The sequence below is a fragment of the Euphorbia lathyris genome, chromosome 4, assembly GCF_963576675.1.
Source record: "Euphorbia lathyris chromosome 4, ddEupLath1.1, whole genome shotgun sequence".
In the NCBI taxonomy this organism is placed as follows: domain Eukaryota; kingdom Viridiplantae; phylum Streptophyta; class Magnoliopsida; order Malpighiales; family Euphorbiaceae; genus Euphorbia; species Euphorbia lathyris.
In genome coordinates this window covers 65,253,850-65,325,938 of record NC_088913.1, presented here as the reverse complement: position 1 = coordinate 65,325,938, position 72,089 = coordinate 65,253,850, and the positions used below count along the sequence as shown (strand labels likewise).

The following is a 72,089-nucleotide window of genomic DNA, read 5'->3' as shown; positions in this document are numbered from 1 at the left end:
TTCTCAACATCTGATTGCAGTAGCGTACCATCAATAAACTTGAATTTGTTCTTCGCTACCAAAGAATAATAATCTTTACTCCCTAGTAATGGTAAAGATACCAAAGATTGACTTGTATTTTCACTTGGGCGTATATAATAGAAACTCGTCAAATATGAAACTTGATCAAGCACTGTTGCAATCGGTGTCACCTGAGTAGTCATCTTGCTAAAAAAAAAAATTCAAGAAACTTCTTGAAAAAGAGATCTGAATCTTACAAAAGATCCTAGAAAACGAGAAAATGATACAGATCTCGAGTAAAATTTCTCAAATGAAATTCCTAATAGAACAAAATTGGAAAGCCATTAACGAAAAACGATTAATCACTCTGATACCATATCAAACACAGAGCAAAGAAGAAAACTGAAAGTTTATTGATAGAGAAGAAGATGAAAAGTAATCGTATACCTAAACAAGTATGCAATATATACAAGAAGATTAGGGAAGAGAAAAGAAGTAAAATTCTAATTTAGTTCCTATAAATCTAACTTATTCTTAAACCACCCATATAATTGTAAAATAATAAAACCTACCTATATCTAATAGCTGCTCACGAGCTTTCGAGCTAAGTTTTTCCGTACTCAAGCTTGGCTCGTTTACGAATCGAGCTTTAAAATCGTACTCAAACTCTGCTCGTTTATAAATGGAGCAGAACATAATCGAACTTTTATCAAGCCAAATATCAAGCCCCTCATGACCGGGGCAGCTTATTTACAACACTAAGTGAAAAAACTTATAGAAAAAGAGGCAGCCTTTGCTAAAGAGTAGCTTGGCTCGTTTACGAATCGAGCTTTAAAATCGTACTCAAACTCTGCTCGTTTATAAATGGAGCAGAACATAATCGAACTTTTATCAAGCCAAATATCAAGCCCCTCATGACCGGGGCAGCTTATTTACAACACTAAGTGAAAAAACTTATAGAAAAAGAGGCAGCCTTTGCTAAAGAGTAGCTGAAACCACAGCAGATGATTTTATTACAGAAGCACGTTCGCAGTAGCAAATATACCAGCATCTGCCTGTCTCAGTTTTAACATACAATACTCACATTTTATAGCTACAATTTGAATCTCATAACTTGCAATCACTTCATGGATTGACTTTAGGCGCCCAACCCGCAATCACATGTTCCTTTGCTGCCTTGGTTTTCTCAAACGATTCGCGAGAGAACACCGACTGCAAAACAAAATACACGAATTCAAATTCCAGCCACATATATATAAAAAAATGAGCCAACATCACGAGACTTTTTCCTCGTTCCATATTTGATGCATGACATACATAAAGAACAGAGACACACCATCATAGGATACATTTCAAGCAGAAGCGTTCCCATCTTCCCTTGGCATCAAGTGCAGTCATCAATATGAATCATTGTTTTTAAAGTGTGAATTTAGAAAATATAGATAATGCTAGTCGGCGTGCCGGATTGAAATAAGTTATATTAAGCAGTAATTTAAACATCTGAACCTATAACTTCTAGTTAAGTATGGCAAACAAATGCTTAAGACTCCAGCAGGAATAGTCCATAAATAACATTCATAGTGAAAGAGGCACCTTCTCAAAATTTTGATTTTTCTATTCCATCAGTTCAAGTAAAAAGTCAGAAAAAAAAAATGAAATACAAGAGCAAACCTTCATGTAGTTATGGACATGGGTCAAGCTTTCAGGGATTGTCCAATTTTTAAAATGGCCAAGAGCAATCTCAAGATGATACAACTTTGGTGCCAAGCTCAAATCAGCAGCAGTGATCTTTTCCCCAGCAATGAAAGGACCCTGACACAATGCTCCAGAAAATAAATTTCTATTTCCATACCAGAAAATTAAGGAAGAATCGGACTGCTTTATTTTGTTTCAACTGCATACGTACATGTGCCTTAAGATGCTCATCTAATGCCTTGAGTTCCTCAAGCAGAGCCTGTTCTGATCCGTCATTTGGATCCTTGCTCTTCACAAATTTGAAGAAGGCAGGGAATACCTTTGATCCTCTGCAGTTGGTTTCTTAAGATTACTAAACAAGAAAAATCTCCAAATTCAAAGCAATTGCAACATGAAAAAGCATGTACAAACATGAGCCTGAGCAAACAGATTAATTTGTTTGTTGCATACACATACCCTATGCGAAGATATCGCAAAAAAAAAAAAGGTGCAAAAAAGAGCTATACTTAATATGTTTGAATTTCATTTTGATGAGTTAAGAAGTTATACAAAAGCTTATTTCAACAACTAGTATAATAATATCAAAATCGAGACATAAGGAGTTACCTTGTTGAAATATTTCACTAGTCAATCTACATATTTCTCAGAGAGCAATTGCGAAAGCAAGTAAATATAACAACAGTAAGCTATGTTGCAGAAAAGAATTCAGGGAAACATTATTTCTAAATAATATAGAAATGGAAACATCAGATTGTTACAATAGTGAGCAAAGAATAGGAATAATTAGATTTTGTGGAATAGGAGCATCATTTAAGAAGTTCTAGCTAAAGAGGAAGTTTCAATTAGCTAAAAGCATAGTTGGAATTGGATTGATTGTGTTTGCCGGCTGAAACAGTTTCTCAAACCAGAAACGTGTTTCCTATTTTAAATATTTACAGAAACACGCCAGGAAACATGTCGGATTGGTTTCCGGGTGTTTCCGTTTCCGAAACGGACACGAAATACAGAAACACTGCTGAATAGGAGTTTTCGTGCAAAGTACTGGTGTAAGCGACACATGACTAACAAGAAATAAGAAACTTAACCACACATTATGTTTGAGAAAAAATCAGTGAGCTCCACATATCATTTCATAGAGTGAAAACACACAAATCTTACCACTAAAAACAAATTGAACTGAAGATAAAATCTAAATGAAAGAAATGAGGATGCATACGCAGAAGCAAATTCAGGAGGAGTAACGAGCGACGGCTCAGGGTATTTTTCTTCTAAAATCCCAACAATCACATCAGAGTCTGGCACCCATTTGTCATCAAATTTCACCACTGGCACCTTCCCTTCAGGGCTAATATCCAAAAACCTAAGAAAACAACAGCAATCAACAATTAATCCTTCAAACAGTATCTATATTGTTTATTAAGTCTCATGAATGAGATTTCTATAGTCTTCTTTATTTTGACGATTATAATTTATCAATCCTGGAAAAAAAGAGCCAAGACTCAAAGACAGTGTCAATTATAAATTTCCATTACCTTTTCAGGCACTTAAACCAGTAATCATGAAAGCAAAAAACATTACATATTCCCTTCCAAGGTGAAGGACTAAAAAGTATTTCGATTCCCTCAAACTCAATCATCACAAAATTAAAATATCCATAAGCTAACCCAAAACAATTTACACACAAGAAATCATCAATTTGCAGAGGAAGCCAAATCCATAAGCAAATAACTCATTTGCAAAAACATTTCAAGCAATGGAAGAAGAAATACTGTTCTAAATTAAAGATAAAACACAAATTTACAAGTAGTGATCCAAATGAGTAGTGGATTATTATACCATTGAGGCTTGTCAGTGAGATTGATGAGGTGCGATTTATAGGGAATTTTCTTCTCTTCTAGAGTTAATAGAACTCTGTGGGCGAAAGGACCTACAAACCAGAAAGCCAAGGTAGAAGAGAGGAATCCAAAATCAAAAATGAAGGCAAGAACAACCAAAAAAACAATCGCAAAAACACTTCATCTAACGTGAAATACAGAGAATATATAATTATAGAGAGAGAAAGGAAACGTACAGTCTCCAAGAACATCAGGAGCACCAGTAGCAGCCTTGACACAGATCTCCAAAGCCATATTCTCGAGAAATTTGTAACAAAATGTTTAGTGGTGAATTTGGGGACAAGTATGAAATGAAGCGAGAGGGGGAGAAAGGGGCCTATCTTTATTATATTCCCAATAGCGTTAATGTGTTTCGAACACCTAACCTTCTCGATTTCTCTTTCAACATCCAATTGTCAGTTCACTTTTACACTTGTTGCATGGGTAAATTACACTCATGGCCAATAAACTTTACTCATTTTAATATTATGACCACTGAACTTCAATTCTTAACGGTATGATCACTGAATTTTATTCTTTTTAACACCGGTGGCTATCGAACTTTAACTAATTCTTCAAAATGACCGATATATTTACCATGAAACCATATTTTTTATTTTCTAAAATCATATTTTTTGGAGCTTTCTCTATCTACAAATTCACACTTTCTCCTAACCAAAAAACACATAAATGAGATCAAAACGAAAATTTTCAAGAATTAAAGTTCCTTAGAATATCATTAACTCTTCGAATTTTTTATTTTGAGGTCGTCAGTAGTCTTTTTAAGACGTTGAGTAGCCACCAATATTAAAAAGTGTAATGTTTAATTGGTCATACAGTTAAGAATTGAAGTTCAATGACCATACTGTTAGATGGATAAATTTCAGTGGCCATGAATGTAATTTATCCCTTTTTCATTATAAACTTTCGTCCTTAGATCTCGAATTCCAACGGTTTAATTGGGATAGAATATAGATGTCTAACAAATCTCAAATCCAGAAATCATCGAACTACAAAAAAAAAATTTAATTGGAGTCATAAAAATAATTAAGGGCAAATTACCAAAATGGACACAATTAAAAACTACATTCCAGTTTATAATTTTCTTAATTTCTACATGTATTTTTTAGCGTTCTATTCATACATTCGTCTTCAATTCGAGTGTTGCTTGACATTTTTTCTCTTCTTTATTGACTGGTTATTAATTTTATTGTTTGTCATTCTAACTCTTGATTGTTTTATCTTTCTGAATTTCGAATCGGGCATGTTTTTCTTTTTTTATTTCATTGTTTATTATGGGTTTGTTTTTGGGTTAATTTCAAATAAATATTATATGGTTTCACGTTTTTACAGATTGGTATCAATGGTTTTATTTTGTTACACGCTGAACCATGTGATTTCATAATAAATATGACACTAAAACACTTTAATTCTTGAAATTTTTCATTTTGAGGTCGTTATCGGTTAAATTTGACAAAATCAATAAAAAAAATGATAATTTTGCAAACCGCAGAATTCGGTTTATAACAAAAGAAACAACATGTACCGATCTGTAAAAACGTGAAACCATATGACATTTATTTGAAATTAACCCTTTATTTTTCAGTGTTTTTCATTTTTATGGTTTTTGTATATTTTTGTGGATGACTAAACTTGATAAGAAAGTTAATTTTCATCTTTCTTCTAATAACGACGAAGCATCTATGTCTTCTTGTTAAAAGGGTTCTAAAGTGAAAACTTTGATTCGAAAGCCAATAAAATTCTCAAATAATGTATTTGGGTGGATTGGATTTTACTATTTGTTTTGAAATTTTTTTAATGTTTATTTATGATATACATCTTTTAGTTTTGTTGTATTATATTGTTTTTTTATTATCTTATCAAATTTCAGTCAGTTTTGCATAACATGTGAAATTGGATGAAGTTTTGTGAAGTTGGCTGAAATTCTGTGAAATTCGATGAAATTGTTTGAACTTTAATGAAATTGCCTGAAATTTTGTGAAATTGGATAAGAGTGCATTTGGTTGACATTGTGTGAAATTGATTTGAATTGGGTTTATGTCATGTGTATCATTTCAGCTTGCTTTAATGTAATATTTATTTCATTAATCAATGTTTTTGAATCATGTATACATGAATTTCATCTAAATTCAACTAATTTCAATCACTTTCATTTTAGGCGAAAGTGGATGAAATTAGTTGTATATGAAATATTTTTTCATTGCACATTATTCTTACTTTTTTAGAATAGCTCGTGTTAGTTATTCATGAACTTCAATGAATTTCAGTCAGTTATGTAAAGAGGTGAAAATTGTATGGATTTGTGTTTTTTTTTTCTATTTAAACATATTTTAAAAATCAATTATTTATTTTGTTTTGTTTATATTGTTAGATCTGGAATCCATATTTACTTCCTGGTGAATATTGGAATGTGAATGTATATGCAAATGTTTTGTAGAGATTAAATATAGTCAATTCAAACATTTTTTGTGTTTCCTTTTTTTTATTAGATTAAGTTGAAGGATAGTAGTCCTTATTTGAAGGAGGAAAATATATGGAAAGACATGAAAGAAAATGTTGCTTTTCTTGAAGAATTGAAATTTATTCTTAGAGGTATTCAAGTAGAAAAAGTGAAAATAGTGATGTTGAGAATTGATAATTTAAGTGATCGCACTAATTCATCTTTTTAGATGGTTTTCAAGATGTTTGATCATCTTCATCTAAAAGATTGGATAAAGAGGTGTGCATGCTCTTATTATTATATAGATAATTTATATACTGAGTTTTAGCTAGGTTACATTCAATTTCATTTGGTTTCAACTAATTCAAGCAATTCTTAAAGCATGTGAAATTGAGTGAAAATAGATGAAAGTGTTTGAAAGTTAATTAAAGTGACTAAAGGTGATTAAAAGTGGCTGAAAAGTAATTTAAAACTCATTTGAAATATTAAGACCAATATTTTGTTTATTCTTATTATTCTTTTTTTAAACAACTATTCTTACTATTCTTATTATATCTTTTTTTTTTATCTTTATACATGCATTTTTTAAACAACTATTGGTGCAACGGTAAAACGTTGTTGCCGTGTGACCTGAGGTCACGGGTTCGAGTCTTAGGAGCGGCCTCTTGCCAATAATTGGCAAGGGAAGGCTTGCCCCCAATACACCCTTGTGGTGGGACCCCTCCCCGGACCCTTGCTCAGCGGGGACGCGTAATGCGACCGGGCCGCCCTTTTTTTTTATACATGCATTTTTTAAATGCATCAATTTATAGAATTTAATGAAGGGTGGAGGTGTACATATGAAAGTTAATGATTTGTACAAGAATGTAGGGGATGTGAAAGTTTTTTATGATGACATGGATCTGTTTATGAGTCATGAAAAGGAAGATAAAATGAATATTGGTAAGAATGATGTAACGAAGTTTGAGGAGAATGATGAAATTAATGATGTTTCTAAATTGGAGGTTGTTAATGGTGTTGATGTGGATGAGATGAGAACAAAGGTGGCGAGGATGATGAAAATGGTGATGAGGATAAGGAAGGTGGTGATAACGAGAATAGAGATGATGAGGAGGATAAAGATGATGATGATGATGGTGATAAGGAGAGTGAAGTTGATGTGCATGGGGGGATATTAATGATAAGGAGGGTGGTGAGGATGTTGATGATAAGGAGGGTAATAAGAATGATGGTGAATATGTTGTTGATGAATTTATCAAGTTATAAGTGAAATTTTTTATGGATATATATTATGATTATCATTTTTATGCTTTTAGTTCTCAAATTGGTCTTTGACAACTTTTATATGTATTGCTCATGTAATGTTTCATTCACTTCCTTTTATATCTGTTTCATTCATTTCCTTTTATATATGTTGCCCATATAATGTTTCATTTGACACCTTTTATATATGTTTCATTCACCTTTTATATATGTTTCATTCACTTGAATATGTTTACCTTACTTTTTCTGTTCTTCTATTAAGTAAAAATAAATAAATAAGTATGAACTGATTAAGATTGTTTGTTTGTTTGTAAGGTAACATATCTACCATTAAGGTAACTTTGATGTTTTGTTATGACTTGAATAGGTATGAACTAATTAGAATGCTTTGATTAGACTTGCATTAGGTATCTACTTCAAATCATGAAGTATATAGATTTGTATTTCAAAATAGGATTAAGTTGTGCATTACACAAAATCTACAAAAAATATATCCACATGTTAGACAAAAAAGTTAGGCAGGCCACACTTAAAAACTAAGGGGAACTTAAGCTTCGAGTTGTGGAACTTCTTAGTGCTCTCCCTCTTGCACATCATGCCCCCACCGCATGCTCTTCCCTCCATCTCCAGGAAGTTGCATCGTATTCTTCCTTATTGTTGTTGTATTGCTCAACAATTGGTTTCTGCCTTGGATATGGACCCTCAATGTAGGGCTCTATCATCAGGTCATATATATGCCACAACAGTTAACAAATGCATATATAGATTAGATAGAAACATGGAATTTAGATAGACCAAATAAATATATAAGAACTAACTGTGGCAGTGGGATAGGAAGGGCGTGAAACAAGCCAGGGAAGAGAGACCACTCCTTGGGGACTAACATTAGGATGATAAATCCTAGTCCTGAAGAAAAACTGAGAATAGGAATAGGTTAATTAGTGTATATATGTGTGTGGTTTGAATATTTGAACTTGCAAGACTAATCTTTATTATGTAATTCACATCTATTATTATATGCCCATTTGTTCTTCACTATAATTTCAGAAATTGAAATCAACTCGTGTATGTTGCTTTTATTTGTTCTTGACTAGTTTCTGTAATTTGATTTCAAAGCTTTGATATATAAAAATTGATGTTCATTTAGTATGTCTGCTTTTATGCCAATCTGAATATTACCCAGAAATTTTATTGAAATACCAGGCAAAGAAGAAAGAAAGTCACATTTAATTAAAAAAATGTCATATAAAGAACAATAGGAAGACAAATACATAAAATTTGTCATCTGAATAAAAATCCATTAACATAATTGATTAACACATATGTTATATGCAACATGCTAGAACGACAGAAATCAATTTGCAAATTGTCATCACTGTAACCAAGACGTCAATTTCCCACAAAAAAAAATTGACATTTTTTAGTAGGCTATTCAAGGGTCATAAAGGTGATGGGAATAATAAATATAATGTCATCGAAGTACACGTAAGATGACAACGTACCAATAGGCTGTTGTCATGTGAGGTTGATTCAAATGACAGAACACAAGTATCGTCTGAAAGGGCACCAGACAACAGTGAGCCATGTGACAGTTTTATATTCTTCGGGAAGACGGTTTTGGACTATCATCTGAAGGGGTTATCGGCGTAGTGCGTCTTCCTTATACATGAGTTGTTTTATGCGTCCCCTCCACGGAGCTTATCACAAGTAAGGAACCCTATGAATTATTTCAGGCGTCCCATCAATACATTCATAGCAATCAGAACTTTTCATCTCCACCCGAGGAGGTCTTCAAAGGTAACTACGACCTAAAATATCATTATTTTCACAATCGCCTCTGTCAGAATATTTTCAGTTGGCCTCTACTAATAATTTCTCAACATGGCATCCGCCAATAATTTTCACGAGTGATCATAACTTCTTTTTCATCAACGCGTCGATCATCCTCATGGATCAAATCTCGGGATCACCGCAAATCTCAAACACTACCCTTTGGCCCACAGCTTCGTAATTTTCACAATATCATCTCGTGACCAACTCTAGGTCAAATAAATCTTCCGCTATATTATCCCACAACCTTCTTCGATCAAATATAAATTTTGTAATTTTTCCCATATACAGGGCCAATCCTGGCCACTGAATTTCTCAATCGGATGTTTCACACTCGATATCCACAGTTACTTTCAATGTCTACCTTTTCCATGATAGACTGGGCCAACATGCCTAAGAATTCCCACAATTTTCTACACAATGGTCTGTTTTCATATGATGGACACTATCCACGTAATCCAAGAGTAACGCGATAATGAGTTTTCCCGACTCCTGAAAAGGCACACACAATTTTCTTCTGAATCCTGATATGGTGGAATTTGGATTACACTTTGATAGTCCTACATCGCCACAAGAATTCAACAGTCCATTCATGTGATCCTTGACCCAACCCTTCGTATTCCACCTGAATTTTCTCGACTCGTGAAAAAGGACAAGCAATTGTTGGTCCCGTGTGATTAGTTCCAAGGGGGGTTAGGAACTAATGTAACTTTTTCGCTTTAATTACGCTGACTTAATTCAATTATTTGAGTTTCACAACTCAGCTTTGGTCAGCGCGGCCGAGTGAGACGTAAGACGGCTTTAGTCAGATACTGACTAGAACTGTTTTACTTGTGAGTTGGGAAATGACACTTTTGTGGTCAGCTTCCAACTCAGCACTCTGATTTACTCAGTGTCAGTTTAAACAATTTATATACTGAGTAAATATAGCAAGCAACACATATAGATATATATTGAAAGAGAGTTAGAAATTACTCAGCACGACTTATCCTGGTTCGGCCTCTCCGCCTACGTCTAGTCCCCAGAATCCCTCCGGGTTTTTAAATCCAATACTGAGCTCTTTAAAGGTAGAGCGCAAACCGTTTACAAGGCAGTTGAATATGAAAAAGTACCGTCCTCTATTCGTCTACTCAACTCCTACTAAGCGCTATACCGAACACCTAGATTTCTCTACCACTGAGTACTTAACACCGAGTACTCAGCACACTCTCTCAATACTACGATTGGCACAAAATTGTCCTTTTTCAGACAAAGAACACTTTAGATGATTACAAAGAAAATCACTCTAGCATTTACACAGATATAGAAGTTTGGTGTAAGATCTTTTTCTTATTTTGGTGTGCTTTTGTATGTATGCTTTTTGTTCTCTTGTATTTCGGCGATCTGCTAAGGATCCAAGAAGTGTCCTTTTATAGTTGAAACCTGTAGGCTCAATCATTTGAATCCGGAATTATCCGTTGGATTCAAACGGCTCCTTCCGGCAACATGTTCTGGTCAGCTTCAGATTTGCAGGCCAATCCTGTCGTCTGAATTCCGCAGGTGCTAGGTTTGTCTTTTTCTCGCAAGTTTGTCTTCTTGTGCAGTTTTCGTCTTTTAGCCAGTGGACATTTGACCCATGCATCTCGAAATTAACTTTTGCGTAATTCTAAGGTTTCTATTATTGGTGCAGACAGTTGTCGGATCTTGTCGTTTAGTAAACGGATCATTGGTGTTGTCCTGAAGTCATTCAGCATGACTTTGATAGCCGTTGTCTTTGATTATTGCCAATTCCGATGCTGAGTTGCCTTTCACTCAGCTTCCACGGTCAGCTTCTTTTTGCAAGATATAGTTCTGAAGAAGACTTCTCTTCTTTTATGCGGAGTTGCTTTTTACTCAGCTTCTATGGTCAGCTTCGTTCTGTAAGCTTCGGTCCTGAAGAAGATTTTCCTTCTTTCGTACTGAGTCATTCTTTACTCAGCCCGTGCTATGTTATCATGCTGACTATGTTCTGTCTAACTTGATTCCTGTTCTTATAAATATTTTTATACTTAACATTGAACAAACGCATTAGCACAATTAAATTAAAGCACTTAAATTTAATTGTCTTAATCATGGATTAACTTAATTAATTTTGTCAAATCAAAATCATGTTGGAAATGTGTTTCAACAGCAATGTCTAACCAAATTAAAATGATTGAAGCACAAACTATGCCTCAATAATTTGGATGTGACAATCACTAATTCGATAGATCACCTCTGTGCTACTTCACATGAGCATCGAATTTCAAAATTCAACTACGAACTCTCTTTCTTTGTTCACTATCGTGGCAGCTCCATTGGCCTCGCTTGAGATCCGTTATTTTCTTGCTTCACACAAGCTTTTCCTCTTCTTTTGAGATGTTTTTATATGAATCAGATCCTCCAATCTTCATTTTTTAGATTAGATATCAACTATTTAATTTGGAACTAACCTATCTAACTTACATCTATGATTTTAATATGATTGTGTTTTCATTTTTTATAGCTTTTGGAAATTTCCCATCAATCGGTGGGCAGAAGAAGATGATGGTAGATCCGATGAGAGTAAAAATGGTAGAAGAAGAAAAAATTATTTTATTTTATTAACCTTGATTAATCTAGTTTAATTCTAATTTTAATGGCTAATGTTAGTATATTATGTTTTTCTGGGTTATGGATTTTTTTTTGGTAGGAACAGGAAAGAAAAACAAACAGAAGAAAAAAAACTTAACTCGGGATTAGCCTAGGGAAGCTAACCCCCACCACATCTTCCAAAAGAAGAGAAGAAAGATAATCAGGAGGAGAAGAGAAGGTTGTGACGCCCAACATCCTCTCATGACCAGCACCCGCCAAAAGATCCGCAACCCGGTTCTGCTCTCTAAAGACATGGCTGAAATTGATGTAATAAAAGGAAGAACAAAATCTTCCAATGCCTTTGATTAAATTTTGGCTATTAACACAAATAGCTTTATTATCGGAGATCATATTGATAGCTTCGAGATTATCAGATTCAACAAGCAACTGCTTCAAACCCAGGCTCTTGGCAAGTCTATGGCCAGAAAAAATCCCCCAAAGCTCAGCCGAAAAAGATGATCCCACACCCAGATTCTGAGTAAACCCAGAAACACACGCACCCCCATCATCCCTCAGAACACCTCCTGCCGCAATTTTACCATCCTTAAGGCAAGAACCGTATGTATTTAATTTCACCATCCCTTCTCTAGGCCTACACCAACCCAAGAGGTGGACAGTCTTCTTCTGGATAGACCTAGCAAGGGAATCTCCTTTGAAGCTATCAGTAATGTTATATAACTTTTTAGAGAAAAACTCAACCAAATTAGGAATAATAACCGATTTTCTTTCAAAAATCTCCTCATTTCTCCAATTCCAAATCTGGTGACAGACAATAGCAAAGAAGATATCACCATGCTCCAGGTTAGCCAACAACTTCCCACTAACTCCATCAACAAACCAGTCAAGATCAGAGTGGGTCAAGAAAGAAGACAACAGGTGATGCGGGAGAACTTTCTTCCACACCTCATTACTCATAGTATAATCCCTAAGAGCATGGAAAATTGATTCAACATGTCCTCTGCATCTTCTACAAGCCCCCGAATCCACCAAATGCCGTCTATTCCTCTCAGAATTAGTAAGCAACCCACCCTTAACCCCAAGCCACAGAAAGCTCCTAATGCGGTAGGGAACTTTTAAAGCCCAAATGAGTTTCCAAACCTCAAAATGAGGGCCTGCCAAATTTTGATTGAAGGCCTCAAAGGCCGACTTATAGGTATAAGCCCCATTGTTTGTCAACGCCCAATAATGACTATCCCTATCTTCCTCCTTGTTACTTATCTTAACCCCTCTAATTCTCAAGAGCGAATCCAGGCTAAAGAAAGAGTCAAATTTAGACCAAATCCAATCCCCCCTCAGAATCCACCACATCAGCAATCCTCCAATTACGAATATTAACAGGCGGCGGGGAATTACAAACTTATAATAAAGATTTATCACCAATCCAGATGTCATTCCAGAAGCTGATATCCTTCCCATTGCCCACAGCCCAACCTATCCCAAAGCAGAACTCTGAAAACACATCACTAAGGCCTTTCCAAAGAAAAGAGAAATTAACCACTCTCTCCTTAGGACCCCCAAAAATCCTATATTTTCTATATTTTTCGCAAAGAAGACGAACCCAAAGAGACGAAGGAAGTTGCCACATTCTCCACAGGAGCTTCATTAGTAATACTTTGTTATTGTCCTTGGCTTGTCTTATCCCCAGGCCTCCCAAATTTTTAGATTGACAAACCTCCTTCCAAGGAACAAGATGGATCTTTTTCCCCTCCGTAGAGTCCCCCCCATAGGAAACGCCGATTGATTTTGTTGAAAAAAAGCAGGACTAAATAAACAATTTAGAACTGGACTAGATATGAAATTTTTGAAGACTAATTAGTTTATAAAATAATAAAGTGATACATAACTTCACTCTATTTTTTGCTCTCTTACACTCCCACTTATCTTTATTGTCTTATACATATATATGAAAAACTAAAGACAAGCTCTATAAATAGAGCTAACTTCCGACAACACTACACACTAAATCACAAGACTTTTGTCTTCTATCATTTATAGCCATACAAATTTTTCAACTTACAATTAATACTCAACTACCATCACATGCATTTGGTTGATTTTTTTTATCATTTGACTCAATTAATTATCTATTTTATTTGTTATAATTTATTTTATTTTATTTAACAATTAAGTTTATTTTATTTAAATATTTTAACATGCCCCCTTAAACTTAATTTTCCGTGACTCCCAACGAGGTTCTCAATTGACTGAACACATCGTACTTCAACGGCTTCGTAAAAATATCTGCAATCTGATCTTCTGTCTTCACGTACTTCAGTGTCACCTCCTTTTGTTGAACACATTCTCTAATAAAATGATACCTCGTATCAATGTGTTTGCTCCGATCATGAAACACTGGATTTTTTGCTAATGCCAAAGTAGACTTGTTATCAACAAAAATCTCCGTCGAATCTCGTTCTTCCATCTGAAATTCTTTTAACAATCTTCGGAGTCATATTGCATGACAGACACATGATGTTGCAGCAACATATTCAGCTTCGCATGTAGATAACGTCACGATCGGTTGCTTCTTTGAACTCCATGTGAATGTTGTGTCACCCAGAAAAAATACAAATCCAGTTGTACTTTTTCGGTCATCTTTATTACCGGTCCAGTCACTATCACTGTACCCAACTAATTTGAAATCATCAGATTTGGAATAAAGTAAACCCAAATTAGTTGTACCTTTCACATAACGGAGAATTCTTTTGGCTGCGTTCCAATGTGACACCGTTGGGGCTTCCATGTATCGACTTACTAAGCCGACTGCATAAGGAATATCTGGTCTCGTACATGTCAAGTATCCGAGACTTCCGACCAAGCTTCGGAATAATATCGGGTTGACTCTGTCTCCACCTTCATCTTTTGTCAACTTGATTCCACATTCGACTAGCGTGCTGACGGAATTACAATTTTCCATCTTGAACTTCTTTAAGATCTCCTTCGCAAAACCACTTTGAGAAATAAAAATTCCGTCGTCATTCTGCTTCACTTCAATGTGATAGGGGTCAAAACCCCCTATCTTTGGGTACGGTTTTAGGATGGGTTTTAGCGTTATTTAGTTAATAAGCGAGCAATTCTTGCATTTAAATGCTTTTGTGTGAGTTAGTTAGAAATTGGAAATGTTTTATTTACTTTTCGTTATTTAGGCTCGTTTTATGATCAATTTAGGCAAATATGGCCAAAATGGCATGCATATTATAATTCCGTTATCTTTTTAAGCTAATTGATCCGTCAAAAGTCGCACCAAATGAAGCGTTTGCTCAAATAAGCTATTGGCGGGTCAATTTGGCCTTTGGACTAATGTTATCTGGAGTTTTTGTGCATGCGCAGGGATAAGTTTGGGCGAAAAACACATTGTTGGCATTCGGCAACCGCGCGGGGGCGTATCAGGCAAGATTGCTCGATGAACTGGCCTATTATAGGCCAGCTCGCCGTGCAAGTTGTGCCTGCTCGCGATGAGCAGTGCCTGCTCGCCGAGCAGCTCGCCCTGCTCGGCGAGCAGACCTGCGGGAATTGGTCAAAAAGACCAATTCCGCCCCCACGACTTCACGATCGGCCTCACGACTTCCTACCTGCATAAGGACACGAAATAGGTCAAGAAAAGGGCCCGAACCACGCCTATAAATAGGATTTTTCCAATGTAAATTAGTATCTTTTACCTTTGTAATTTTCTTAGCTTTTCATCTTGAGAAATCCTCTCCACCTCCTCCATATCCTTCAAACCTCCATTGAAGACACCTCCGAAGCTCCGCTCACCGAGGATTGCTCAAGCTCCATCCTTAAGTCCTAGGAAGACGCCTGCATTGGTAGACAGGATCCCTGAAAGGGATTTTTCTTCTTTTATATTCTGTCTAGCCTCTGATCCATGTTATGAATCCTAGGCTCATTGTATCTTCGCGACAATACTTTCATCTTTGATATATATTATAGTTCTTGTTCATTCAATTGTTTTAATGCTTTAATCTTTGTCTTATGCTTTGTCTGATTGGTTTAACTCATTCGATAATCCCAAAATTAAGTTGGCACATATTGCGAGTTGAATCTGACCTAGTCAGTGCCTATAGGATTGACGACCCTATAGAAGATTAAGCCCAAATTGCTGAGCCTTAGAGCTAGTTTCGGCCTTACAAGGGAATCACGAACTAGGGACCTTAGGAGGATAGGTAGGGTTAATCGCCTCGGACACAAGTGACTTAGATTTTAATTCAATTGCTTAAACAATCTATTTTCATTATCATCGTATCCCTTCACGTTCCTTCGGATAATTGCATTGGTAAAAGATCACCTAGGAGTAGTTTAACTTAATTAGGGGTAGAGTAACTTAATTAGGCGTAGAATAACTTAGTTAGAATTAGATAACTTAGCTAGGAGTAGTATAATTCAACCTAGGAGTAGATTAACTTAAGAAAACCCAACTCAAAACCCCCCTAAGCCTAGATAACATCTGAAACCAAGTAACTCGATACTTGCAGAAATAAATCATGTGGATGATACCTGGACTTTTCCAGAAATTTATTACTTGATAACGACGGGGTACACTTATCCCTAAGATCGGCCTCACCCATTCGCGCGAGGCCGCATCACAATGCCAAGATAATATGATATTAGACCAATGTCAGTCATCTCAAACTCACGAGCCATTATCTTCTTGAACTCTTCAAACATCTTAGGATTGTTCCCTGTAAAAATGAGATCATCCACATACAAACAAACAAGTAACATATCTCCATTTTTCACCTTTGCATACAGGGCATATTCATGTGGGCATTTGACAAAACCATTTTCTTGAAAATATTTGTCAATGCGACTGTTCCAGGCTCGTGGTGCTTGCTTGAGACCGTAAAGTGCCTTTTTTTAATTTTAGCACTTTATTTTCTTGATCTTTCACAACATATCCAGGTGGTTGCTCGATATAAATTTCCTCTTCTAGATATCCGTTGAGAAATGCGGATTTCACATCCATTTGATGGATTCTCCATCCATGTTGAGCAGCTACAGAAATCACCAGTCTGATACTCCCCATTCTGGCAACAGGAGCAAAAACTTCATTGTAGTCAATTCCGGGTCGTTGACTGAACCCTTTCGCCACCAGTCTTGCTTTATGTCGGACAATTTCACCGTTTGCATCTTTCTTTGCTTTGAACACCCATTTAACTCCAATGGGTTTTTGACCGGCCAGAAGTGATGTCAGCTCCCATGTTTTATTTTTTTCGATCGAATGAATCTCCTCTTCCATGGCTTTTCTCCATTTTTCATCTTTCATTGCTTCTTCTGGATCTGTTGGTTCATTATTAACAAAATGACAATAAAGAGTTAATTCATCATCGAGATTTCTTGTTACATCATAGAGATCTTTAATAGGTATGAATTTTTTTGGCTTTCCGGGCGGATGTTCATCTAAACTGTCTCCATCACTCGAGGACGAACTCGAACTGGATGAGCTTGCTGATGTCGAACTGGTTGCTGGTGTTGTGGCTGTGACTGTGGCTGGTTCTTCCTGATCATTGTCTTCATCCATGAAAGGATAAAAACTGTAGCTGTTTTCTTTTTCACTGGTCCAGTCCCAAACTGCTTCTTCATCAATAGTGACATCTCTACTGATGATGATTTTCTGAGTCTGAGGATCGAACATTTTATACCCTTTGGAATGTTCTGAATAGCCCACAAATAAGTATTTCTTGCTTTTATCATCTAGCTTCTTGCGTTCTTCATCCGGTACATAGACATGAGCAACACTGCCAAAAACACGCAAATGAGAAATACTGGGTTTTATTCCGCTCCATGCTTCTTGTGGAGTTTGATCCCAAACACTAACAGTTGGCGATCTGTTCAACAGGTAGACAGCACAGTCTACTGCTTCGGCCCATAACTCCTTCGGTAAATTTTTTCTTTTTAACATGCTCCTCACCATGTTTAGCACCGTTCTGTTCTTTCTTTCTACTACGCCATTTTGCTGAGGTGATCTGGGGACTGAAAGGAAATGACAGATTCCATGCTCATCGCAAAATTTCTTGAAGGGGATGGATACGTATTCACCGCCTCTGTCTGATCTGAGTGCCTTAATAAAATGACCACTTTCTTTCTCCACTTGGGCTTTGAATTTTTTAAATATCTCAAAAACTTCTGCTTTTTCCTTCAAAAAATACACCCAAGTTTTTCTACTATAATCATCAATGAAAAGTAGAAAATACTTATTTTTACCCAGAGACTGTGGAGTGATCGGTCCACACATGTCTGTGTGAACTAGCTCAAGTGGCGCCTTTGCCCTTGACATGGACTCCTTTGAAAAACTGGTTCTGAATTGTTTCCCAACAAGACATCCTTGACACAGTTGATGAGGCTGGTCAATATGAGGCAATCTGTTTACCATCTGCTTCTGTCCCAACAGCTTCAGTCCTCCAAAATTGAGATGTCCGTACCGTAAATGCCAAAGCCAGGGGGGACTTTGTACACAAGCTTTCAAACATTTTGCCACGTCTGTCTGAATGTTAATTGTGAACATTCTGTTTTTCGCCATGGGTACTCGTGCAATCAGCTCCTTTTTCTCATTCAACAGGAGTAGTTTCCGGTCCACCATGTGAACTTCATAATTTTTCTCCAGTAACTGTCCCAAACTTAAAATATTGCTTTTCATGTTAGGAACATAATAAACATTATCAATGAACTGGTGAGCGCCATTTTTGAGCCGAATAAGAATGGTTCCTTTGCCTGTAATAGGAACTTTAGAGGAATCTCCAAATACAACACTACCGCGAACGGATTCATAAAGTTCCACGAACATCTTCTTGTCACCACACATATGGTTACTTGCCGCATTGTCAAGATACCATATATTATTTTCACGATTTTCTTCACCTTCGTAGGTAAGTAACACTGTGCCAGTTACTTCCTCATCTTGAATATTATTAGCAGTCTCCTCTACCTCCTTAGGCGGACTCCAACATTCCACCGCATAGTGACCATACTTGGAGCAGTTATAACACTGAATATTGGACTTGTCGCGTCCTTCATTTGGCCTCCAGTTTTCTCTTCCTTGACTGCGTCCTCGACCTCTTCCTCTACCTCTAGTGAATTGAGTGCTTCTGTCATTGTTGTTGTTGTCGTTTTCATTTCTGCCTTGACTTCTGCCACGTCCTCGTCCTCTGCCATTTCCTCCTCGACCTCTTTCACGTCCTCTGCCGGACTGACTACTTTCGCCATTTTTAAACACAGTCTTCATTGCTAAGACTTGTTCTGCGGAATCTTCTCTTCGTTTCTCAAACCGCTCCTCGCATGCTTGTAATGACCCTACAACTTCATCAACGGACATTTCGCTGATGTCTCTGGATTCCTCCATAGCCACCACTACATAATCAAATTTTGGTAGTAGTGATCGCATAATTTTTTCAATAATTCTGGACTCTTCAATTTTTTCTCCATACTGCCGCATCTGATTTACGACAGATTTTACTCGGGATGAGTAATCACTGATGGCCTCTGTCTCTTTCATCCTTATCGTCTCAAATTCTCCTCTTAGCATCTGCAAACGAACCTTTTTAACTTTCTCCTCCCCTTGAAGAGAAACTCGTAGGATTTCCCACGCTTGTTTGGCGGTGGTAGCTTCGGCTACTTTCTCGAACATTAATTCATGCAAACCTTGATGGATGAGAGTAAGCGCCTTTTGATCACTTTTGTGATTTTTCTGCAGAGTATCTTTTTCTGCCTGTGTCAACGCTGCCTCGTTGGCTGGGACTACGTAGCCTTTTTCAACAATGTCCCAGACATCTTGACATCCGAGTAACGCCTTCATTCGAATACACCAACTTGAATAATTGGTTTTGGTGAGCTGAGGATATTGATAAGGAAGTTTGAGACCGTCTGACATTTTTTATAGGGTCTGTTTGGCGGAAGACTGACTCTCGTAATATGGCTCTGATATCACTTTGTTGAAAAAAAAGCAGGGACTAAATAAACAATTTAGAACTGGACTAGATATGAAATTTTTGAAGACTAATTAGTTTATAAAATAATAAAGTGATACATAACTTGACTCTATTTTTTGTTCTCTTACACTCCCACTTATCTTTATTGTCTTATACATATATATGAAAAACTAAAGACAAGCTCTATAAATAGAGCTAACTTCCGACAACACTACACACTAAATCACCAGACTTTTGTCTTCTATCATTTATAGCCACACAAATTTTTCAACTTACAATTAACACTCAACTACCATCACATGCATTTGGTTGATTTTTTTTTATCATTTGACTCAATTAATTATCTATTTTATTTGTTATAATTTATTTTATTTTATTTAACAATTAAGTTTATTTTATTTAAATATTTTAACAGATTTTATCAAGATCGTTAAGAACCGGCTAAGGCAATCTACAAGCTTGCATAATATGATTAGGAACCGCACAATTGACAGACTGAATCAAAGTAAGACAGCCCGCTAGAGAAAGAGTTTTAGCTTTCCAACTAGCACATTTACAATTAGTTTTGTCAAGAGTCTCTTTAAAGGAGGCTTTGGAGACTCTGTCACTATGGAGGGGAACCCCCAGATACTTGCCCAAAGACTTTGTCAAAGGGATGCCAGATATTTCACTTAGCCTTTTACAGACTCCCTGACTCATGTTTTTAGAACACAACATCCAGGATTTTTGGATATTAAGCTTTTGGCCAGAAGCAGCGTAGAAACAGTTAAGGATATCCATAACCACACCAATTTGTTCCTCATTCCCTTCCACAAAGATCATAACATCATCTGCAAAGAACAAATGAGTAATCGAAGGACAGAACTTGTTGATGGAAACTGGGTGGAAATTCCCATTGCCCACAGCCTCTTGGATAAGGTGAGACAACCTTTCCATAACAATAACAAATAAGAAAGGGCTCATAGGATCCCCTTGACGGATGCCCCGGGAAGGAGTGAACTCCTCCGACATGTCTCCATTAATTAAAACCTGAAAAACTGGAGAAGAAATGCAGACCTCGATTAATCTCTTCCAATTATCCGGTATACCGGCTCTCTCCAGACTATCCAGAAGAAAGCTCTAGTTGAGGCAGTCATAAGCTTTCTCCAGATCTAGCTTAAGAGCCACAATAGCCCTCCTACCCTTTTTAATTTTCATAGAGTGAACCATCTCCTGGGCAATAACAACATTATCCATCATCTGTCTCCCAGGAACAAAACTGCCTTGATTCTAACTAATAATATCTGGAAGAATACGCCGGAGTCTATTAGCCACAATTTCGGTTATAGCTTTGTACAACACATTACAAAGACTAATAGGCCTCATTTGTAAAAAGGAGGATGGTTTCTCCACTTTAGGAATCAAGACTAGGAGAGTCTTATTCACAAGCCTAATATCCTCGGAACCACTGAAAACTCCTTTAACAAAACTATAAATACCTTCCTTTACAGTATCCCAATGTTTATGGTAAAAACCGGCAGTAATACCATCAATCCCAGGAGCTTTGGTAGCACCAATACTCGAGAAAGCCTGATCAATCTCTTTCTGGTCAATAGGATGGAAAGCTTCCAGAATCAAATCCTCACTCATCCTGGGAAACGTAGTCCTAGAAAAAGCTTTATCCAGATCCACACTCTCCTCTTTGAATAAGTCTTTATAAAAATCAAGGGCCAAACGACGAATATCCTCATCTTCATAAACCCAATCTCCATTCGAATCTTTAATAGCATCAATCTGATTCCTCTGCCTTGTAATAATAGTAGAAAGGTGGAAAAACCTGGTATTGCGATCTCCATCTTTAATCCAAGCCTTCCTAGATTTCTGAAACCAAAGTAACTCCTCCAGCCTCAGAAGAGCTTCGAATTCTTTCTGTAGGGATCTAAGAAGACCATTCAGACTATGATCAAATCTAATCTCCAAATTACGTTGAATACCTTCGATTCTACTTAAAAGTTTATTCTTTCTTCTGATAATATGGCCAAAGATGTTTTTATTCCACCCCACCACATTTCTCCTAAACCCCTCAGTAGCACGTAAAACATTGGAGTGAGGCTACCAATTATCTTGAATAAAGTTTTTAAACTCAGGATGAGATTCCCAGGCCACCTGGTACCTAAAAGGTCTGTCCCCTTTAGGGCGATGACTTCTAATTACTCTGACTAAAATAGGACAGTGATCTGAGTGACGGAAAGGGAGATTAAGCATATTTGCTTCAGGAAATCTACCAATAGCCTCAATATTAGCATAAACTTTGTCCAAACAAACAAACGTGCTATTACGTTTCCAAGTAAATCTATGACCAGCTGCACCCAAATCTGAAAGCCCACACAGATCCATACTCTGCTTATGATTGAGACACCGGTTCACATAGTGGTTCCCACCTCCTCTTTGATCACTCATAAGACTAATATCATTAAAATCTCCAGCCACAAACCAAGCATCCACTATACTTGTACTCATATTATATAGAACCTCCCACAACCTTTTACGATTGGTTATGATAGGATCAGCATAAACAAAGGTGATGAAAAAAAAGGGTTTATTACCAGGATAAACTAACTTACTATGAATAAATTGTTTATCCATACTGACAATGTCAATCTGAACACGATCTGGCTTCTAGAAAAGCCAAATCCCACCAGCCCGGTCAGTAGTCTCCGATTTGACACAATTCCAATTACTAAACTTTCTAACCACCTCATCAGCTTTACTTCCACTGATCTTGGTTTCCATCAAAGCAAAACAAGAAGGGTTAAATTGTTTAACTAAGTCTTTAACATGGAAATGGGTAGCCTTGCTAGCCGCTCCTCTAACATTCCACACAAACAAATCCATCAAAAAAGACAGACTACTGACCACAGGCCCCACACCCTAAACCAGATACTTATTCGGGGCTCCTAAGAGCCTTAAAGAGGTCCCAGCAGGCCCCCTTTTATCCCAAATATCCAAGGAATTTTGGTTAATTTTCTGATTACCCTTAGGTTTTTTCATATTCATTTTATTGACCCTCATAGCCTTCCCATTTAAGTTATCAACATAGGTTTTCGGGATACTAACCTCATTATGCATCTTCTTATCAAGTGGTGCATGATTCTGGGAGCTCCCCAGGGCATTAACTTTGGACTCAAACAGAGGGTTAACAGATTCCACTTTATTGGTCGCCGGCTCAGCAGATTCTAACCCTGGCATGCTTAGCTCCAAATGCTCGTTAGAATGATCAGATTCATGATCATCGTCAATAGACAGGACCCCAAATCTAGAACCTGACACGAGGACCGATTCATCTCCAGAAAAAACTTTCTTATTTGGGGGCTTCTCCTTGATTTCAGGATGCTCTGAAGAAGATTCTTCTCCTTACTAATATCAGGAGGACGATTTTGAACAACAGATACACGAGTCCTTCGTCTACCCGATCTTTTGGCCACCATCCAGGGGCCAAAGTTCCTCCCTTCACCTTGAATCCCTTCTTCCCTCTCTTTATTGGCGACCGTAACCTCTTCGACCAGCTTCTCCCTTTTAGGACAACCTTCATAAGTATGACCAAACATACCGCATTCATAGCAAATATTATGAATACCTTCATACTCAATATAGTAAACCATATTCTGAACACAGAATTTAGACAAAAGGGGTTTAGCTAGATCGATATCAATACAGACTCTGGCAAACTTACCTCTAACTGTCCCAATGGTAGTTTTATCCACATGGTGAACTTTACCAACGAGTCCACCAATTTATTAAGAAAACTTTCACTATAATATTCAACAGGTAAGCCCGGGAATCTTACCCAAGTAAGAATCTTATTTACTGAACAGTCATGAGAATTAAAATTAGGTACCCATGGCCTTAATGCCAGAACATGGTTAGAAATAATATATGGGCCACCATTAATCACAGCATTAAAATCCTCCACTCTAGTAAATTTAATAACATAATAGTCATTCTCTAAGTCAGTAATGGTGACTTTCCCTTTTTTAGCCCATTGTGCCTGGATTCTTTGAGCGAAATAATTAAAACTAAGCATTTTACCAAGCACATTAACTATTAAACATAACTTTCATTTAGACCTGAGGGCACGTTTTTCAGCCAAGGATAGCCGAATCACGGAGCATAACGGATCATCCTGTTCGCCATCCTCTTCATCAGAATCAGAATAGACCTCCTCCAAATCATCCTCCATAATTTCCTCATTTACCATAGGTTCCTCCTCAACCACTCCCATGACTGTATCTCTCCATGAATTTTTCCCCAAGCCATGCTCGTTAGTTTTTTTGTTTATTGCATCATCAACCGTCCTAGAACTCAAATTCAAAATAGATTTGGTCTGGATGTGCACCGCATCCCCCATCCCCTATTTACCCCCGTCGGCCAAGGCCGGAGCAGGGATATCACGGATCGTGGCCGCTGCCGCAGAGGCAGCCTGGGCAGCGAGCACACCCTCCAGGCCAAGATCGGCATTGCCTGCCCCAAAATATCTCCCTTCGCCAGCGCCCCCTTTCCCAGCCACAAGGATCTCCTCGCCAACATCTCCCCCTGCCCCATATCTCCCCCCTCCGAGCGTCCCCTTCCCCAGCCACAAGGAGGGTCTCGCCTACACCCGCCCTACCGTCAACAGGCCCCTGTCGGCCCAAGACCCCTCAACAAACGCCCGCTCCCCTGCCTCTTCCGATCCGCCGCGCTCCCCCCATCTGGATCCCGCAGATCGCCTCCTTCCGCCATTTTTCTCTCCGTCTGAGCCTATCACCCTGACACTCCCCTTACCTGCCGCCCGATCTTCCTTGTCCGCCCAGAATCGGCCTCTCAGACTCCCTATCGCCACCCTCTCCACCGAACGATCCCTCACCCTAACCCGCTCTCTCTCTCTCTCGCTCCTTCGCCTTCGCCATCGCCTTTCTTATATGCAGACTAGTTTGGGGTTATGGATTTAACATGTAATATATACGCTAAACTGGAAATATTAACGAACATGATATTTTTATTAAAAGGAGTTTCTAAATAAAAGAATTTTGGAATGTTAAAAACAGATGAATATCAGTTGTTAGTGAATAATAAATGCTAGTGATTGATTCAAAAAAAAATGTTAGTGATTAGTAACGAATAAATATAAATAATTAAGATCAAAAAAAAAAATGTTAATGATAAGTAGGGAATAAATATAAACAATTTATTTTAAAATAATTTGAATTTACTATATTGCCTTTTACTATATGATTGGTTTTTATCTTCTTGGTCTTATCTCTTACCCCCATTTTCATGATGCAGTTCAGTGGTTATCCCCTTATTAATGATGGATTTGTCTTTTGTGCTTTTGAATTCCAGATTGAATTTGAATTTTGCTTGGCTGTATTTCTCAAATGATTGGGTCTGGGTCTAACGTGGTTCCGACCCGATTTTGATATGGATCTTATCCGGTTTTAACATGGACTTGATTTGCATATGGATTTTGAATTTGAATTTGATCTTTTGACCCGAACTTGATATGGATCTTGACCTGAACTTGATGTGGACTTTGATCCGATTTTGACAAGGATTTCATTTGGATATTGATTTTGAACTGGATCTTTTAACCCGAACTTGATATGGATCCTGATCCGTTTCTGATATGAATCTTGACTTGAACTTGATATAGATCTTGATGTGGATTTTGATCCGATTCTTATTTGGATTTGGCCCAATTCTATCTTTCATTTACCTGTGAGAGGAGATGTAAAGTGATATTAGTTTTGTAAATGTAATTATTTATTAACTAATATTGTGTCCGCGCATTGCAGGGTGGATAAAAAATTTGTACAAAAATTTAACATTTTAAAAAAAATTTATATCATTTACATATTAATATTTTATTTTAAAATAATTTAAATTTACAAATGGTAAATAAAATTAACAAATATACATTTATAATTGCTTGATAATAGTGTTTGGAAATTATTGAAGTCATAATCTATTGTCTATGTTGACATGTGTCCAAGGAAAACCTTTCCGTTCATGTATAATATTTTTTCTATATAATCTTATAATTTTAAAATATTGACTACACTTTGTTGGATGTCTTTTTAACCAAATTCTAGCTCTTCTCGAAATTCTTTTTCTCCTGCTTTCTAAAATCTTTGATAAATCTATGAATTTGAAATAAACATACCTTTTTTTATAAAATTTGTTGGGTACAGATTAAGCTTAAAATAACATATAAAAAGTTTTTTTTTAAAGAATAACATATGAAAAGTTAATTTATTAAAAGTGGCAAATACTTGACCAAAGTTAGAAATATTTAAGAAAATACTAAAAAAGCAATTAAAAATCTAAAATTGATAAAAAAAAAATAAATTAATATTGAAGTAAATAAAAAGACAATAGAAGATAAAAAATAATCCTTAAAACCATACTAAAATATAGGGGGTTTTCATCCCTGTCAGACAACATGCCTAAGAATTCGCAGAATTTTCCGCGCAAAGGTTGTTTGCATACGATGGACAATATCCACGTAATCCAATAGTAACTCGATAATGAGTTTTCCCCGACTCCTGAGAAGGCAAATGCAATTTTCTACTGAATCCTGATAGGGCAGAATTTAGATTACACTTTGATAGTCCTACATCGCCATAAGAATCCAGCAGTCCATTCATGTGATCCTTCACCCAAGCCTCCATATTTCGCTTGAATTTTCTCGACTCATGGAAGAGGACAAGCAATGTCTAACAAAATTAAATCATTGAAGCACAAACTACGCCTCAATAATTTGGATTTGACAATCACTAATTCGATAGATCGCCTCTGTGCTACTTCACATAAGCCTCGAATTTCGAAATTCCACTACGAACTCTCCCCCTTAAAAGGATTAAATCTCGTAGAATTCCTTCGCCTATAATCGTAGGGAGTATGCATTCACTTTCTAGCATTTGCATGCGTTAGCAATCTCAATTCCATTTTGCTATTTCTGTACTCCCACACACTGGGTAAAAGTCTCGCTACAATAGCCGTGGTAAACTACTGGCTTTAATCAAACCGAAAAGCATCATAAAATATTTTTGAGAAAAGCATCGTAAATTTCCATTCATCAATTCGTTGGGAGAAATTTAGGATCTTTAGCTTCCCTCGCCCACATCACGAAGGAATCCTTACTTAAAGCAATGTTAGCTCACACTATAAAGATCTCGTTTTGTTAAAGTTGGCACGCTCACACCACGTAGAACTCGTTTAGTTAACGCCTGTTCGCCCACCTCTCAAAGAGCTTGCTTAGTTAACGCACTACCGCCCACTTCACAACGCCTTTGATTAGTTTAGGCTCTCATACCAAATGTCACGGGACCAGGTCTGAGCCGGACCAAAACCCCATGCGGTGCCAAGACTTCTCTGAGTCTCAGCCAGCCAATTCCTACCAAAGGCGTCTATCTCTTTTACCGGGGTCTATCCCATTTTCCCTCCCGTAATTTCTTTCGTCTTTTACTAAAAAATACTGTGTGCACACCAATCATGGAAATGGCGTACAAACTAAAGACTCATATTTCCAAGTTTTTAAATCACGACACCACGATACCAAATCGAATAAACGATGTTTTTTTACTTTACCATTATTGATTAATATAGAAGTTGTGTAATAAAATTTGGAGATCTCCTATTATGCTATTGTTACTAATGATTTGGAGTTCCTTTATTTCGATTTTTTTATTCCATTTTAGTAGATTTCATTTTCATTTTCTATATAGGGATATTAATAAATTTAAATACGAGATAATAATTATTTATAAAGATACTTTTCAATAATTATTGTATTATAATTGAAATAAACAGAGCAATATTTCAAAAAGGACAAAACATATAGATAGACATTGTTATATAGTTAAAAATATCTTATTAGTTTTGCAGTGTATTTTGAGGGGTAAATTATACTTATGGTCTCTCAATTTTTTGACTTGTTGTATACCGAGTTTCAAACCGAACATAATAGTCCATAAATTTTACCCTATACGTATAAGTTTTCACCACTGCAATAAGAGGTAACCCCCTATTGTAGAGCTGGCAAGAATGATATTCTAATAATTTGAATTTTTAAACTTTTTGATTTTGAGGTAATTTACATATTGTTTTGTTATTAAGAGAGATAAAGTTGTTAGTTAGATAGAAATAGTTCCAAAAATCGTGATTTTGATAAACCGGAAATGTGGTTCCATTATAAATGCGGTTTTAAACAATTTTAATTTTCCCACATGAATCCTTCTTATTTATGAATTATCAATACAACTAATTGATTACGATATGCAGGTAACCCCCTATTGTAGAGCTGACAATAATGATATTCTAATAATTTTAATTTTTAAACTTTTTGATTTTGAGGTAATTTACGTATTTTTTGGTTATTAAGAGAGATAAAGTTGTTAGTTAGATAGAAATAGTTCCAAAAATAGTGATTTTGCTAAACCGGAAATGTGGTTCCATGAGAAATGTGGTTTTAAACAATTTTAATTTTTCGACTTTTCTATTTTAAAATCGTAAATGGAAATTTTGATTCACTTTCATAAAACAGTTTTATATTACTGAAAGGTAAAAGTTAAGGACTTTTATGTTCAATTTTGAAATTTAAGGACTTTAAGTGTAATTTATCCTTATTTTGGGAAAAGGAATGTCGAGGTTTTTTTTTTTTTTGATGGGAATAAAACTTGCATTACTAGGAATAGGAATTAGGACTGGTACAAGCTAAGACACAAGATGGAATATTTTCCATCAGAATACATGGATAGTCCGATTGACTTCCCCATTGAGCCATCTTATGGGCTGGTTTACATAACACACAAGATTCATACAAAAATAAAGCATTAAGAAAAGTGGACACAACACTTCTAATCTTTTGCACTATAACATCGAAGTAGCTCCTGTCCAGGTTGCCACCAATAGCTTTCAGTGTTTCAGTATTATCCGATACAATCACCATGTTCTGATGTCCTTGCTGCCTGGAGAATAAAACGCCGTTCAAGATAGCGAGCAGATTGGCATGTTGCGAAGACCAGCACAGGCCCAACGGACACGAACCACACCACACCACCTCGCCGTCTGCTGTCCTAGCCACAAAACCCGCATAGCAGTAACGATTATTGAAGTTATAGGAAACAGCACAATGAAGCTTTATGAACTCCGGAGGGGGGGGGGGGGGGGGGGGGGGGGGGGGGGGGGTTTCCATAAATCGGGCCGGCAGAGGGGTTTTGGGGTTTTGCGGAGCCGGGGAGGGGACCAAGCAACCGCATTGTTGATGCCCAGGAAAAAAGCAACGTTCGACAGTCCCGACCCCTCATTACTGAGCTTATTATGATCAAACCATGCCATCCAAAGGAAGGAACAGAATAGACGAAATTCATCCCGAGTCAGCAGCCGCCTAATTTGATTAATCCAGTCCACACAATTGGTTCCCTCCACATTATAGACTTTTAGCATTAAGCCCAGCTCCTTCCATCTTTTTTTGGACCTCCTGCAGAATTTAAATAAATGAAGAAGAGTGCTGTCAGGGCTACCACAAAGTACACAATATGCATTCTTCACGACCTTCTTCCTTCTTAAGTTTTCCATTGAAGGAAGGGACTCATGACAGACATTCCATATGAAATGAATAATCTTGGGAGGAAGTTGAAGACGCCAGAGATGAGACTAGATGGAACTAGGACCAGCAGAATGAGATGGAAGGTTAGCCAACACACCATTAATCGCCTGTGCGGTCTTGTATCCTTGCTTAACCGTATAAACACCCCCCTAGCCTCTAACCAAAACAGAGCATCGTCCCTGTCCACAGAGCCCAGCGGAATATTCAGGATCCTAGCAGCATCATCGGGGTAGAAGCATGTCCTGACCACACTAATATTCCAAGGACGGGACTCATGATCAAACAGGGATGAGACAAACTCCGTGGGGGTAGCGTGGCGAAGGGCAAGCGGACGACAGCATGGGATTCCTGGTACCCATCTAGAATTGAGGATATTGATATGCTCACCTGTGCCAATTCGCCAAATTCCTCCACCCAAGATTATTTGCCTGACCGACAAGAGGCTTCTCCAGACATAACTGTCGGTCGCACGACCTGAAACATCGAAGAGCGAGTAAGAGTTCATGTACTTACAGCGAAAAATAGTGGAGCAAAGGGAATCCGGACGGGAGAGTATACGCCAAACTTATTTGGCCAGCATTGCCTGATTGAAGGAAAATATGTGTCGAAAGCCCAGACCCCCCCTCTTTTTTGTTGGCACACAGTTTGCTCCACCTCATCCAGTGAATGCATTTCCTGCCCTTTGAAGACCCCCACCAGAATGAGGCCATTAGTGACTGGAGTTCCTCACAGAAGGTTTTAGGAATGAGGAAGCAGCTCATGATGTAAAGTGGGATCGCTTGAGCCACGGCCTTAATTAGGACTTCTTTTCCGGCACGGGATAGACATCGCTCATGCCACCCATTCACCTTCTTTAGAATTCTTTCTCGAAGGAAGGTAAAAATGGCCTTTTTTGATTTCCCAATTACTGTTGGTAACCCTAGGTATTTCGGGAAAGAAATGACTTCCTTAACACCAGTAAGGCTGCAGAGACTAGCTTTAGTATCGTCATCCACGCTAGGGCTGAAGCTAATCTCGGACTTATCATAGTTAACACTTTGTCCGGATGCTCTTTTATAGATCCTTAGAATATCCTTTAAGGTCTGGCATTCCGCAGCTGTAGCTTTTATAAAAACCAAAGAATCATCTGCAAAAAACAGATGTGATATAGCAGGAGCGCTAGGACTGACCTTGATACCGTGTATTGCACCGTCATATACAGCTTTCTTAATCAATGCTGATAACCCTTCCGCACAGATAAGAAACAAATAGGGTGAAAGCGGATCTCCCTGACGGAGGCCGCGACTTGGTTTGACATAACCTTTGGGTACCCCATTTATAAGGAAAGAGAAAGAAGCTGATGACATACACTTAACCACAATATCAATGATGTTTCCGGGAAAGCCCATAGTTCGCATGACAGATTCGATAAAAGACCACTCAACCCTATCATACGCTTTGCCCATGTCAAGTTTTAAAGCACACACACCTGTTTTGCCCCTTCGCTTCTTTTTCATAGAGTGAAACATTTCAAACGCAATGAGGGCATTGTCTGTGATAAGTCTACCAGGCACGAAAGCAGATTGTGTAGGGCTGATTAGGTGCTCAAGGACCGGTTTGATCCTATTAGCAATAACTTTAGAGACAATTTTGTAAGCAACATTACAGAGGCTGATTGGTCTAAGGTCTTTCATGGTGGTCGGGTTGTGGACTTTGGGAATAAGGGTAATGTAAGTATGGTTCAGGCTAGTTGGGAAGACCTTACCTTGAAGAATGCTGATTACAAGCTCACTAATTTCAGTTCCAACAATGTCCCAGTATGTAGAATAGAAAAGGGCCGGCATCCCATCCGGACCTGGGGCCTTTGTAGGGTGCATCTGGTCCAATGCAGCTTTTATCTCCTCCCTCGAGAAAGGTGCGGAGATATCTGCAGCATCATCTAGAGAAAGGCGAGCGTGAATGGAGTTCAGGACCGAGCTGTGGCACTCCGGATTGGAAGAAGTAAACAACTCGTCGTAATAAGAAACCACAATACCCTCAATATCATCTTCATTATCACACCAAACTCCATCACTATTCTGCAGTCGGGAGAGAGTATTTGCTTTCCTCCTGGAGCTTGCCTTGGCATGGAAGAATTTAGTATTTCGGTCCCCCTCAGAGAGCCAAGTAGTACGAGACCTCTGTCGCCACATTATCTCCTCTTTCTCTTGGAGCACAACTATCTTCCGAGCCAACTTGGTAATTTCGCCATTGGTCCTAGGACAAGGTGCAAATGATTGAAGTGACGCTAGCCTTTCCGTAAAGCTTCTCAACTGGGACCCAACATTACCCATAACATCCTGATTCCACCGTTTAAGGTTTTGGGCGCACAGCTGTAACTTAGCCGTCACGGAAGGGTTGGGAGGGACAAAAGGATGACCCCAAGATTGTTCAATGATCTGCTTGCAGCTGTCTTCTTTAACCCACATGGCCTCGAACCGAAACGGGCGGCTTCTTCTCTTCCTGATACCATTTGAATCGAGAAGGATAGGAGAATGGTCTGAACTGATTCTAGCAAGATGGTAGATGATGGAATTCGGAAATATGACATCCCACTCAACAGTACGGACAAAACGATCTAACCTTTCCCAAATAGCATCAGCCCCACGCCTACCATTTACCCAGGTAAACTCTGAGCCTTTGAAACCCATATCAAAGAGATCACAATCAGAAAGACACCCCCGGAAGGCCCGAAGCAAGCGATCATTAGTTTCACGACCACCTTTCTTCTCAAACGAGTACATGATCTCGTTGAAGTCACCAAAGCATATCCATGGTAAGTTTTCACGCTTGTTTAGTTCACGGATCATCTCCCAGGTTCTGTACTTATTACCCGCCTCAGGCCAACCGTACACACCCGTTCCCCGCCAAAGTAAATGCCCTTCGGTACTTGACACCCCAAAATGAATACAATGATCTGAGAAACCCAAGATGCTGAGATAAAAATCCTTCAGCCACATTAAGATTAATCCGCCAGAGCGCCCAACAGCAGACACTGCAAACACATTATACCCTGGAAATCTTCTTCTAATACCATCCATGTTCTGATGACTTAGTCTAGATTCCATGAGAAAGACTAGGTCAGGGCAGTGTTGGCTCATGGTCCGAGCCAAAGTTTGGAGTGTTCGGGGGTTGCCCAGCCCCTGAACATTCCAGCTGAGGATTTTCATAATGCTGGGCGGAGCTGATTAACAGCATCCGCCGAATCTGTTTGGTGATGAATATCAATACCATCGCACTGTTTCTTTGATAAAGATAATTCATGTGTACCAACCTGGTCTCCATGCTCCTCCTCAGAATATTTTCTTTTCCCAGCTACCGACTTGCACACCTCTGCAGTTTTACCAGTATGTTCCTTGCCTATGGGCGATACTCCTGAGCCTGCCTGAGATTTTTTTGTTTTGAGTTTGGTGCTCTTTGAGGGGCGGTTTGGGGGTTGGTAAGGTAGAGGAATGTCGAGGTTTTAAGTACACGAGAAGATGACAACTAAAAAAGAGAATGTTAAGCAGAAGAATTTAATAATTTATCCCTATTTTTGTGGTCATACGCCAAAAATAAGGATAAATTCTTAAATCCTTCCACGTAACATTCTTTTTCTTTTTAGTGGTCATTTCCTCCGGTACTTAAAACCTCGACATTCCTTTTCCTAAAATAAACATAAATTATACCTTTGGTCCTTAAATTTTAAAATTGGACATAAAAGTCCTGAAATTTTACCTTTTAGTAATATAAAAGTATTTTATGAAAGTGAATCAAAATTTCCATGTATGATTGTAAAAAAAAAGTCCAATAATTAAAATTGTTTAAAACAACATTTCCGGTTTATCAAGATCACAATTTTCGGACCTATTTCTATCTAACTAACAACTTTATCTCTCTTAATAACCAAAAAATATGTAAATTACCTCAAAATCAAAAGGTTTAAGAATTAAAATTATTAAAATATTATTTTCGTCAGCTCTACAATAGTACCTGTTATGATGGTGGTGAAAACTTAAGGGTTAGTATAGCATAAAATTTATGAACTTTTACGTGCGGTTTAAAACTCGATACAAAGAAAGTAAGCCAAAATTGTGAGACAGAAGTATAATTTACCCCTCAAAATAGATTGCAAAACTAATAAGATATTTCTAACTATATAACAATGTGTATCTATATGTTTTGTCCTTTTTGAAATATTGATCTATTTATTTCAATTATAATACAATAATTATTAAAAAGTATCTTTATACATAATCATTACCTCCTATTTAAATTATATAGTCTTCCTATATAGAAAATGAAAATGTAATCTATTAAAATGAAATAAAAAAATCGAAATAAGAGACCTCCAAACTATCAGAAACAATAATATGACAGGAGACCTCCAAATTTTATTTCACCATTTCTATATTAATCAATAATGGTAAAGTACAAAAAAAAAAAAACCACATCGTTTATTAGATTTGGAAACACAATCTCATGATTTTAAAACTTGAAAACATGAGTCTTTAGCTTGTATACCATTTTCATGACCGGAGAACTTTGCCCTGTATTAACAACTGTATTGTGAACAAGCATGAATTCTTCTTATTTATGAATTATCAATACAACTAATTGATTACGATATGAAAAGGAGGTAACCCCTTATCGTAGAGCTGAAGAGAATGATATCCTAATCTATACTATATATAATTACGGAAGCATAGATAAATGAGAAGAAGTGTTTTAGAGGTCTTTTTGATGAGTTGTCAACGTAGTAAAAAATTAGATTAAAAATATTTAATTAATTAAAAATAAATATTTAATTAATTAAAAATAACAAATATATATTTATAATATATTAAATAATTACTAGCCTATTAATTAAAATAATAAAAGAAAGCAAGAGTTACGGGAAGATGAAAAAACACAAAGCAAATGAAATCCAAAAGTCACAAATAAACTTATATATAAAGCAAGATAGATAGTATTATATTTCTGAAAGTAAATATTCGATTTTTTTTTCATATGTTGTAATTATTTTGTTCTCAATTATGTTGTTGTTTTATTTTTATTAAATAATAGTTGTTATAGTTTCATCTTTCAGATTCATTTCTGTTGTTACCCGGGTTCTATACCTCTCGCTATCTTATCCATGTTTTCTTTTTTATTTGTTTTTTTTTCCAAACTGATAGCTTCAATTGAAGAAATCCGACAGAAATAGAAGATGCATGAACAACTAAAACCGAAAAACACAAAAGTGTCAAAAATTACAAGAAATTCTTATATTTCTCAAGGTAATTATTCGATTTTTTTTCATATGTTGTAGTTATTTTTGTTCTCAATTGTGTTGTTGTTTTCTTTTTATTAAACAATAGTTGTTATAGTTTCATTTTTCAAAGATGAAATTCCACTTCTGTCGTTACCCAGGTTCCATACCTCTCGCTACCTTATCCATGTTTTCTTTTTTATTTGTCTTTTTTTTTTCAAAATGACTAAATAAAGATTTTGTAAATTTGTATTATTTTTTAGTATATGTTGCTAGGTGTTATCGTTTCGATTGCTAACTCTTAACTAAAATTTAGACTTTCGGCTTTATATGAATTCAATTTTTGGCTTTCTCAATTGTGCTGTTGTTTTATTTTTATTAAACAATTGTTGTTATAGTTTCATCTTTCAGAGATGAAATTTCATTTTTGTCGTTATCCAGATTCCATACCTCTCGCTACCTTATCCATGTGTTTTTTTTATTTATTTATTTTTCAAAATGACTAAAATAAAGATTTTGTATATTTGCATTCTTTTTTAGTATATGTTCCTAGGTGTTATCGTTTTGATTGTTAACTCTAACTAAAATTTAGATTTTCGGCTTTTTATGAACTCAATTTTTAGTTTTAATTGAAGTTAGATTAATTTTTCTAATTCGGAACATGTTGAAATCCACTCATTTTTTTAGTTTGAATTTAGCTAATTGATATGGATTGTATTTTTTATTTTTATGCATTTTGGTACAAATAGATATAAAGTTTCACACGATAGTTGTTCATTGAAGTTTGAGACATATTAAATAAAATATTAAAGAGATATTGGAATATTATACCTACAATTAAGTTTATTTCAATATAAATTATGTTATATTATTATTATTATTATCATCAAGAATATTTTTTCCAATTTTCTAGACAAGGAGATTGTAAGCGTCTAATACGCTTGATAAGATGTTTATTCTTGAAGAATGTGGATTATGCTAGATACGAATTCAAAATCAAGATAAATAAAAATAATTTTTGATGCTCAAAATCCTAAAAATGTATATTAATTATGAATATTGAGATAATTACTTTTGCAACATTGGCTTATATAATTTTTAACTCTTATATTATGGTTCGTACAAAATTGTTAGTATTTCAAGAGTTTTTAACAGATGAAAATGAAATATGATCATAGGACAAATTATTGAAAAATATTAATTAAGAAAATATTATTATTTGAATCTCTTCAAATTCTCAAATGTTGAGCATAATGATTCTAATTAATATAATTAATTTCACATATTAATTATAAAACCTTTTTTTTTGTACTGAGTGGTTACAATTGCGATTTAATTCTATTTAACTAAAATTAATTTATTAATTAATCTGCTCTTTTATTATTTGTTTCACAGAATATTTGGAATATGAAAATATATTAAAATTCCTAAAAAGTACAAATCATTGAATTTTGTAAAATAAATAAATCATTCATCTTTAGTTAAAATTTTATAAAAAAGTAGTCAATTATTTTTAAAACTAATTTAATTTGAATTATCATTAAAAAATATATATTAATTTCAAATATACATAATATAAATTTTTTTCATAGCATGATATAAAATTATTTAAAAGTAAATATGTCAATTTATTTATTTATCTAAATTATATAAAAGTTTCATACCCCGTGCATCGCACGGGTTTTCGACTAGTGATTTTAATTTTGAAACTTTTTGATTTTGAGGTAATTTACATATTTATTGGTTATTAAGAGAGATAAAGTTGTTAATTAGATAGAAATAGTTCCAAAAATTGCGATTTTGATAAACCGGAAATGTGGTTCCATGAGAAATATGGTTTTAAACAATTTTAATTTTTTGGCTTTTCCATTTTAAAATCGTAAATGAATATTTGATTCATTTTCATAAAACACTTTTATATTACTAAAAGGTAAAATTTAAGGACTTTTATATTCAATTTTGAAATTCAAAGACCTTAGGTGAAATTTATCCTTATTTTGAGAAAAGGAATGTCAGAGGTTTTAAGTATAGGAGAAAATGACCACTAAAAAAAAGAATGTTACGGAACGCCAAAAATAAGGATAAATTCTTAAATTCTTCCGCATAACATTCTTTTTCTTTTTAGTGGTCATCTACTCTTATACTTAAAACCTTGATATTCCTTTTCCTAAAATAAAGATAAATTACACTTTTGGTGCTTAAATTTTAAAATTGCTTAAATTTTACATTTTAGTTATATAAAAGTGAATCAAATTTTCCATCTATGATTTTAAAATGAAAAAGTCCAAGAATTAAAATTGTTTAAAACCACATTTCCAGTTTATCAAGCTCCCAATTTTCGGACCTATTTCTATTTAACTAACAACTTTATCTCTTAATGACAAAAAAAAAATATATAAATTACCTCAAAATCAAAAGGTTTAAAAATTAAAATTATTAGAATATTATTCTCGTCAGCTCTAGAATAAGGTTACCTAAAAGCTCCTAATCATCGAAAACAGCCGCCACTTTTCAAAGAAAATATATTTACTTTACCAAACGCAATACTAATTCCATTACTATGGTTACCTTTTTTCCAATTATCTTTAATATCAAAGGCATCCGAAGGTAAAAAAAATAATATGTATTTTTATGGAATATATGTCATTATTAGAAATGTTATATATATATAGGGATAAGAGATTCTCGTGGAGTGAAAGAGATGTCACAAACATATACAAGAATGAGAGATCTCCGTGGAATAAAAGAGACGTCACGTCACAGTCTATCTCTCATCCCTACTTCTAGGGTTATAATCGAGCCGAGCTTTGGCCTGTTCAAGCTCGGCTCGCTATAAAATTAACGAGCTCGAGTCCGAGCCGAGCTTGCTATAAAATTAACGAGCCGAGCCCGAGCCGAGCTTTGGCTTGCTCAACGAGCTTGAGCCGAGCTTCAATCTTGTTTCGAGCCCAAAATCCTCTTTTGGACTTGGTTCATTAAAAAAATTATCTAACCATGAATTGTTTGTGAGTAAATTGTTAATTATATTGTGAAGTTTGCTCGCAAATAATTCTTTAATTATGTACATAAACAAGCTCACAAGCAAAGTTCGTGAATAAATAAACAAGATGCTTACAAATAGTTCGTATATTACTCATTTATTATGTTTGTGAACGAACTCATCTAATAGCAAATGAAATAATATTAAGTTTAGATATTTGTGAACTAACACAAAACTATATAGTTTTCTACAAAACTAAAATTTGTTCATAAATGTTCTAATCGAGCCTGCTCGCGAGCTTTGGATTGCTCAAGCTTGGCTCGTTTACGAACTGAGCCAGTAAATTGTGTTCACTAAATCGTGTTCACGAGCGGCTCGTTTACAAATCGAGCTGAGTCGAACCGAGCTTTTATCGAGCCGATCACCGAGCCGTTTATGAGCGGCTCTGTTCATTTACAGCTCTACCTACTTCTGAGGATTTTTTCCTCATTTCCTCATCTCCATGAAGTAAATAAATTAGGTTTTCCGTCCCCATTGGGGCTTGGGACGATGTCCTATAGAGATAGGGAATCTTTGCACTAATCACTCAATTTTAAACCTAAATACCAAACAAAGCAATTTAGAACTTTAACATTTAAAAAAAAAAAAAAAATCTTAAGCCTAAATATCAAGGGAAGTAATTTTCAACCTAACAGAAAGAAAAGAAACTATGTACAAATCTTATTGAGTACACAATAATACCAAATAAATGAGTTTTTTTTTTATAAAAGATGCTTGAACTTCTTATTAACAAAAACCTAAATCGCTTCCGAAAAGAAAAAGCAAACGTCAAAGGAAATAGGGATAAGTACAAAAAAATGTCTGTGGTATACCGGTTTTGCGAACTCGAACCTGTGGTATTTTTTTTGCAAACAGATGTCTGTGTTACAAACCGTTAGCAAACAGAGGCTAAATTGACTAACGGTGTTAAAATTCAAAGAAAAAAGAGTTAATTTGATCCTTATATTTATTTATTTTATAAATTAACCTCCCTAATTATCTAATTATCACAAATAAACCCCAAAATCAAAAATAAAAATAAAAAATACCATCTTTTTCATCTCTTTTTCATTTTTTATTTTCATTCTTCTTCTTCTTCTTCTTCTTCTTCTTCTTCTTCTTCTTCTTCTTCTTCTTCTTCTTCTTCTTCTTCTTCTTCTTCTTCTTCTTCTTCTTCTTCTTCTTCTTCTTCTTCTTCTTCTTCTTCTTCTTCTCTTTTGATTCCAGAATTTCTGGAAATTTTCAGAATTCTGAAAAATTCCAGAAATTCTGGACAACGTCTGAAATCCAGACGTTCATCACGTCTGAATTTTCTAGACGTTGTCCAGAATTTTTGGAATTTTTCAGAATTCTGGAAATTTTTAGAAATTCTGGAATCAAAATTTTGAAAAAAAAAATAGAAGAAAAGAAGAAGAAGATGATAGGAGGAAGAAGAAGAGAAGAAGAGGAAAGGAGGAAGAAGAAGAAGAATTTCTTTCTTTTCCCAGTCTTTATTTCTTTCCCCAATCCACATGAATTTTGTTTATTTTCTTTTTCTTTAATTGGAAAATGCATTTGCTTTTGGATTATGACTATCAATAAGCCTAATTGCTTCCGCTGAAGAATTGGAAGATGCTGCACTGTGTAAACCCATAATTGTGATTGTTGTCTAATTATTGAATACTAAGAAAAAGAATTCTATTTTTCATTTTTATTAATTATTGTATTTAGTATATTGAATAGAACAGGTATTAGTTTAGAAAATAATAAAATATGGCGGATATATTCCAATTAGGGGTGTTTATAATCATGGGCACAGATCAAAAAATCTATTCAATTAAGAAATGAATTCATTGATTGTTTGTAAATAATCAATCCATGAATATCACATTGATTAATTTTACTTAAGTATAGAAGGCACTAGGAGTTGTTAAGGTCAGGAGAGAGAAGAGATTACTTTCTCTTTCCGTTGTCTTCTTTTATTCTGTTTTATTCTGGCTGGACCATCTGCTTCTGAGTTTGTTACCCCTACCCTAGTTGGCTACGCTTCGTGACCGCACTTCGGGGTTCAGCTCTGCTTTCTACCTGCTTTAGCAATAAAGAGATGAACTCGCCTGGGCTGATGAGACCGGTTGTAGAGAGATTTTTGAAGCCCTCCCATTAAGGGAGGCAATCGCAGAAAGGAAAGGCAGGCGACCAAAGCGAGACTGTCAGAGTCCTGAAAGGAGAGCGACAGTGGGCGTGGTTCAGGTTTTGAGTTTAGGCAATGTAAAAGAAGAATGAAAATAAAAAATGAAAAATAGATGGAAAAAATGGTATTTTTTATTTGGGTAATTAATTTTTTAGTCCCTATATTTTGACAAAACACACTGTTTAGTCCCTGTATTTTCAAAAACACATGGTAAGGTCCCTAATCTTTCTCTCAATGAACTGTTTAGTCCTTCCGTCTGTTTGTTTGATTTTTTACTGTTTATGACTTCAGAAATGACTAAATTACCCTTTACTATTTACCTTCAAACTTTAAAAAGGAAATCCAATTTAAAAGAAGAAGCTATTTGTATGGAAAACAAGAAAAAGAAAAGACCCAACACTTACGAATTTGAACGATTAAGAAGAAAATCAAGAAGAAGAACACTCAAAGTTGATTTCAAATGCATTAGAGTTTAACGGAAAGGAAAAGAACGCAAATTCAAATTGACTAACAAAATCTTCATGAGAGTCTAACGGCAGGGACTAAACAGTTCATTGAGAAAAACGTTAGGGACTAAACAGTTCATCGAGAAAAAGGTTAAGGACATTATCATGTGTTTTTTAAAATACAGGGACTAAACAGTGTGTTTTGTCAAAATATAGGGACTAATAAATTAATTACCCTTTTTATTTTTATTTTTGATTTTGGGGTTTATTTGTGATAATTAGATAATTATGGAGGTTAATTTATAAAATAAATAAATATAAGGACCAAATTAACTCTTTTGAATTTTAACACTGTTAGTCAATTTAGCCTCTGTTTGCTAACGGTTTGTAACACAGACCTCTGTTTGCAAAAAAAAAAATACCACTCTTTGCAAAAAAAAAATACCACATGTTCGAATTCGCAAAACCGGTATACCACATACAATTTTTTTTTACCACATACATTTTTTTTGTACTTATCCCAAGTAGGGATGGCAACGGGTAGTGTACCCACGGGTACCCGACACTACCCGACCCTAATGGGACTACCCGTACCCGGTATAAAAGGGTATGGGACGGGTATGAAATCAAAATCATTACCCGTTAGGGTAATGGGACGGGTATGGGAATATCCCCTAGGGTACCCGGTACCCGTTACCCGTCATAAAAAAAAATTTATATTAATAAATATCATTGTTTTTTTAGATATAAGACATGAAATTTAAACCCCAACCATTTATTTTTCAACAATTGAGTGATACCACTAAACTCTTTTATTCTTATTAATTAAGGTTCAATTTATTCAATTTTTAGATTGATGATTTATTAAATTTATAGTTTGTTAAATTTGTAATATTTATTTTTTTTATTGATTCTTAACGGGTAAGGATACCCGCGAATTAAATGGGAAGGGTATGGGATACAAAAAGTATACCCGTTAGGGTAATGGGACGAGTACGGATAATTAAAAAATAAAAGGGTAAGGGTTTGAGAATGGCATTACCCGCGAGTACCCTACCCATTGCCATCCCTAATCCCAAGAAAATACATGGAATTTACACATCATAAAAAAATAAACGAAGACATTCTAAGCTGTTTATCAGCAACAGATTTAAATGTAAAATGACTGCGGTGAACCAGCTCTGCTCAACAGCTACAGCAAAATTTGTAGCTCGAGACTATGGCATTAACCATTCAATTCACATACAACTTATTTAACTATATTTGATGTGGGCCCCTCCAAAAGGAGAAACCCTCCAAAAATAGGCGTATGCCGCTGTTTGCGGCGCGCACACGGTATTCTTTAGTAAAAGGCGAAAGAATAGTTCGCTATGTGCTCACCGCGCGGCTGCGTGACTTACTCGGTTGTTCTGCTCGTTATTTATAAGAGACTTGGGGGCCACCCTTTGCTTTTTTATCGATGTGGGATTAAGAGCGTTATTTTACTTCCATCCTTTCCCTGTTTATCTCTATGGGTACCAGGTCTTCTTCAACATCTCCTTCCGGACTTCCATATCATACCTTCTTACAGAGATGCGAATAAAATTACTTGGAGTATCATATTTCAACTCTTCTCTACCACAAGAAGAAGAAGCCATGAAATTAGTAAATTCTATTTTCTGATTCAGATCTGATACCCTGTTAAGGTAGGAATTTATGAACAATAACCCTCAAACTTCAACAAGGTTACCTCGATTCAAGAAAAATGATGAGAAGAAATTCTTGGAATATGTTCAACATAAAATTTGGATTTAGCAAGTTGGGTTTCAAGTTGAATCAATGGAAGCTTACACTTGTTCACATTTTAGCTTTGTTTGCTGCACAACTTATCTTCATAGTGTAGTTGGGGCAACCATGAAGACTTCTAAGCCCATGATTAGAACCAATCTTCAGCCCATTGACTTCCAACAATCAACATGTAATTGGGCACAATTTGTCAGTTAGATTTTGATATATGATGTGAGGGAATTTGTCACTAGAAATCATTAGGATTAATTTGACTAATTGGGTGTTGTTCTTCTCCTAATGCTTCCAACGCGGACTACAACGATCTCAAACCCGAGGTAAAGGATTTTCGGACCGATGTAGATGATTTTGCTCTTCCGAGATTAAAACAGTGAAGCTACAATCGATAATGTCATCATCATCACGAGATTAATGATGACATAGAACCCACGATATGACCTTTCGAATCAATTTTGGTTCATTATCCGACTTTCAACTTTTTCCGACAATTCTATGGAAATTCATGTTTTTTTCTTCTAATTGATGTTTTTGAATCATTACGGGTTGTTTTCTTACTCATGTTTTGTATATATAAGTTAGGAACACAGTTTTTTTTTTTTTTTGTTCTAATGAACATAGTTTTTGAACCATACTTAAAGAAACTTGTGTTAGTATTTTCTTTTTTTATAATATTTTAGTTTATAGCAATTCAGAGGAAGCACATTTGCAATATTTGCAGCTGGTTTTTCAACTCTTAAAAGCTCAGCAACTCTTTATTAAGGGTTCAAGTGTGAAATTGTATCTTATCTAGAATATATAATTTTCAATGAAGGTATTGTCATTAATCCAACTAAAGTTATTGCAATGACTAATTGGCCTTTACCTATAACTCTTAAAAGCCTCCTAAGGTATTTGGGTTTGATAGGGTATACAAGCGATTCATAAAGGGATATGGAAGCATGCTCATGTGTTAGCTCTACAAGATTTCAAGCAACCCTTTGTGTTTGAGTGTGATACTAGTGGATACAACATTGGTGCTATATTGATGAAACTATAATTAGCAAGCACTTTCCATAATTTTATCATTCTTGGGGACAATAATATACTTAAACGATGAGGTATTGGCATATATAGCAAAAGAAGAAATAAATTAGTTATTGTTCGTTATTGTTAAGTTTTATGCTTTATTTGTCTATTTTGTTGGGTATTTGCTTTCTTGTACAATAGCATGTTTTGGACTATTGTGGAAATTGTTAGGTCAGCTGTTACATCGCATATGTATTTCCTTATCGGTCTGTATTACTTTATCAGTTTTTATTTCTTTAGTTGTACTCAACTCCTATATAAGATCATACTTATTTAATAGGAAGTAACAATTTCCTAATCTATTTTATTTTCTTCTATTTTTCTATTCCTAACCTAATTATTTAATAGGAAGTAACAATTTCCTAATCTATTTTATTTTCTTCTATTTTTCTATTCCTAACCTAATTCTACTAATTTTGTGCTAAAGTCTGAACTACTGACAATATCCAAGGAAAGCCGGGTGGGGGTTTTGAGCATCCACTGACGACCAAAAATTTCATGGAACCTTTATACCGTGTTCTAATTTTTTCCAATAAAACATCCAAAAAATATCAATAAATTCATATAGATCACGAGTGAATACCCCAAACATCTCTATCAGTCAATCTTGAATCTATTGCTTACACCAAGGAGGGATTCCTATAGCTATTGTCCAAAAGGCAGCTGCATATATAGCCCATTTTCTTCAAAACCGTTATCAAAAATAAAAAATTAAAGCTATGTATCTGGGCAATTAATGTTTGAGGAATTATAAAAGCATTTTGCAGGTGAGTCTTGGTTATTCACTGTAACAACGATTTTATATATCCCTTGGAACAGTTAATAAAATATATATTTATTGAGTTCGAATCCTAACATACGTAGAAAGAAAGCTTTGAACAATTGGCATTACGAGCGAACAATTTTAGAGAATTACACTGATTTACACACCTCCATCTGCATTTGCTGCATATGTGGATGGGTGCCTGTATAATTGGGGGTATTATAGGCTGGCTTATTAGATGTTATATCTGAGTGTCAATTTTTAGATTTGTTTTTTTTTTCAATTCATAGCTCCCTTGAGTGTTGAATTATATAAACACACTTCAATGTGATTTATTTAGGTTGAGTAGTAGATTTATACTACTTAATAGGTAAATTATACTCATGGCCAATTAATTTTTCTTGTAAAAAGCATCATGTGGTTCATGATTTTTCATTTTTTATTTCATTAACCCATTGATCTTTTATTTAGATATATTAAGCTTTGATCTCTTATTTTCAACCACACTAAACCAATGGTAACCAAAAAATCAACTTTAAATATAAAACCACTACAAGAAAATCAGCAGTTAATGACTGAAAAATCGGTCACAAAATCTGTCCCTAATCGTGTTTAATGACCAATTTCACGAGTTACTGACTGAATTGAATTCAGTCAGTAACTATGCTGGTAGGTAACCATTTACTGACCAATTTCCAGATTTGGTCATAAAATTTAGGACCAATATTTTCAGTCAGAAATCTACGTAGCTAAGTTAATGACCAATCTTTACGACTGATTGTGTAGTCCTTAACCATCATCCTAAGACAATTAACCGACCTTCTTCACCGACGAAAGATAATTGGTACTGGCGATTTTTCCGTCGGCAAATTTTGAGAAAGCAATTGAATACCTACGGATAAAAACCAATACTGGAATTTACGTCGGAAAAATAGAACAATTTTGGCTGGTTCTTTTTGTATTTCATATTTCTTCCAAGATCAAATATATATATATATATATATATTAAACTAAAATTAAATTTATAACAAAGTACAAATCGGTTAACCAACCAACATTAACTATAAATGCTTAGTAGATTTAACTACCTCAAAAAAGTACAATCTGATTACATAATTTAAGTCAAATATACTAATATCATAATAATGCAAGGCCTAGATAAGCCTTAAAAGCTATAAGCTTCAACAAAATATAATGTAAGGCCTATAAATAAACCTTAAAAAGCTATAAGCTTAAAAAAAACTAAGTTACGCTAAATATATGGACATCATGATAATATAAGGACTTATGAACCATAACAAGCTGTATCAGCTTCAAAAAAAATGTTTCTAAGTCAAATATATGAATATCTAAGACGAAGATGAACCTGAACCCATAACACAGTCTATCCTTTGCACATCATCTTGGAGTTGAGTGATAGCATGTTGAATTTGCCTCAAAACTGGACCCATTTGTGTCTCAACATCTATCAATCGCTCCCTACGATCTCTTATCCCATTGACATCAGGGCTCAAGTGGATGCCATCATCAGAACGTGGCTGCTCTCTCTCCACCCGATCTAAATACTCCATAAAACGGGCCCTATCAGTATTAAAACGAGTAAGCTGCTCCTGTATGCGCTGAATCGTGGGATTTTCAGTACTAGAATTTGAGGCAGATGCCTCGCCAATACCCGAGGATGAGGCCCCTATTGAATATGTAGGTGGATGATCACCATAAAACTGGGCAGCTGCTGTACCAAGCCCAAAAATCCTCCTCCCCCTAGTAAGCCCTCCAGCCGCCCTATAAAATGCTTGAACCTCATCAAGAGCTTGTGCAACTGTCCCAGGTGATGGGTTACTTTGTGTAAGGTCCTCAAATTCTGCCTACATTTATTATTAGAAGAACAAATTAACTTAGTTAATGTAGCACATTAAAAAGCATGCGTATATAACAACAAAAAATTAATTGTAATTAATTTCACCTGTGTATCCCTAGAGCGGTCATTAACAAAAGAAACTCCATCATTCTCATGTGTATGTAACCACAAAAACAATTGATGAGGAGTAATAGGCTGATCCATCTCTTTTTCCTATAACAATATTAGTGTTATAGACAATTTTGATGTATTTTTGATACATTATGAAAGCATCAAATTAGAATAATATTCCCATAAACGATTGATAAAATTTTAATATTAACGGAAGAACCTGCACATATCAAATAATAGATATCACATAAAGGCTTTTCTAACTGATTTATGTCATTAGGACATACACAATTTATAGAGGTTCTATCTTTTATAACATTGTCAATTTTATGTCCTTATTTTCTATCAAACATCAAAGCAAATCTTTCAAAAAGTCTCTGCTGCAGTTTCATTTTGGCAGAAATTCTAGGCATTCTTCTTTATATGCAAAGCTTTCAATTCCTCAACTTATATAAGGAATTCTACATACACCAAATATGAACAATCCCCAAACCACCAGCCAAAACTTTGAGAAAAAAATATATTTAATAAAGCTATAGTATTAATTAAAGCCATAGTATTTAGAAAAAAAAAATTAGTAAAGCCATAGTATTAATTAAAGCCATAGTATTTAGAAAGCACCATTGCCAAGCATGCATATTTTACACTCATAAGATATGGTGTCATTTAATGATTCAGACCAGTTCCAAGTAAAATGTTGCTTTCAAACAAATATGAATTCATCTCCTAATTAAGATAAGGATCATTCAATAAACAAATTGCATTTTCTCCTCTTTTGGGTTTTGTTTTCCTGCTATATAAAAACCAATAACTTACTTTCATCGAAAACGTTTAGGGCTGAACATAATTTTGTTATCACCCAAAAATCAAACCATAACCGAATAAAAAATACTACAGCTCGATTAACTGAACTGATTGGTGCGGTTTAGTGAATTAGTTAACTGAACCGACCATTAGTCTTCTAATCATTTTGGTCTCCTTGATGATAGGTTAAATAAGCATGCATTCAGATTTATGATATTACAGTGACCTATATAGTGGACATATTGTGCACATACTTGATGAGGAAAATAAATCATAACAGGTATAGGATGTTATATGCCTTTATTTCAAATATAGCTTCATACTTAAAACTAATATCTTAAAAAAAAAATTATGCTTACAAGTTTTTCTGCGGTCCTTGTAGCTGAACATGAACCTCCGGTATGGGTTCCTTTTGCTACCCCGTCTTTTCCACCCCGTGCTTTCTTTGCAATCTCACACCTCCTAAGAAATTCAGGAGAGCTCCACTTACGCGTCCACGCGTGCCATACATCATCCGGACACCAAATAGGTTGTTTTCCAACTCTCCTCACATCATTTAAGATGCCCTTATAACGATTTTTTAGTTTCAGAACAAAAGCTTTCTTCATTACCTTGTTTGAGTAAACTGAACGGTTCCACACACACTTTTTCTACAAAGAAAAAACACAAAATAACCGACATCGGACTTATCAGTAAGAATAACGATTTTGCTTCAAAGTTTTTAAGGAATAATACCTGAAACTCCTCCCAGTACTGATTTATAATATTATCTGATATATATCTATAAGTGTATGCAACAGCCTGAGGATATTCTTCAAAGATATTTGAAACCACTGTAGCAAGATGATTATCAACTATCCTGTTAGACATTTTAAAACAATATATTTCAGAATTAAACACATGGTGATTTACTTGGTTATTCTACATATAAAGTAGGATTTATTTGATTTACTTGTAATCTGACGAAAGGACCACAACAGAATAGGCACACACTTTGAACTGAAGGAACAACAAACTCTTCCAAAATTGGACCAAGTTACTAACATTAGGCTCTTAATTGTACCATTTCTAATGTTAGGGGTAGTATTGCTCTTGGTTGACCAAGTTACATTTTTACACTTAGATGCAACTCAAGAGTGGTGGTATGTCTGATGGAGAACAAAAAGGTTTATAGCAGTAAATACCAAAAGCAATAGGACACTGAAATCTTTAGAGATGTACACAAGTTAGTGGGAAAAACTAATGTTAAACAATTAAAGAAATAGAACAGAACACCTACAAGCAAGACATACAATATTGTATGAACAACAAACACCAAATAGACATCGTATTCATTCAAATTGCATCAACATTACCACTGATTACAACTTTAGCAGCACTGCTTTTTTATCCTATCAATCAAACAAATATACCTAGAAACTTCCTCATTCTTTTGCTAGATAGCCCCACTGCCAATCAGTCAAACAAATAGCTAGATACACACAAACACAAAAGAATAAGAGTAGCAGATATGGAGTATAAGAGTATCAAATTTCAAACAAATAGCTAGATACACACAAACACAAAAGAATAAGAGTAGCAGATATGGAGTATAAGAGTATCAAATTTAGAAAGCACAACCTTGTTAAATTAAATCCCCAAAAACTTAATTTTTTTTAGTTCAACAATCAAATATAACCCATATGAGAAAATAACAAGTAATAACACTACAAAAATCTCATACATTTGCAAATTTCATCAAATTAAAAGAGAATAGAGGTAGAAAGCAAAACCCTAGAAATCTTGGACAAAAAATTTCAGTAAGAGAGGAAGAATAAAATCCATTAGCTACCTGATCTTTCTCAACCGTGGATCTCACACTGCTTCTCTCTCACCGATCGGAAATCTAGTAGTTCTCAGTAGCTTTTCAGTTTGAGCAAATAGCAAGAAAAAAACACAGAGCAGAGCAGAGGGATGATGAACGGAGATGAGAGGGATGGTGAACGGAGAGCAAAAGGATGTCGGTGTTTAGCGTTTAGCTGGCGATGAAAAATGAAGAGAGACGGAGCTCGAGTTCTCTATCGTCATTTTACTTGTCTGAAGAGGGAGAAGAAGTGAGAGTGTCTGAATAGATGGGTTTTATTTGTCTTATTTTTTATTATCAATTAAAACATATTAGGACTGACAGTCAGTAGTTAATAATAATATAGTCCTTATCTTTATGACTCAAATACATATTGACCAACTTTTTGGTCTATATTTAGGCGGCAATTTTGCCGCCCATTATTTACCACCAACATTAGTGTTAATGACTAAGGTTAGTAGTAAAATAATGACTAAAATTCATTTAGTCTTTAAATTCAGTCATTAACTACTGATTTTCTTGTAGTGAACTCGGCTAACAGAATGTTATACATTTCCCATGCATTCGAAATTTGTGTTTTTCACAGTTTGAAAGCATCTTTTTATGTGTATTGTGGTCGTAGGGAAACGGTAAAAATCTTGATTCAAGCAATTCGAATCACATGAGGTGGAGGTTTTTTCTTTGTCGTTTTTAAATAAAATTGCGCAAAAAAAATTCATAAAAACTGTAAAAAAAATATATAATTGAATTAAACAACGCTTTTGTAACTGAATTAGATATTTATAACTAACTAGTTTGATAAACAATGGCTTAATGAGACCAAAAAAAATATTAGAAACTTAACGTATCCAAATAAAATATCAAAGACTATTATAAAAAAAATATCAATGACTTACTAAACCAAAAGATGAAAGATGAATAACCTCGGGATACCTTTTTTATGGCGTTGAACATTAAAACCGGATATTAAACCATGAACTTTATATTTTACTAACATAATAATTTCTCTCATCTAAATAGCATCAAAACTATCTATCTAACAAAATAACATTAACACTAAATGGCATCAAAACTTAACTAAGAAGTTTGACATCAACACCAAAAAAAAAAAAAAAAAACATTAACAATTAAATAGCTTGATATATCATTCTTTAGTTAATATGATGTTATTAACGTCTTTCAAAAACAAATAAATATTTTTTCAACTTTATAATCCATTGGAATAAAGCTAGCAATTTTTAGATATTGCATCCATCACAAAAACTAAACAATATTCATTGTATCAGAAAATGAGATATTCAAATTTTCAATGGGCTATGTTAAACTATGGCTAGACTATAGAAACAATTTAAACTATATTTGATGTGGGCCTCCAAAAGGAGAAGCCCTCCAAAAATAGTCGTATGCCACTATTTGCGACGCGCACACGGTATTCTTTAGTAAAAGGCGAAAGAATAGTTCGCTATGTGCTCATCGCGCGGCTGCGTAATTCAACGCTTTGTTCTGCTCTCTATTTATCAAAAACTTGGTGGCTAGTCTTTGCTTCATTAGTCGATGTGGGATTTAGAGCGCTGCATTTCCCCCTCTACATCTTTGGTACCAGCTCTCTGTTTGTTAACATCATCTTCCAATATCGTATCCCTCCTAAACTTGAAAAGAAAACAAAAAAATGCTTATCAAGAGGACAATTTTTAACAATAATTTATTTCGATTAGAACAATTTTTAATTAGAACAAGATTCTTCTTAATAATAATTTATTTTTATTTCAATTAGTGGTGAAGCTCTTACCCTAGTAGTTAAGAGCTTACCTATTGTTAGACAAACAATTACGTCTGTCTTAAAAATGTTAGATGTGATTAACCAAAAGACGAATCGAACACAGACAAATATATAAACAGTAAAACTGGAAAGTAAAGGAAAGAGTTAGACAAATCTGAAGCCTATATTAGCAGTTTCCTTAAGACAGGTGTCGTCGCTATTGACGATCGTCTCTCAGGATACAACAGATTACGCAAGCGAACTCAAACCGTGTGTAGCCTAGTTATCACCGGAGTAGAAAAACAAGACATTATGAACAGACTGATAGTAGAAAAAATTACAGAGAATATTTTTCTGACCGTTTGTGAATTTAACAATCCATTCTATATAAATAGAACTTTTTTTGATAATATATATATATAAATAGAACTTGAAAGGATATGTCTTTTCACGAACGAACGCGACTGTACACGGACAGACACGACTGTTCACGTACGAACACGACTGTACACAACAGACACGACTGTTCATAAAATGAGGTATTTGCTGGTATATAAATTAATATAATAATTTTATTCAAAATTTTCCAACATCTATGACTAGGGAGGTCATGGGTTCGAATCACATCCGGGTCTGGGGGGATTTTTCTTTCTTCTTTAATGTAAGCGCATTGTGCGCAAATTTTTTTTAAAAAAAATAATAATAATTTATTTCAATTATAACAATTTTTATTTATACATATCATATTCACCCCTTTTAGGGTATATTCTAGCCTTATTGGTGTTGAAACACATTTCCACAAGATTTTGATTTGACAAAATCATCCATGATTAAGAGGCAATTAAATTTAAATGCTTTGATTTAATTGTACTAATGTGTTTGTTCAAAATTGAGTGCAAAAATATATATAAAGTTAGACAGATCAAAAGTCAACACAAGCCAAAAGCTGAGTTGAATGGAACTCAGCAATAGAAGCTGAGTGGAGTGGAACTTAGCATCAGAAGCTTCCTTCAAAGTTGCCAGAACGAAGCTGACTAAATTAGAAGACTCCTTCAGAATTATACAAACATAACGAAGCTGACTAAGAAGGAACTCAGCATGGAAGTTGAACATTCGAAGATAACGAATGAAGCTGAGTGACAGTCAGGACAGCATGAAGGATCCGTTTACTAAAGGACAAAGTCTGCCAATCTTCTGCACCAATAATTAAAGCCTCGAAAGCACACAGAAGACTAATTCTAAGAATCATGGGTCTATGGATTATTGGTAAAAGACAACTGGCACAAAAAGACAAGTCTGATGCAAGAAGACAAAACCTGACGCCTGAAGAAAACAGAGGAATGGAATGGCGGAACAGTCTGAAGCTGACCAGAAGCTGTTTGCTAAAAGAGCCGTTTTGGATTTAACGGCTAAATCATCTCAAATGATCCAATCTTCAGAAATTCATCTATAAAAGGACAATGATAGTTCTTGGATCATTTGCTCAAGCATCAAAAGAAAAATACAAGAGAGAAAATTCTGAAAGCACTCAAATACAAAAAGATCTTACACCAACTTTTCTATTCTCTGTGTAAATGCTAGATTGATTGTTTTGTAATCATCTAAGGTGTTCTTTAGTTGAAAAAGAACAAGTGTGTGATCAATAGGAATATTGAGAGTATTGAGCTGAGTACTTGGTTGTAAGTATTCAGTGGTAGAAAAATCTAAGTGCTGGGTTGTAGTACTTAGTAGGAGCTGAGTAGATGAATAGAGGACGTACTCTTGCATACTCACTGCCTTGTAAAGGGTTTGTGCTCTACCTTGAAAGAGCTCAGTATTGGATTGAAAATCCCAGGAGGAACTGGGGACTGGACATAGGCAGAGAGGCCGAACCAGGATAAGTCATGCTGAGTAACTTCTAAACTCTCTCTCTCAATATATATATATATATATGTGCATGTGTTGCTTGTTGTATTTACTCAGCTTATAAATTGTTAAAACTGAAACTGAGTAAATCTGAGTGCTAAGTTGGAAGCTGACCTTTCAAGTGTCAATTCCCAACTCTCAAGTCAAGCAGTCTTAGTCAGCATAGAACTAAAACTGTCTGACTAATCAAACGTCCGTACTGACCAACACGCTAAGTTATCAAACTCTTAAAATAACATTAAGTCAGCATAATTAAAAGACAAAAAGTTACATCAATTCCTAACCCCCCCTTGGAACTAATTACTAGGGACCAACAATTGGCACCATCAATTTATTGTACAAATGCTTCCAGTAACCTATGTCTTTCTACTTATTATGATACTAATTAGGGTTATTGTAAAGAGAGTCGATCGTCAGTTAGTAGCTATTGCACATTTTTAGGCAATTCCTTAGTATTTTGAAAAGTTAAAAAACTAGCTACTATTAGTAAATCCTCGATTGAAGCAGAATATCGTAACATGGCTAGTGCGAATTGTGAGCTAAAATGGATTTCATATCAAGTGAAGTTCATATTCATATTTCTTTATCTATCACACTTTATTGTGATAATATGGTCTCTATTTTTATTGCGTCTAATCTCATTTTTCACAAACGCATCAAACATTTAGATATAAATGTCGTACCGTTCATGACATTTTCCACACTACATATTTCTACTAAGTTCCAACTTTTTGAACTTCTCACCAAACTATTATCTACTCCTTCTTTTCGGTTCTTTCTTTTTAAGATGGATCTCGTTTCATCTCAACCTCCAAGCTTGAATGGGATATTAGAATATATGGAGTATGTGTAATTTTAAAATAGTCTTTATTTATCTGATGTATTAGTATAAATAGTTACAAATGTTCATTTAATAAGATAAGAGAAATATTTTTAAATATGTTTTACTTTATTTCTCTCTCAACACACATTAAGGATATGTTTGGTATCGCTTTCTCAGCCTCTAAAAGTAGTTTTTCCAACTAAAAACATTGTTTGATAAATGCAAAATTGTTTTTTTTAAAGTTGGAAATTTGTAGCTCTTCCTAAAAGTAGATGTTATAACTTATAAAAAAAAACGATATTAAATTATTATTTTTGACAAAAAAAAAGTCATAACTTTCAATATAACCTAGGAGTAGAACTTTTATTTTGTTTTTTCTAAACATTAATTAGTTTTTTTCCACAATATTTTTTCTCGCAACACTTTCTTCTAACTATGGTGATGTTAGCCACATCAATATCAAACTGGCTCTAAGCTTTAGCTAACAAAACAACAAGTAAAAATAGGGAATTGCATTATTAAAATTCAAAAACGAAAATTTTCAATTTATTTATAGCAACATCAAACATAAAAACTTCTTTTTTAAACTGTAAATATATTTTAAGATGAAAATGAAATATCTCATATATTCTTTTATTTTATTTTTTTTGTTACAAAAAAGTTTAGATAAGAGTAGTAGTATCCACTTCTAAGATCAGGACAAACTACAGACCTCGATCGGAATTCAAAGTGAAATTTGCAGATTACCTTCAGTAAGGACTAAATTTTAATGGAGTATGGAACGAACCTCAAACCAGATAAATAGAGATGTAACTCCTCACCACTCGAACCAACCATCATTGGCATATCTCGTATATTCTAATTGCTAACTAATTGTGATGTACATAGTTAAGTGTTTAATTAGCTAGGAGTTGAATGTATATAAGTGGTCTTATATGCATACACATTGAATATATCTGCTTAATAGTCCCTACAAAAATGAGTGGAAAATGTATCTAGTTATAATTCTCTATTTGTGCCTTGTATTTATTAGTTTTGAGTATGCAAGTAAAATATGAACATAAATAAAACAAAATGGTCCTACTCACAATTTGACATATCTCTAGAATCAACAAGTTAACATAACCTATTGGTCCAAATCTAATACCTTGGGCCTCACGGCTTTAAAACGCGTCTGCATGTATTGGATTCACATCTTACTAATAAGCCTCAATCACTTCCTCTCCATTTCCATTGTGGGATTCAGTTCATTCCTACCTTTATTAGTCTCTAGATTTTTAATCCTCATATTTTCTTTATTGTTATTTTTAACATTTTAATCCATTAAATATTTAAATTGATTAAAATATTAAATATTACTCAATGAAACAAAAAAAAATAGAAAACTAAAAGGAACTAAACTGTAAATAAAATAAAATAAAAACTAAACAGTAAAATATCAAAGAGCTAAAGAGTAAAATATATAGAAACTAATAAATTACATAACCCTAATTATTTTTGTGGATTGCTATTTACCGCCTCCAAATGATTTATCATCATCCCCTCGGACACTTTTGCCCTTTTTCATTTTTTAAACTCAAAAACTGAAATTCTCTCAAATTTCTTCGAAATTCAAAAACCCAAACAACATTTATGGGACTTAAACACGGTAAAGGAAAAAGACTAATGATTCCCCGGATAAGTATTTTTATTTGAAAATTGATTCGAAAACACGAGTTTCATACCGTTTAGCATATTTTAGATGGATTTTTATATATATTGATTAAATCGCTTAGTTTTTGGAGACGAATTTCAATCAATGTAAATAGGAACTATAGTTATTCGATTTTCTTGACGTTATCGGATCCATTTTTCATAAATCCAATTTTTGGCTCAGGAGAGAAAGCATATTAAGATTTTGAATGGAAAATGGCGAAAATATCCAAGAGGAGGCGGTATAATTTGGCAAAATCTTTGTATTAATTCATTCGTTAGGTCTATAATCAAAACAATTGTACAGTACAAGATTAAACCACACAACTTTATTGTCATCGGGCGTCTAATTTTATTGTTTTATATGTTTAGAGAGAATTGAGTTCATGTGAATCTAAACAAATCAAATAAAAAAATTATATAACTGTTATTGATGTGGGTCCCTCCAAAAATAGGCGTATGCCACTATTTGCAGCGTGCACATGGTATTCTTTAGTAAAAGGCGAAAGAATAGTTCGCTATGTGCTCACCGCGCGGCTGCGTGATTTTGTTATTGGTTCTGCTCGCAATTTATAAAAAGCTTGGTGACCAGTCTTTGCTTGTTTAGTCGATGTGGGATTGAGAGTTACAGTTCTACTAGCTCTGGTCATATCCCCTGTTAAACTTGAAAGAGATTAAAAAGAATGGGTTATGAAGAGCAATAAAAGCCACTTGTGATCTACCCAATAGCATCCCAATTACAATTACATTTGGCTCCTCAAACATCTCTATTATTAGCTGAATCCAATCATCCTGACCTCAACTGCATTATTTAAAATCCATATTTTCTTGAAAAAATTTAGGATGCTTTGGGAATAATTAACCTAATGAATTAATTAATGTCATATATATAAAAAAAATTCTATCACACTAATTAGGTATGCAAAACGATTTTCATTTATTAATGTATTATCCGAAGTATCGTAAAATTTCTCCATTTTCTTTAGTTTGGTCAAATATAAGAATTGAAGTATGGTATTTTGGGAATCAATTTTTGGGGAATTATTAGGCTTTGCCTTCACAGTAACAATGATTTTGTAAAGCATGATTCATTCTTTTTCTGGGTGGTTAAGTGGGATACTCACTGATGCAGCAATAAATGATAATATGTCTCTAATCATATGTTTGTTTGTTTTTTATAATTTATTTTGCTTTTTAATATTTGGACATCGTATTGTTAAGGCTTAAATCTCAAATTAATTCCTAATTTGTACTTTTGAAGCCCTATCATCCTAACCAAGGCCGGCCCTCAACCTTGAAAACGAGGGGCACAGTCCTAGGGTCCATAATATTAAAAAGGCTGCAAAAAATGTAATATACTCTGACAAGTGATGAAGACTGCGACAATCGATTTTCCAATCTTCGTGCTTCTCTGGTTAGCACATTTTGAAGTTGTATTGCCTAGGTGCTTTGGGGGGTTTGTTAGCGATGCCAATTTCATTGGGATGCCCAACGGCCATCTAGGTTCTAGTCTTTAATTTCTAAGGAATTTTTTTTGGATTTGTATATGAAAGGATCCAAATCCATTATCTCATCTCGGGCCTACAAAAGGTTAGTAATGGCCCTCATCCTAACAACCTCTTCTTTCGTCAATTAAGTTCCAACCTTTTGTGAAATTAACAATTATCTCCTTCTCCCTTATATTGATATAACAGTACACCTAAATATATGTGGTGCCTATATATAAGTTAAACACACCAAAAATGAAATAGAGAATGCAATTGCGTTGCCGGTTGATCATTTTCAAAACTATGGGTAAGAACCCGAACTTTTTTACTAGAGCCGACTGACCGAAAGTTCAATGTTCTAAGTCTACATGGAAAAAGAAGAGAAGATTTGAATATAGTGAAATACATATCATTTTAAATTCAGATAGATAATAGATCATTGTAAGTAAGTTCATAGAAATATAGATTACTTTGAACAAATTCAGATGGTTAGTAAATTTAAGCAAGTTTGAAAGCTAACTAGCCACTCTATAAGTTTATAGAATCTTGATATATTAACCCTAAAAAAATTAATAGGAAAATTCAACAAAAAAAAAGCTCTTATTTTCATCAATTTGAAAGTAGATAAATGTTAAATAATTTTTGTAAAAGAAAGTACGTGATTTACACATTTAGCAAAAAGAAGAATTCAGCTAACATTATTTGTACGCGTTTGATATTGTTTTTTCAGACGTAAAAGTAGCTTTCACAACAAACAAAAAACAATGTTAATGCAAAAATGTTTTCCTATAAGCTCGGAAAACTGGACAAATAGTTTTTAAGAAAAACTATAATTTGTAACTTTTGATGAAAGCAACTTTCACGGCTTATCAGAAAAGTTGATATTAAATTTTTTCTCGAAAAAAAATATAATCTCAACTTTCAACTTAATTTCAAAAACAATCTTAACTTTCAATTTAGTACAAAAAAAAATAGCTTTATCTTAGCTTTTATCTATAGTTATTAAATACTTATCAGTTTTTTCTCGCAACACTTTTCCTCACATCATCTATTCCGCAATAAGTTTTGTGGGCATAACAATACTAAAACTTGTCCTTAATAATTAATGATATAACACATTGATTTTGACTAAACATTAGATTTTGCCGTATATAAATTAGAATATCACATTTTTCTATTTAAGAATAGATGAAATTAGATGATTTTTTTAGTTTGCATAAATCTGTAAGCATAGCAAGATTAAAGAAAATAGAAAAAGGAGCTTTCAGAAATGGGATAGCACTGACCCGACATACTAAATGGATTAATAAACAAAAGAAGAAAAGTAATATATATTTTTATAATAGGTAAAATTTATTCACATTCTTCACATTTGAATTCATTAGTTTTAAATACTAGTATTCACAAAACTTTCCATAGAACCCAATCCACATAAAATCTCATTCTTCATCATTCAAATATTGATATCTGATAAAGGTGCTTGGTCATTTCAATAGTAATTTAATGTGGAAACTTTAAAGAAAATCCACTCAAACTTCATTTAGATGAGAGATACGTATAACAGAAAAAAAAAAAAATGGGTAAATTTCATCAATGGTATACAACTTTTACCTAATTTCACACTTTGGTGTACAACCTTCAATTTGTCTCACTAATATGTACGAACTTATAGATGACCTCCTACTTTGGTGTACAGCAGGTAAAAATGACCGGTCAACACGAAGTCAACGCGCCACATCAGCTTTGACCGGTCAAAAAGTAAAAAATTGATCTATCACATATATTTTTACTAAAATACCCTTGTTTATTTGAGTCTTCTTCCTAAAACCACCATTAAAGTATCCTATCTTTCTCTCTCTTGCTTTTCTCTCTCTTAAACATCACCAATGTCTCTTCATCTAGCTTCATACCTTAGATCAAATTGATTTCTTAGTGTTCACAATTAGTAGCGTTTGCTGAGCTTAAGCTTAATTTCTAATCTTTATTTATTGTCTATATCTTGTTATTGCAGAGAAGAAACCAATTGATGATCTCTCATATAGCTGGCCCAACGAACCAGTTGACGATTTCTTTTATGGCAGGCTGAATAAACAAGTTGACGAGCCCTCCTTTTACAGGACCACTAAATCAATTGATGATCTCTCATCTAGCAGGTCCAGCGATTTGCTATCACTAATTGTTGGTGGTGAGAAGAGCGAATCATTGTTGGTGGTGAGAATGGCGAACTCGTTGATTGTTGGTGGTGAGAAAAGTGGACCATTAATTGATGTGAGAAAAAAAAAGTGGCTCCCAGATTTTTGATGTAGAGCAACAGAGAACATTCTTCCAAGCTTTCCTTTGCAATTGTCTAGAATTGCAGATGGGCATGTGGCGCCCAATTCAATGCTTGGAAATGTTGAAACTATAGATAAGCAAGAGGAAGTTCCAGCTGTAGCGACATATGAAGATCTTGAACAATCAATAATGTCTGAAATTATAGAAATTTCCCCCATGTTGCAGCCACATATGGAGGGCGGGAATGGTTTGGTTGCTGAGGCAGAGCAGAAGAAAGCTGGGGTTGATAATCATGCATCACAGCACCTCCTTTCTCTGTTACAGAAGGGAGCTGAGCCGTTCTCCGATTTGGGAATTGTATTTTCAAAACACTGCAAAATATTGAAGTAGAAAATCTTGGCACTAAGGTATGAAGCCAGATGAAGAGTCATTGGTATGTTTAAGAGAGAGAAAAATAAAGGTATTTTAATGGTGGTTTTAGGAAGAAGACTCAAATATATAAGGATATTTTAGTAAAAACATATGTAATACATCAATTTTTTACTTTTTGACCGGTCAAAGCTGACGTGGCGCGTTGACTTCGCATTGACCGGTCATTTTTACCTACTGTACACCAAAGTGGGAGGTCACCTATAAGTTCGTACATATTAGTGAGACAAATTGAAGGTTGTACATCAAAGTGTGAAATGTGGTAAAGGTTGTACACCATTGATGAAATTTACCCAGAAAAAAATATACACATGAGAGGTTGAGATTCGGTCACCTCATTCTGATACTTAAATTAACGAGATTTTGAGGATAGAGATATAAGGATAGTAGAATTTTAGAGTTTTGGAATGTTTTATTTTAGATGTGCAACTTCCTTTTCTATTTATAAAGCTCGAGGGATTTTTTTGGAAAATATTGATTTCTATGTGCTGGGCATGTGTAAGGATCTAGTGAGACCATCAAGATTTAGCATATACCAAGTATAAACCGTGTAAACCAAGATGATGATTTTTCAGGAATTAGCGTACTCACTTCGTCGGTCCATATATCCAATTAAAGCAGTTATCTTTCCATTATCCATTTGACATGCTAATTTATTTGCCTATTATCATACTTGAATGTAGTTACAATTTTCTATTTTGTTGCTATAATAATAATAAGGTCATTTTAATGGTGTGGGCACTCAAATCTCAACTTTATGATGATGTCTAATCAAGAGAGTATTTATTGAAGATTATGGCTGGAAATCGAAGTTAAAGACTGAAAATCTGTGGGGGAAATAGGAGTTATTCCTGTTGTGTTTCTTTCACATTTTGTGCTTTTGCAACAAACTTCAAAAATTCATATCTCCTTCTTACAACGTTTTATGTCAATGAGTAGTCCTTGAATTTGTGGGAATGTCTAATTTCAGGATTCTATGTTGTCGTTCCAAAATTCCGTCGTCTGGTACTTTAAATAATTCGTCGAAATTGGCAACTCGAATTGGCCTTTAAAATAACATCTTCTTCCCACTTTGTAATTTTCCTTTTATTTTCTTTTGTTTCTTTTCTATTTTATGTTTTTATTTCAATTTTATTTCATCAACTATATATTATAAATAATATTCAATTTTATAATATAAAAATTATCTATATTATTTAATTTTATAAAATTGAAAAAATAAAATTACCCAAAGGATGCTATTTAAGAAATGGTTAGTTCGGATTACCCAAAACCCTGTTTTCACAAACGGACGAAACACATAGACATTAACTGTCACGCGATATGCAAAAGAGTTCAGGTTGGGCTCATCAAGTTGATGCTAATTTCGTCTGCACTGCAGCTAGTAGACTTATTCACCAAAGCACAACACTTTCCACATCTTCGTTTTCTTCTAGGCAAACTAGGCTTGAGGAATCCTCACCAAGTCTAGTTTGAGAGAGGATATTACAGGAAGAAAGTGAAAAGGTAAAGCTTTTGTTTTGCTTACAAAAACGAAGCAAGAAGGAAGACGAAGTTTGGGAGAGATGAAGAGTCCTTTTTTACAGAAAAGTTTAATTTTGAGTCTCAATAACACAAATCACAAGGAAGCAAATAAAGCTAAAGACTTTAAGTCTTATTCGACCAACCATTCAACTATCTAGGGGCAATGATGCGGGGCATCTTTCCCTAGGATCGGGTCCGGACGAGGGAAGTCGGAGGAAGAACCAAGCACGAGCAACAAGCACTGATACATATCGGTTTTATCTGAAATAGTGACGAGTTAGTTTTAATCGTAAACTAACAAAGATATTCCAATTCTCTAGCTAAACTAGAAGGAGTGAATCCCAATTCATGGACTAAATCCATAGGAAATCAAGATTCCCCATTGTTGAAGGATAAACCTTAACAAGCTTCACAAAGAAGTTTAATATTTGATTGATAAAAAGTTAAAGAACAAATACAAGAAAGAGATGAATTTATATCATCTCAAAACCCTACTTGCCTAATTACATAAAGGGTAGATTACATAATTAAATAAAGCATAAAGATAAGGGGTAAATGGGGTAAAGATAAGTGGAGGGGGTTGATTTGAAGGAGGGAGAGGAGCTGAGGGACCAAAGGTGTAAATAACCAGGAAGCTAGAGTAAGGAGCAAGTTCCTGAAAAGTGCAAGTACACGGGGCGTATCCAAAAGTACGCGGGACATACTTTGGCTGATGAGCCACTCTCTGGATCAGTAGCCATTTTACACGGGGCGTACTCAGAAGTACGCGGGGCGTACTTTGGAAAAGTGCAAGTACACGGGGCGTATCTGAAAGTACGCGGGGCGTACTTTGGCTGTTGAACTCTTCTCCGGCAACACCTTCCTTTACGCGGAGCGTACCTTTAGACACGCGAAGCGTGTCTGAGCTGCTAGTGATTTGTGTGGCACTGTTTTGAGCCTCCGTACTCGCTTGTTGCTCGTGCTTGGTTCTTCCTCCGACTTCCCTCGCCCGGACCCGATCCTAGGGAAAGATGCCCGCATCATTCACCTCTTCTTCAAAAGAGTTGGTCCCCAACTCAACTATAGAATAAAAATGGTGCTTGGTAGGTGCTATCCACTCCATATGTTGTTGGTTTCTTCTTTTCTTTATGAACTCTTCCCACACCTCAACTCGTGTATTGTTCCCAGTGCTCATTCCCTATAATACTCGCCACAATCTCCGACCGACATCGAACGGAATATCTCGACGGAGTTGATCAAACCAATCCTCCACAATGTCTTGGAAGCTCCTCCACAATGTCTTGGAAGCTCCTCCACACTTCCACGACATGTTGAACCGACCAACCTCGGGCCTCCTCTTTCCCCACTTCACGAACATGGACATTGACAACTTTATTCCGCACATAACCGACACCAAATGGCATGTACTGGCGCCATATATCAACCCAACTTGGAGCGATCCCTTGACTACTCTTCACAACCCAAACATGACTTTGAGTTGAATAGGCTAGGCCTTCGCTTCCATTCATTCCACTAACCCGGTAACCATGCTCAATCTCGACTAGTCCATGGCCCACATCAAACGGAATATCCCGGAGACACTTGTCAACCCACTCCATAGTGAACTCAAGTCCACTGAGATTAGCTCCATCCTCCCCTTGGGCTAACAATCCCGGAACTTCGTGACTTGCCACTTCAATAACTTGGCCATTATTCCCCAAGTCTTGACTTCCGTCAATCTCCTCAACACCTTTCAAGCGGCTATTCCCATTCATCAAAGAATCACCCAAGCCCACAATAAGATCACCCTTCATGGTTCCATCATAGGGACGGTTCTCCCTCAATACAAAGCTCCCCTTTCTCACAACAAGATCACCTCTCATGGGCTCCTCATAGGGAAGGTCCTCCCTCAATATAAAGCTCTCACTTCCCACAACAAGATCATCTCCCATAAGCTCATCATCGAGAAGGTTCTCCCTCAACATACACATCCAAGATTCCAACACAAATATCTCAACAAAGCACAAAAGAATAAGTTCAGATTTTACCCAATGAGTGACTCGATTCTTTTGCATGTGGCATGTGCTAGGCATCTCGGTGCCATCAATAGGTTTCATAGAGTAACCTTCCTCCTCCTCTCTATAGCTCAACTCACCATATGTAGAGCTAGGTGCACTATCTCCCGGATCCCATGCTATGTCATGTGGTAGCTTCCTCAAAGGTGGAAGTCCTTTAAGAAGCCTTTTAGGTGGCTCATTGAAAAACACGTGCTTGTCACCCTTGAGCATCGGCTCTACTTCCTCACTTCCAACTTTGCTACTCCCCTTCTCAACCTCATTCTCCTCTTTGGATTTGACTTCATTAGGAGAGTGGCTAGCTATCTCAACCATGGAACCCAAATTAAGGTGACTCAATGTCTCAACCGTTCCACCATTGCACCCATTCACATTCAACTCCCGAGTTGGACAATCTCCCAAAGTGGTCTCCATTTTCTTACTAGGAGAACTCTTCAAAGGTATAAGGACATATCGGATTCCGCCTTTGCGTATGGTGTAGGTGTTGCTTCTTCCCGCATGTGAGGCATCACAATCAAATTGCCATGGCCTACCAAGTAGCACATCACAAGCACCCATCTCCACAACATCACACATAGCTTCATCCCCATAAGCTCCAATAGTGAAAGGAACCTTACACCAATGAGTAACTTGAAGCTTTTCCACCTCGTTGACCCAACCAAGGTGGTAAGGTCTAGGATGTGGCTCGGGAACCAACGCAAACTTGCTCATGGCGGACCGACTAATGATATTCACTTGGCTTCCTCCGTCGATCACCATCTCACACTTCTTCCCACGAACTAAGCATCGAGTTCTAAATAATCGATGACGTTGGCTAGGCTCCTCTTCACTAGGCATTGGCACCCTAGTCACCAAATACACCTTATGCTCATCGCCATCATCATCAACTTCATAAGTGTCTTCATCTTGGCTCCACTCAACACTTCTCGACTCATCCTCAACTTGGAACCGATTTTCTTCACCATCACAAGCATCTTTATTTCGGTCCCACTCTACATTTCCCGTCTCATAGTCATCTCAAAACTGACCATCATCATGCTCATAAATATCTTCGTTTTGGTTCCGTTCAACATCCTCCAATTCATCATCACAATAGAATCTACTTTCATTATCTTCATAAGGAGCCCCGTGTTTATCCCACTCAACACACCGACGCCCATTCTCATCATAGTAGACCCCATCATCGTCTTGCTCATAAGCGGCCCCATATTGGTTCCACTCAATGCCTCGACATTCATCCTCCCCATGGTAAACTCTATCATCTTCATCATAACCAAACTCATATGCACTATGACAAAGTTCACCATCCTCACAGATTTCATCTTCGAAAGCGTGCTCTCTCTCTTCAACCTCATCCTCGAATTCGCCTTCACAATAGTCATGTTCAACATTTCTTTCTAGCTCATTCTTGGATTGGTTCTCCTCTTCATCAATCTCCTCTTCTAACTCATCTTCTTCATGGACATACTCAAATTCATTTCCATCTTCATCCACGATCCGTCTTCTCCCATGACCTTTCGTTTCCTTCCACTCCTCTCCATAACTCGAACCGACTAATTCACATGCCAAGTCGTCCGACTCAAAAGACATGCTACAACCCAACATGGTAGAACCACCAACATCTCTCCCATCTCCATACTCATCAACCTCCACACATAATAAAATTTCATCATTCTCCTCAAAGAGATTAATAAGCCCAAGGTCACTCTCCCCTTCCTCAAGAATAATACCCCCACTTTCATCACACACACAAGTAAAATTATGCTTAAGGGGCATTTCATCAAACACATGGGGAGCATCCCTTGCAACATGGGTCTTCCCAACATCCTCACCTAATAAAACTCCTTCCTCCTCACACATACATGAACTCACATTCTCATTCACAACATCATTATCAACAAATCCACAATGAGAATCTAAATCCACCTCAACATCATAAACAATATCACAAACATCCAATCTCTTCCTAGCAATAGGACTATCCACAACTTCAATATTAGAAATTGGAAGTTTAGGATTTACCTTTACAAAATGTGATGGAGAAAAGATTGGTGAAGGATCTTTCGGAGGAACTTCCATGGTTAGTTGGGAGTGATTTCGGTATTCTTGCTTGAGATCCTTTACGGATTCGGTAATCTTCCTCATTAGCTCCTTCATTACCCGAAAATCCTCCCTACAACTCTCATCATACCTCATCATCTTGGCCTTGAGGTTTTCCAACCCCTTGATGATGGTTTCTTCATAGCTTGGAGATAGATTTGGTTGAACCATAGTCGAAAGAAGTCTCCGTTCAAGGAAAACGATCGGCTCTGATACCAACTGATACAGATCGGTTTTATCTGAAATAGTGACGAGTTAGTTTTAATCGTAAACTAACAAAGATATTCCAATTCTCTAGCTAAACTAGAAGGAGTGAATCCCAATTCATGGACTAAATCCATAGGAAATCAAGATTCCCCATTGTTGAAGGATAAACCTTAACAAGCTTCACAAAGAAGTTTAATATTTGATTGATAAAAAGTTAAAGAACAAATATAAGAAAGAGATGAATTTATATCATCTCAAAACCCTACTTGCCTAATTACATAAAGGGTAGATTACATAATTAAATAAAGCATAAAGATAAGGGGTAAATGGGGTAAAGATAAGTGGAAGGGGTTGATTTGAAAGAGGGAGAGGAGCTGAGGGACCAAATGTGTAAATAACCAGGAAGCTAGAGTAAGGAGCAAGTTCTTAAAAAGTGCAAGTACACGGGGCGTATCCAAAAGTACGCGGGGCGTACTTTGGCTGATGAGCCACTCTCTGGATCAGTAGCCATTTTACACGGGGCGTACTCAGAAGTACGCGGGGCGTACTTTGGAAAAGTGCAAGTACACGGGGCGTATCTGAAAGTACGCGGGGCGTACTTTGGCTGTTGAACTCTTCTCCGGCATCACCTTCCTTTACGCGGAGCGTACCTTTAGACACGCGGAGCGTGTCTGAGCTGCTAGTGATTTGTGTGGCACTGTTTTGAGCCTCCGTACTCGCTTGTTGCTCGTGCTTGGTTCTTCCTCCGACTTCCCTCGCCCGGACCCGATCCTAGGGAAAGATGCCCCGCATCAGGCAATTTTAAACTTTTTACCCTTTGGTATATTCTAGAAGCAATCCACCTAATTAAGATACACCCAATGCACTCTATCATTCACCGAGTCCATCTCCACCCTTCATCATAATCGGTCGTGATCAATAGTTGAGATCATGACACTTGTTTTATATGCTTGATTATTTAGCATAGTCATTTTCTTGCTCAATAAAACTAGTATGAATATATAAATGTAAGGATTAAGTTTTTAATGAGAAACCTCAGAATATTCAATTTCTTACCTCATTCATTATTCATAACATTTAGCACTAAACTTTAAAAATAACTTTACATGTTATTTAGCTTCTTTGTTTGTTGGTATGACTTGAGTTATCACTTTTCATTACATATTTTCTTATAAAATATTTATTTTTATCTTTGAATTAGTATTAAAATATAATCCTTTAATATATTTTTATTAATTAGGTTAAAAAGTTTAAGGTTATGTTTGGTAAATAGTTGTTACATGTTAGCTGATTTGACTAGTTGATTGTGTAAAATGATAAATATGGACATGGTAAAACCTTTATTTGGGATTAAATTGTAGTAATTATGGGTAAAAATGTCTTTCAAAAGAGATAGAACAATAAACTAATTGAAAAAACTCCTAAAAACAATTTTTTTAAAATTAGTTTTTTGGACCTAATAAGTTTGTTTCAAACATATCTTCACCAAACACCAATTTTAGTCCAAACTCTAAAATAGCTCAAACCTCCGATTTTACCAAAAAGCTCTTTACTAAGACCAACTCAGTGAGATGATTTTTGTTGTTACGATCCTATGTGGGGTTACAAACCAGTAAAGTGGTTGTAACAAAATATTGTTTGTTAGAGATTGTAGTAACCAAGAAATTTAATATCACTAAAATCCAAAAATTGAAAGTTTGACATAGGCGCCATATTTGGCGCGTGGCTTATACGCGCCAGATCTGGCGCGTATGGCACCATGTGGCTGCTTTTTTTTATGTTGCTAGAGTTGGCAAATATCCTATTAAATATGCGGTAAACTACAGTTTTGGTACCTATTTGTAATTAATAATTTTTTTATCCCACAAAATTTTAAAAAACTCATCTCTTCCAATGAGTTGTTACTAAACCTTGTATTTCCATCTCTTAAATCACAATAATTATTACCAACCATCGTGAATGCTAGCATAAATATTTTGTATAATGTAACTTGTGAAATGTTAACATAGATATTCCATAAAATATTAATTCAAACAAAATAACGTAATAAAACGAATGGGATATCCATCATGTGTTTTTTCATTCAAATAACAATAATAAAAAAAAAAACTGGTGGACACCATCCTCCATTATAAATAGGAAAAAATAAATAAAAAAACAGATCTCTTATTATTTGATTTTGATGAACTGGGCCCTGATTATTTTTTTCTTATCTCAATACATTAACATCCCCAAGTTTTTCATGTCAGATTTGAAAAATTATTTATAATTATATTATTATTTTTCACACATTTTAAGACCTATATTTGATGAATTAGAGTGTAGGATATATTTTTTAGGATTTATGATTTATGAATTAAAATCTAAGATTTATAAATTAGGGCATAAAATCATACTTTATTTATTATATATAGAAAATAATAACATATTCAGAATTAAATTTTGTAATATGATTTAATTATAACTTTATAATCGGATATGATTTTAATGTAATTTATTTTTGGTCAAACTGTTTTAGAAAAGTCCTTTTGAAACAAGAAAATCAACTAACAAAACATTATTCATTTCATATGTATTTAAAATTGGGTTAGGCTATGCTTACTTTGTTTTTAACAAAGTAAGCCTTACTTTGTTTTTTCCATCATTGGATGGTGATGAACGTTGACAAAGTAAGCTCATCTAGTGATAGCAAAAACAAAGTAGCATAGAAGGCACCTTTAAAATTTGTGTTTATAAATAATAATAATAATATATATATATATATATATATATATATTTAACGGTTCAAAAATATTTTTTTTTAATGTTTGATGTTACTATAAAAGAACTAGTTTTTGACCCGTGCGATGCACGAATTCATCTTAACATATAAATATTAACAAAAATATAATCTAATAATTACAATTAATGATATAAAGGTGTTATATAACTTAAATATTATTATTTTATTTTCACATTTACCTTAAATAATGTTTTTTAATAGATAAATCTAATAATATAATTAAAATTAATATATTATATATTATATTATGTTTTTTATCAGTAAAAAAGGAGGAAGTGACACATCAGCTCCATCGTTACTATTTTATATTATATATATATATATATATATATATATATATATATATATATATATATATATATATATGGAGAGAATTAGAGAGATTTTAGGGATTAATTTAAATTATGTAGAACTTTTAGATATAGATATGCAGAGAATTAGAGAGATTTTAGGGATTAATTTAAATTCTATAGATGTCTTAGATATAGTACGGATAAAATAATCTTTTTTATAAATAAATATAATAATATAACTAAAGTTAATATATTATATTTCTTATTATATTTTTTATCAGTAAAAAAGGAGGAAGTGACACATCAGCTCCATCGTTACTGTTTTATATTATATATAGATATAGATATGTAGAGAATTAGAGAGATTTTAGGGATTAATTTAAATTATGTAGAACTTTTAGATATAGATATGTAGAGAATTAGAGAGATTTTAGGGATTAATTTAAATTCTGTAGAACTCTTAGATATAGATATGCAGAGAATTAGAGAGATTTTAGGGATTAATTTAAATTCTGTAGAAGTCTTAGATATAGTACGGATAAAATAATCTTTTTTATAAATAAATATAATAATATAACTAAAGTTAATATATTATATTTTTTATTATATTTTTTATCAGTAAAAAAGGAGGAAGTGACACCTCAGCTCCATCGTTACTGTTTTATATTATATATAGATATGTAGAGAATTAGAGAGATTTTAGGGATTAATTTAAATTATGTAGAACTTTTAGATATAGATATGTAGAGAATAAGAGAGATTTTAGGGATTAATTTAAATTCTGTAGAACTCTTAGATATAATACGGATAAAATACTCTTTTTATAAATAAATATAATAATATAACTAAAGTTAATATATTATATTTTATATTATATTTTTTATCAGTAAAAAAGGAGGAAGTGACACCTCAGCTCCATCGTTACTGTTTTATATTATATATAGATATGTAGAGAATTAGAGAGATTTTAGGGATTAATTTAAATTATGTAGAACTTTTAGATATAGATATGTAGAGAATTAGAGAGATTTTAGGGATTAATTTAAGTTCTGTAGAACTCTTAGATATAATACGGATAAAATACTCTTTTTATAAATAAATATAATAATATAACTAAAGTTAATATATTATATTTTTTATTATATTTTTTATCAGTAAAAAAGGAGGAAGTGACACCTCAGCTCCATCGTTACTGTTTTATATTATATATAGATTCTAAACCTTTATTTTAAACCGTAAAAAAAACATAATTTTAGATACAGATTTTAACTAAGATATTCACAACTAACTAATTCAACAAGTTAAGATTTAAGGTTTGTTTACTGTTATATTTAGTTGATTAATTATTAGTGTTTGATAAAATTGTGGTGAGTTGTTGTTGTTAGTACGTAAAATGTCTAATATAAACATATTTTAAATTAATTAATAAACAAATTATAAAAAAAAAGATAAATTCTAAATATAATCCATGTGGTTTCACCGATTTGGAAATTGGTGCCTATGGTTTTTTGTTGCAAGAAGAGGATTGGGGTCCTGGTCGTTAGCAAAACTATTAATTTTTAGGTTGATACTTTCAGTTTTATTTGTTGATGAACTTTTTAATTTTGATATCATTTAAGTATTCTTTTATGGGTTAAGGTGCAAAAATACCCCTAACGTTTTAGGCCAGGAGCAATTTTACCCCTAACGTTGGAAGTCAAAAACAATTTTACCCCTAATGTTAATAAATTGGATCAATTTGAGAGATAATTCATCAAACTGTCTTCTCGGTTATGAATCTTGTCATCTACACTTCATACGTGTGTCATTTTATCAGTAACAAATCATAAACATACGTTGGGATGTGAAAAAAATAAAAAAAAAATATTGTCTTTTTGTACGAATTAGAAAAAATAAATTCAGAAAATTCACCAAATTTATAAATATTAATCTCAAATTCTATTATTAAATTATAAAAAACATGAAATCATTTTTTCAGAACGAATTGTTATGCAATTAGTGCTGAATAAGGAACAAAAATATCTAGGTTTTGTAATGGTGTCTGAAATTGATCCAATTTATTAACGTTAGGGGTAAAATTGCTCTTGACTTCCAACGTTAGGGGCAAAATTGCACCATTTTAGACGTTAGGGGTAAAATTGCTCCTGGCCCAAAACGTTAGGGGTATTTTTGCATCCTAACCCATTCTTTTATTAGGAGAGAAAATGCATGTTTAGAGAGAGAAATCTCCAAAAATTATGATTTTTGGAAAATCGATAACGTAGAACCATAGTGAATGTAGTAGTACTAAACAAATTTAATTTTTAGAATTTTCTAATTTGAGTTGTCAATGGTCAAAACTGACAGTGTCAACCTAAAGATTCTTAGTTTTGCTAACGACGAGCAACTTACTTCTCTTGTAGCAACAAAAAAAACCATAAGCACCCATAGTAAATCGGTGAAACTATAGGGTTTATATTTAGAATTTTTCCGATAAAATACAATCCAAATTAATAAAAATAATTTAAATAACTAAATAATAATTTTATTAAATGGGCCAAAACCTTGTTCTTTCCAAAATAATGTTATAGAAATAAAAAAAATAGTATTAAAGAAGAAATAGTAATGAAAATTAGAATAATGATTTTATCAACATAAAATATATACGAACATCTTTCCACAAAAAGCTCTAAAATGATGATATTTTCATAAAAAAAATGTTAGCCACTGTTGTTGTATAAACCTAACCAAACACTATATTCCCATGAGTTTGGAATGAAACTCTAAACATTGTTCCCAAAAACTGAAACCAACACCCCTTAGTGTAATAATTGAAATAGAAGATTAAAAAACTCAATTTAACAAAATGAGAAGCATCATGGATTTAAGCAAAAAAAAAAAAAAAAAAAAGCATCATGGATATGTCTTTTTTGAGCTATAAATACTTGAATACATGAATTAGTGCTTAAAGCCAAATAAATCAAAGAATTGAAAGAAGCAAAATCTGTTCATCATCTTTATTTTATTTCTTTACTTGTTTAAGGAAAAAGCTTATCTTTTTTTTTTTGGGATTATTAGATGACAGTGAAAAAAATATTAAAGTGGTTGGAAGAGGTGAAGGCAGTGTTGTTGATGATAGTTGTGCAATTCTGTTTTGCTGATGTTAATGTTTTCTACAAATTGGCTATGAATGATGCTATGAATATGCAGATTCTCGTTGCCTATAGATTTATATTTGCCTCTCTTTTCTTGATTTCTCTTGCCTTTTTATTTGAAAGGTATGCTTTCTTTCTTTCTTTTTTTCTTTTTTCAAGGTTTGAATGATAAGAATTTTTTTTTTTTTTTTCTGGAGATTTTCCCTTTTCTGTTTAAAAACTAATAATTAACTATCTTTTTTTTTTTGTATCAGGAAGAAGAGACCTAAACTTACAAAGACTATACTCTTTCAAGCATTTCTTTGTGGGATTTTTGGGTAGGTCAACTCAAAATAGAATGCATCATTTTACCTTTTAGTCTTATTGTCATGCATCTAATAATATGACTAAATTTCTTAAGAGAGAGAATATACTTCCATATAAATTTTCAACTCATAATGATGAAGAGTGAAAGAAAAATAGTACTAGATGTGTTTGGTTTCGTTTCGCGTAGAAGTAATAGAATGAAATCCAGAAAATTCTACAAAGGGAAATAAGGAGAAAAGAATGACTTTGAATTTCCATGTCTATTCTTTCCGTTCTAAAATGGAATAATATACCTTTGATTCTCTTAGTCTTTTAGTCCAAACTCTAAAAATAATATAAACAATTGACTCTTAGTCATTTAAGAGTATCAAAATACATGTCATCTTTAGCAATACTTCACATATTCTCTATTTATTTATTTTTTATCATTAAAATTATTATGTATTATTATATTTATCAATAGTGAGAGGAGAGTGAATCCCCAATAAAAATTTATTAATAAAAAAATGAAATAAGACAAACTTCTCAAAATTTAATTTAAAAGTTCAACAATGGATCCTTTTAGAGCTAACAAAATAATTTTTAAGTAGAGGAATAAGGAAAACTAATTTACATTTATCTTTTTTTTTATAGAAGCTGAGACGATACAATAGCAATGATCTTGGAATCCCAACTAGGTTGGCACCCCAAGAGCACGCACTGAAAACCGATATTATTAAAAATAAAATAAAAATAATGCATGAACTTATTATGAGTTCTTTTTGCTATAAATTAGGACTAAATAATTATTTATCCACAATATAAAATTTTATTTCATTTTTTCTAAAATTATATCTTTTTATGATTAATTGTTATATTTGAGTTCATATATATGTATTTTAATTATAATTAAGGGTTATTGTGATTG

At 34.6% G+C, this 72,089-nt stretch overlaps 2 protein-coding genes and 3 non-coding genes across 5 annotated transcripts in view; 1 reads left to right on the top strand and 4 right to left on the bottom strand.

Moving 5' to 3' along the window:
- Window positions 1–837: 837 nt before the first annotated feature.
- LOC136227407 (glutathione S-transferase DHAR2-like) lies at window positions 838–3,925 on the bottom strand. The gene is made up of 6 exons (XM_066016056.1): window positions 3,767–3,925; window positions 3,532–3,622; window positions 2,912–3,055; window positions 1,907–2,024; window positions 1,672–1,812; window positions 838–1,212 (listed from the first exon to the last, which is right to left on the bottom strand). Exons 1-6 carry the CDS (start codon window positions 3,822–3,824, stop codon window positions 1,126–1,128), a joined length of 639 nt encoding a protein of 212 aa, XP_065872128.1. The 5' UTR covers window positions 3,825–3,925; the 3' UTR covers window positions 838–1,125.
- Window positions 3,926–41,457: 37,532 nt separating this feature from the next.
- LOC136228258 (U5 spliceosomal RNA) lies at window positions 41,458–41,573 on the bottom strand. Its single transcript, XR_010688586.1, has one exon. It is a non-coding gene; the product is annotated as a U5 spliceosomal RNA (small nuclear RNA).
- An 8,206-nt stretch (window positions 41,574–49,779) lies between these two features.
- LOC136228246 (U5 spliceosomal RNA) lies at window positions 49,780–49,896 on the bottom strand. Its single transcript, XR_010688575.1, has one exon. It is a non-coding gene; the product is annotated as a U5 spliceosomal RNA (small nuclear RNA).
- Window positions 49,897–55,012: 5,116 nt separating this feature from the next.
- LOC136228302 (U5 spliceosomal RNA) lies at window positions 55,013–55,131 on the bottom strand. The gene has a single exon (XR_010688632.1). It is a non-coding gene; the product is annotated as a U5 spliceosomal RNA (small nuclear RNA).
- A 15,668-nt stretch (window positions 55,132–70,799) lies between these two features.
- The window catches only part of LOC136227204 (WAT1-related protein At1g68170-like), a 4,061-nt gene continuing 2,771 nt past the window's right edge, over window positions 70,800–72,089 (top strand). Inside the window, exons 1-2 of the mRNA XM_066015881.1 lie at window positions 70,800–70,999; window positions 71,131–71,193. Coding sequence (XP_065871953.1) covers window positions 70,800–70,999; window positions 71,131–71,193 — 263 coding nt within the window. The remainder of the gene's footprint in view (window positions 71,000–71,130; window positions 71,194–72,089) is intronic.

Excerpts from the sequence above, each read along its gene's own strand:
- LOC136227407 (XM_066016056.1), bottom strand. The coding sequence starts at position 3,824 with ATGGCTTTGGAGATCTGTGTCAAGGCTGCTACTGGTGCTCCTGATGTT. Across the intron at positions 3,056-3,531 it reads CTCACTGACAAGCCTCAATG|GTTTTTGGATATTAGCCCTG; the intron begins GTATAATAATCC and ends TTGTTTTCTTAG. Across the intron at positions 1,213-1,671 it reads ATGTCCATAACTACATGAAG|TCGGTGTTCTCTCGCGAATC; the intron begins GTTTGCTCTTGT and ends TTTGTTTTGCAG.